General features: G+C 42.4%; 2 protein-coding genes across 5 annotated transcripts; both read right to left on the bottom strand.

Moving 5' to 3' along the window:
- Window positions 1-1,001: 1,001 nt before the first annotated feature.
- Window positions 1,002-30,526, bottom strand: vldlr (very low density lipoprotein receptor). Of its 2 annotated transcripts, XM_037484725.2 has the most exons (20): window positions 30,087-30,526; window positions 24,944-25,063; window positions 22,974-23,096; window positions 19,438-19,560; window positions 17,551-17,759; window positions 16,931-17,093; window positions 16,372-16,494; window positions 15,030-15,152; window positions 13,716-13,835; window positions 12,643-12,768; window positions 11,343-11,514; window positions 10,614-10,838; window positions 10,407-10,525; window positions 9,653-9,792; window positions 8,649-8,790; window positions 8,136-8,285; window positions 4,881-4,940; window positions 3,064-3,141; window positions 2,649-2,818; window positions 1,002-2,052 (listed from the first exon to the last, which is right to left on the bottom strand). In XM_037484725.2, exons 1-20 carry the CDS (start codon window positions 30,157-30,159, stop codon window positions 2,017-2,019), a joined length of 2,595 nt encoding a protein of 864 aa, XP_037340622.2. In that variant the 5' UTR covers window positions 30,160-30,526; the 3' UTR covers window positions 1,002-2,016. The 2 variants fall into 2 exon arrangements, with proteins under 2 accessions (XP_037340622.2, XP_037340623.2); XM_037484726.2 differs by lacking the exon at window positions 4,881-4,940 and having other exon boundaries at window positions 30,087-30,525.
- Window positions 30,527-34,301: 3,775 nt separating this feature from the next.
- sh3bp2 (SH3-domain binding protein 2) lies at window positions 34,302-51,221 on the bottom strand. Of its 3 annotated transcripts, XM_037485437.2 has the most exons (14): window positions 50,915-51,220; window positions 48,370-48,837; window positions 41,739-41,878; window positions 41,536-41,638; window positions 41,235-41,352; window positions 40,949-41,016; window positions 38,796-38,881; window positions 38,608-38,685; window positions 37,406-38,129; window positions 37,192-37,315; window positions 36,398-36,453; window positions 36,243-36,318; window positions 35,832-35,891; window positions 34,302-35,712 (listed from the first exon to the last, which is right to left on the bottom strand). In XM_037485437.2, the coding sequence occupies exons 2-14, from the start codon at window positions 48,471-48,473 to the stop codon at window positions 35,575-35,577; spliced, it is 1,875 nt and encodes a 624-aa protein (XP_037341334.2). In that variant the 5' UTR covers window positions 48,474-48,837; window positions 50,915-51,220; the 3' UTR covers window positions 34,302-35,574. The 3 variants fall into 3 exon arrangements, with proteins under 3 accessions (XP_037341334.2, XP_037341336.2, XP_037341335.2); XM_037485439.2 differs by lacking the exon at window positions 48,370-48,837 and having other exon boundaries at window positions 50,915-51,221; XM_037485438.2 differs by lacking the exons at window positions 48,370-48,837; window positions 50,915-51,220 and adding an exon at window positions 42,683-43,965.
- Window positions 51,222-72,089: the final 20,868 nt, after the last annotated feature.

Genomic DNA, 72,089 nt, shown 5'->3' on the forward strand with positions numbered 1-72,089 from the left:
CAGCCATACTGTTGACTGCTTTGAGCAAAGCCTTAACAATTAGCAAAGAAGTAGTAATGGTCAAGATATTACTGTTGAGGACAATGACGCAAACTGATTCATTTTTACAGAACATTAGTTTTATTGAGGCATTCTGAAAAATGTCAAATCTGGTTTGAATCTCTGGCAAACAGAAAAGTACCCGATGCAGTTATTACATCAGATGATGGCTTGTGTGGCACAAGCAATTTTTATTTAAATCTTCACTCCACACAACAGCTGGTGCAGATACCAGGTTCTACATTTGGTGCAGCTATTTTGATCACTCATGTTCTGATTGGGGGAAAAAGCCGTCACTAAGGGATGAGGCCTGCAAATTCTGTCTACATTTTAATCTCTAACCTGCAGTCACTTTGCAAAGGCAAATAGCGCAAGTTTATGTATTTGTGCTCCAAATTGTACAAGTCCACCATGTTCATGCAGGCTGTGGATGAGCCTGTGAGCCACAGGAAGATAACCTTAAGAGTTTCAAATGAACATCTCTGCCCTAATCCAGGGGAGCACCTGTAGAGTTTATTTTTTGTTGCAGCCACTGATACCTGAAGTACACTCAAGGTGATTATGTCTGCTGCGGTTAACGACTGGAAGAACGCGGGCCAAAGGAGTTCAACTGCACAGGAGACCTTTAGTTGTACATCTGTCTGTATTATGACGTTGAAAGTAAACCAGACACCTGGTACTGCATCTGCGCTGTGATGCAGAGCATCGTGCTGCCTGACGATGTGTGTAGCCATATTCTTGCACATCTGCAGAGCCACATTAGGCAGAATATTGTACCTGAAAATTTCAATCATTCTAAAAATTTAACATTTTAAGTCACTTAATTCCTCCACAATAATAGTTTCAACCTAAACTCTGGTCTGTGGTCACAGCCTTCTATAAATAGATTCCATGCATGGATGATGAAGACAATCTACAACGTTGTCGAACTTTGTCTTAAGTTTTAATTCAAATTTTCGTCACAGATACAGAGCTTTGAAGTTTCATTAGTATTCCCCTCAATGTACAAGGCTATAAAAAGTCCACAGCAACAGCACAACATACAAAATAGTGTTCCTTTACCAAATTCAGTTTTTTTTTAAGCTTTTTTGTTTAAATACCTCTCAACTCCAACCCCGGTATGAGGCCCAACCATAGCAAAAAAGAAACTGATTAAAGTCAAATGTATACAATCTTATTTACACAAGGAACATTTGATAAAAGTGCATTGAAGAGTCCTGATGGTCATATCTTGAGGAATTGTGGGTAAATATATACACATGTTTACAAATGCTGTAACAATAGCAATCCTTACGCAGTTTCTATGATAATAATAATAATAATCTGAAAAGCTTGTAAGAATGAACTCCATGAAGTACCGTTTGAGAGAAAAAAAAAAGTGCAAAACATAGATCAATTATATCCATGACATTAGTGCCAAAAACATGACTAAACATAAATAATCATACATCTGAGCTAGTCGGATTAGAGGAAGCAGGACAACGTTTGGATCAAGTTCCCTCTACACGTCAAAAAGAAGTCCGGGCCAGATCCCACTTTAAGTCCTGTCCAGCAGAGCCGATCCGTTAGAGGAACACAGAGTCTTCTGGCACACAGCGCCCAGTGAGAAGATCAAATGTAAACGTTGATCTTTACTCGCAGCGGCCGTGAAAAGATGGCGCTCGACTCCTTTGAGAAGACGGGGGGGCGCGCAGAGGAATTATAGACAGACAGCAGTTATCCAAAAGTGTACAAACAAAAAAAACACCTTCAACAGTTATGGCCACGTAATTCATTGTAGTCACATTATAAATAACATTTCCTCAAGTCATCCTCTCCACAGATATGACATAATGCACTTCAGAAGGCATGTGGTCGGACTGTAAGGGCCGCTGCAACGGACAACCGTCGGCATGGGAACGAGGCGGTGACATCCAATGCTACGAGTTGCCGTAAAAAAAAAAAAAAAAAAATCCCTTTTATCATGATCCTAGACGATCATGATAAATCGTCCTCTGTGCTCACTATCGAGATCTGGGAGAGGGAGAGAAAGGACAGGCTTATTCATACGTCTGTACATTGTATGTGATCATGTTCAAAGTGAAAATACAACTACCAGCACACGGCTACATTTTAAAGCAAATGTGTCGCATCTTAATGGTTACACCGTTAAGATGCTACTAAGATACTATTAAGATACTACTGTCAGGCGCAGGTCCATGTTATGCTCTGTCTGGATTTACATTTATCTTTAATCCGTGTGCATGCAATGCTCTAAGGATTAGTAAACGCCAAGGTCAGGGGGCGTAGAGGTCATTGACATTCAGTCTCCATCATCTGGGCAATGAGGAAATTATTCAAACTGGTTTGAACTACTGCCTTAAAATAATCAAAAACATATTCCCTAGAACCCAAGTTCCTTTGAGAATGCGTAAATATTCTTAAATGGGGCCCTTGTTTGGACCAATGATGTCACACTAGTTTCTGTCATAGTACCTATGCACTAAAGTTTGGCCTTGTGAGTGAAGCCTTTCTTTAAGTTAGTAAAAGAACAGGTCTGCTTTGGGACGAGTACCTCGACCAACCCCTCTTTAAACCCGATGCGCTAGGCTCAGAGGTGCTTCACTCACCGCGGGGTAGGTGTGACCCACGTTGGCGCCGTGCCGTGTGATATCAATGTTGAGGTCTTCTTCTGTGGTTTTCAGGTAGACTGGGTTGTCAAAGTTCATGCTCTTCTGGTTCCTCAGCTGCCAGTTTCTCCACATCAGGTAGCCGCCCCCCACCGCCATCGCCAGCAGCACTGAGCAGAGACACAAGCGCCGACAGATACTGTAAAACATGGAGTTTCAGGGCTGACAGACGTGTGGTTCCCACTTGGGCATTAAGGTGCGTGTGTGGCCTGGATTTGCTGAAGGGGAGGGGCTCTAGTTAAATTAACACAACGGCATTTGAAAATTCAAGAATATTTGAATACAACCCTCACACGGTACCCGCATTTGTACAAGTGTGTGCACATTAGTGAAAGTGTGTGAGACTTGTACGCACAGACGGGCAGTATGGCCCATGCAGCAGCAGACCCTCTGGCTGTGGAGTCCACCTGGATCGACGTGCCCACGTTCGCCTCTGAGAAAAAACAAAAGCAAAAGGTCAACACCATTCAGGGCATTATGTTCAGTTAAATTAAATGTTAAAAGGACAAATGATTATTCTCGGGTTAAATCAGATTGTTTGATCATTACCACTGAAGTGCTGATCTAAAAACGCCTCAAGGGAAGGACTACTATCGAAGGCTGATGGAGGAACAGGGCGACAATGGTCAGAACCATCACGCTTTTATCCATCAAGAGGCGTAATAAAATATATATATTAAGTGAAAATGTAGAAAACATCTAAAAGCCTTGGTCAACACGATCCAGCCTCGGGGTGTTTGGGGTGTCAGCGGCGTGTGAGTCACATGACGTGCAAACAGCTCGGGAGAAAGAGTGCCAAGTGGAGGGTGATGTAATCAACATGCAAACTACAAAATGTTACTGCATTCCAAGAAGCTGCTTAGCCTCCGTTTCTATTGGCAACAAGTCCAAGGAGGAGCTTCATCCGTCTCAATACGGTCAGACTTCTATCCTCCCTGGTAAAACAAAGCATTATGTAGCCACCAAGGCAAATTAAGTGCAATTGTTGCGTTTACGGAACCTTTTCACCCAAGTCAACAGTGGCTAATCAATCTTTGACAATTAAGATGGATCTTGTTCCTCTGCCATACATCAGTTCCAATAGAGAATCTGAATTAATTTTTTCTCTTTCCAAATACAAATCTGAGTTGTGTGCAGTAATTTAATCCATAACCATGGTGCAACTCGGTTTGTCCTTAGTGTTGGCCACTAGGTGGTGCTCTACTTGCAGTCAAACATTCACAGGAGCAGAGTTTAAGGCTGAACTGTGGATTAATATCCAGAATGTCTTCATCACCAGCTCGCTACGTAACATCGGCTCACCAACATGCAAAACCGTGCAGATGCATCCAAGGAGGAAGAAAGATTTCACCTTCAACCAGGAAAAAAAAACTGAATTGAAGTCATAAGTGCTGTAATCAGAAGCAAACTGACTCAGCCAACCTTGTGTCGCTTATTAGGGGCCCTTGTTTCATGAGTCATTTACCAACTGCACTTTTTAGAGAAAGTTGTAGGGTGCAAACACTTTTTACTAGAAATAAGACTTTAAAACTCAAGTCTGAAATGTTGGCAGAGCCACGGCTAACACATTGCTCCAAAATAACATTTCCGGGAGTGATACATTGCGCCATATAATCCTTTCATGGCACATTTTAGCAAAAAAACCCTAAAACAGAAAGGTAAATGAAGCCCGAGCAATAAGAGATACTCAGTTATGAAATAAAATCATAGCCAGTTAGAATCAAGCAAAGTTAGAAACGAGGCTGGAGACATTAAGCAATATGGTTTGAATACAACAATACAGTCAAAACCAGCTTATAAATCCAGGCTGAAAAGACTTAAATTATTGATCAGAAACACACCAAGAACCACAACACATTTGAATGTGCGTCGTAACCCAACAACGCCAAAGCACGGACTGCAGTCATTTCAGAAACCGAAGACAGGAAAAATCATTCAAGCCAGAATATTAAAAGCGTTAAACGTCACTGGGGCCGATTCCAGAGGTTTGCGTGGAAAGAAACGGAAACACTCAGCGACCAAGGCATCAGCCAGAAGAGGACAGATGATCAGTTTAACACGCAAACAGAAAAACACCTGATTCCACAGTAAGGAGGGAGGAGCGGTTTAATACTTAAAGCCCAACATGCTTCACAGCGAGTCAGCAGAGCAGGAAACAGCCGGCGGTTTTACCTGAGGGGGGGCGCGTCAGAGCTTTCCCATCATCCTTTGAGGGACCTTTGGTAGAATATTCTGTCAGAGAGCCAAGCATTTGAAAAACAGAACAGGCTACAGAAGTGGCCCCATTTTTTTTTTTTTAAACTTCACACACGGAGACAAATTAGGCATTTGAAAATAGACCAGATCTCAGGAGACTAAGCTAGTAAATAAACGCTCGGTAGATGAAAGCGGGATCCATTTTTGTTCGGCGAATAGGCAGCATTCAATGAGCTGAGACACAAGAACGCCATCATGCACAAACAGAAGGAGCGAGCCTCCCGGTTTTCATGTAGTTAATCAAGTCAACGCCAAACAAAAGCTATAAAAGTGAGCGTATGACACTCCGAAGGTATCCGACAGGTCTAAAGCTGGGGGGTAGAAACGGCATTGATCCCAGCAGCTACTATAAAACCCTCATAGGCCAATCAATGCAGCCTTTATTAGCAGAAGCAGTGTTTCATCGTTTACTGTAGAATCACAAGGCCGTTAGGTCTCCTGGGTAGGCGTTGAAATGAATGCACATTATTCTTACTGACAAATGCAACAGTAGGCTCCGTCTAAAGCCTCTTTCTACAGGAACCAACGCTGAGGGAAGAAATACACTGTATTGTGTATTTCCCTTTAATTCCAAGATTATCTTCCGTTTTATTATGAGAACTTAACGTTGATTGCAAAAAAACTTACACGGGGAACTTCATGACATCTGGAAGTTTAAACAGAAAATGGACTGGAAAGGACTTGGACTAATATTTTATCATCTATAACCTTTCAAACATGCAAATGCAATCCAACCGTTTGTACACATTCAATAACTGAAACAAGATTTAATCCGCAGTTTGTTCAGCTGTCTCTAAAGACTCATTTCCATCCCTCCATGCTAGTTTCAGGTTCAACCTCTTAAGTGAACAACACTGCTCTTTACTTTCTTCAGCTAACAAGATTAGAAGCAGCCAAAGCTGCAACTGCACAATGCTCTACAGTTCCCATTCGCTTCAGCGCCAACGGGATAAATACGTCAGCTGGCGGTCTAGTAAAGCACGCCGCGCACTTTGGCTCTGGCCCAACTGGGGAGCAAGGTGGAGGCACAGTCAGCCAGTGACAGGCATCCTTCTTTAACCCCGCCCACACAGTGTAAACACAGCTGGAGAAGGCCAAAGACACCTTTTCAGAGATAGCATGAATCGACATGCTCAGAAACACACCCTTGAGCTAAATGCATGCACTCACAAACAGTGCACCATTTCATACAGCTTGAGAGTAGCTTTATTCCCACAGAGAAGAAAAAAGAAAGGGTGCTACATGCGGATATTGCAGCAGCAGTGAAAGGCCTGGAGGCAGCGAGTCGGGCTAAAGGGACTCTCTTCATGAAGACTATTAATGCTGCCCGAGGGGGGGTGGGGACTGCTACAGAGCTGGTGATTGGCATTGCTGCAGCGAGTGAGGCTCTCCCTACTCTACCGTTCCATGACGCAACCAAAGGGCTGCTTGTCAATCAGCGGCTGACATTCCTGAAGCAGTCTGACCATCTCACATGGAGCTAGCGTTAAAATCAAGAGATGTGGATAGTAATGTTATTTGTGCGTTTACACTCGAGCACGACGTCTTTGAGGAAAGACCGTCTGACGCATGTGGAATTCCCCCCCCACACTTTTAGGACTGTCCCTTTAACCGGCAGGGAGGCCATTTAGAAACTCTGTAGGAACTGGGTCAGTTCAAGACTACTGATGCCTTCATTCTGGTTAGAGGATTTTAGAATCAACAACCAGCGCGTTAAGGAAAATGCCATTTTGTGTTCAACTTTATCAATGATTTCAAAAGTTTACCTGCAGCTTCTCTTTATAACTCAGGACAATGAGATCCACTGCTTCTCAATAGACCTTCAATTGCGTCAGCTTCTTTTTAAAAGTAAGCCCACAAGTTGTACTTGTTATTTCAAATAATTAATCTCATTTTGATGTGCATAAAATAGTCAAAATGAATTTCGTAAAGGGTAAAACATGCAGCAGAGAACTATGAGGTATTGTAGCTGTAAGAATAAAGGGCTGCATTAACTCTAGAGTTCCTTGACCGAGACGTCTCAGGAGAAATGTTGAAGAAAAGTGAAGAGGATAACAAGGCAGACTCCCATTGAGGAAGTTTCCAAGGCGATGTTCCAGTACTTGTTATACGCCGGTGTCTTTCTGCAGTGTGAGTCCAATTAGGAGAGCATGCGCCAAATTCAGCTGTCAGGTTCCAATGTGATGCTGCTTCACTATGAAAAGGCTAATCTTTGGGAGGGCGGAGAGGAGGAGTGGATTAGGGAGGGAGCAACGTTTCCCAGCAACTGTTTTATACCAAAGAAAAGAGACTGATGTAAAAAATCACCCATGTTTTTTTTAATAAATACTTTATAACAAGTTATTCAGTACCTTAGTGCCAATGCAAGTAAATCTTCATGCATTATTCTGTCAATCCATCAATGCCCTTGTACACCAACTGGTCCATAAATATATGCATGCGACCGTTTCTGAACTTGTTTAGCCCCCATTCACAAGGCTGTTTGTCCTCCCAGCCCACTCTTACAAAAGGAATTAAAGGCAGCTCAGAGGAGGACTAAAAGAACCAAAAGACTGCTGAACAAAGCCCAACTGCAAGGAGCATCAACCAATAGCAAACCCAGACACTGAAAAGCTGCATCTGAGATGGGGACAAGGGCCGAGTAGAGACTTTCCAGAGATACTGAAACAACGATGCACTCACTGTTCAGCTGTCAGACCACAGACAGCTGGGTTTGTGGCTGATATGGATACAGAAAGACGCGCCTCGCAGAGGACACACACACACACACACACTCTTCAGCAGCTGAGAAACATGCGAAAGGGGAGTAAAGTCTTTTGTTGCATCAAAGCAAGTGTAAACTAAGGGCGGCTCAACCAATTCAGTTTCTCTCAAATCATTGTGTTTTGGGGATGAGAACGCTCCCTTTGTATTTATTAAAATAAATTCTTTAAGTGGCATATTTGAGAGGAGCAGCACAGTAAAGGGAAGACAAAGCAAAGAGGAATGCACAGGGTTCCCCTGCACTCTAAAGAGAAGCAAACTCATTTTGTAAAACACTGTATTATAGCAACCCATCTAAACGGATGCCAGAAGAAATAATCGAATGTTGCAATGCCCTGGGTCCCGATTCAGGTGGAAACATTGCATAAATAGATAAATCCATTTCACCAGCGTGGGGCTGTGACTCACCGGGTCTGCAGCGGTGGCCGTCAGCAGCCACCTCCTGACCCTCTGCACACACACAGGTGTATTTGGGAGAGTGTTTGTTGATTTGCGGTGCAGGCAGACACATGTAGCTACAGCCTCCGTTTTCACCCTTCTCTGCACACCAGTTTGTGCCTGCAAAAAAAAAAAAAAGAAGAATATTAGCTCTGACTATTTTGGCAAGAATATGTTAGAAACCATGCAATCAAGTGAAGTAATTTGTTTGAAGCCAGTGCCTGGGTAGGTTCATATGTGATAGCTAGTCACAATACCAGGGTGTTTAATCAAAAGCTACTGGATCCTTCCTTCCATAAATCAGTGGCTAGTAGTCAATGCTGCAGGTCAATTACAGAAATTTCTGATTCACTTTCTCGTGCAGCAGCAGTGCTGTCACTGTGCCTGCAGAGCATCGATAAAGACTTTCCAGCTCAGTAGTCACTCATCTCCATCGGATCCTCCGGCCCCTCCCAGATCATTCCCATGCCACCAGGTTCTTACCAGACAGCTGGATCAGCTCGTGGTACACGATGATGTCTTGGGGATCATTCAGGTTGCTGGCCAGCGTCACCACGTCAGAGCCGGTGAACTTGTTTGCGCCGTAAATGGCTTTATTTTCACCATCTGTCCAGAAGACTCGATCCTGGGGATGACAAGAGAAATGTAATCTTTCCATTGATTGCTAGAATCTACTTAAGATAGAAGTAATTATGAAACTGGGCCAAACAAACATTTCACCATAATGGCTAATTAAAAAAAACAAAATCGTCAATCGTTTCAACACTAGGTATTGTTGCCATGGTAACCTGCTGCAGTGTGAAGTAATGCATACTGATGGTAACAAAGACTAAAAAGTGTGTATTCGTGAAAACTCATTACATGTTCATATCCCAAGAAGTGACTGGTTAGAAGCTGGAAAATTGTGCACATGTGTTCAGATCTGTGCTCCAACATAAGCACGCTCCCACATGTGAATGCTAGGAAGCCGTTTTCTTTGAGTGGGTGGAGGTGAGACAATAATATAGCCACATATCCATCATAGGGATTTAAAAGACACTGGGGGGGGATCTATAAATAGCGAGGTTTTTAGATGCAGGCCATGAAGATAAGCATGCTTTCCCCAATCGTGTTCTCACCAGAGCACAAATTCTCAAACGCATCATGAAGATGACATTGAGTTCTTTCATTTTAGAAGTAAAAAAATGCAACTATGGTAACTGTTAAGGGATGAAACATGTTAATGAGTGTTCTTAAGCAGAGATCACCAAGGACACAAACTCACACATTACAACACACATGGCTGAGAGGACAACAGTCATGCAGACCAAAACACAGCGTGTTGTGTGGCTGCACACATACTGCAGAAAAGTTGAGTGACTCGGGAAGTGTAAAAACCATCACTGGGTCATAGAGGCTACGAGTGTGCGCATTAACGCGGCTTCTTAGTCGACTCAAATTGTTCATTCATCAAAAAATAATAAGAAATGACATTACGGCAGCGGTACCTCAAACACAGTGAGAGCGAAGGGATGAGCCAGGTATTGTGGAGACTGGAGTACTTTCTTCCTGTTGTCTCCGTTCAGGTCAACGCTGCAGAGCATGTGAAGCTTCGAGTCGACCCAGTACAACCTGCCTTTGATCAGATCTAGGGAGATAAAGCGTTAACACACACTGGTGACATCAAACGCGGCAACACATGCAAGATGGAGATTGATGAAATAACCAAAGCTGGGCCCGTCAATGGAAAAAACGGGAGATTAAAGACCAAGACAGAATAATTAAGTAAAGCAGTGATGCAAGGGGGCCGAAATGGACATTGACAACAAGTATGTTGACAGGAAATGAGACGAGAGCTGAGGAATGGAGATTAAAGAACACAGAAGAATAATAAGGGAAGAAGCTGAGGCATTTAGAGATGAGGAACAAAACAAATACATTTACATTGCTATGACTTTTCTAAAGAGTACAGAGTTGTGGTGCTGGATGGTACATGTACAATTAATGAAAAAACACTAGTTAAGGTTTGTCCCCATTTTAAATCACTGCAGTAAATTGAAGGCACAGTTTAAACAAAAAGGCGAAATTTAAGTCAAATAGCAGAGACTCGATGCTAGATGCAGTCCAACTGCACAGAACAAAGCGCTTTCCTGTTCTTTAGATGGAAAAGCAGTAACAAATGTGGACACACTTGTGGGTAAGTCGTGTGTGTGTGTGTGTGTGTGTGTGTGTGTGTGTGTGTGTGTGTGTGTGTGGTCCTACCCAGGGTGATGCCATTAGGCCACTGGATGTCAGTCGCCACCAGAACCTGTCGGTCCACTCCGTTCATTCCAGATTTTTCAATCTTGGCTGGCTCGCCCCAGTCAGACCAGTAGAGAAACCTGCAGTACCAACACAAACAGCTGTAGATCTACGGCGGCCATTGAAGTTGCAGGTTTTCACCCGACATCACAGCAACCTTTCACCCACCCGGACAGCGGATCCACAGCGATGGAGGCCGGCTCTTTGAGGCCTTTGTTGAACAGAAGTTTCTGCTTGGTTCCGTTGAAGTTGGCCACAGAAATGGTTTTGGTGCCAAGATCAGACCAGTAGATATTTTTATAGATCCAGTCCAAGGCGATGCCAACGGGAGTCTGGACGTTGTCAATCACTTTGTTGTGTGTGCCGACATCCCCGCGTTTGTCCAGCAGGGTGCTGTGAGGAAAACAGATTATCACAACTCTATTTTCTAATGGAGGGGCAAGTTTCTGCCTGACCTCAAAAAGACTGATGTATCCAACTGTGGTTCAGGTATGTAACGTCAAAGGTGAACCAATACATCCGTTACTGGGGTCAGACTTGGTAATTAGCGCCAACTGTACAAGTACAGCTGACATCAGTAGTTTTCCAGGTAATTTGCAAATTATAATGTTGCCCTGATGCCGTTGAAGTCAGAATGATCAATGTGATTTAATTCATCCAGATGGAGACATTGAGGTGTACCAAATATAGTAAGCCATCTTAAATGTTATGTCAGAAGATAAATTAAACTGGAAATTTCTTGACTCCATTTAGGATTTCAAAGTCACTAGGGATCATCTGTACTATAATTTGGGACATTTCTATACCATAATCCTTTGTGTTCAACGGCCACTATGTTTCCACCTGATTCTACTGAGAGATCCGCATATTCAACTGTAACGCCTGTGTGTTCTCTACCTATAGACGGCCCTCTGGCCCAGGTCGGCCCAGAAGATCATCTGCTGATTAAAGTCTGCATCCAGAGCCACGGTGTTCCTCTGCTGCTCCACAATCTGAGTGTACTCCTTCCTCTCCAGACCCAGGCGGCGGATGTCTCTGCGGTTAGTGAAGATCAGGCAGGGTTCCTTCCCTGAGAACAGGAGAGGTCGAGGTTTCATAGAAAGAAAATTAAAAAAAAAAAAAAATTAAAGACCAAGATCAAGTGGTCTCCAAGATTCAACTCCGGTTGCTCGTTCTCACTGAGAAAGTCACAACATTCAACAGAAATGACCAAACACCATGTGATCACCAGGCGAGAAGAGGACATCTACAGCGGCTGGACCACTCAGAAGGAGATACTCTCCAAGATATGAGGCTTACTTCTGCAAATTTATCACATGGATTTCCCACATTCAGAGCTGCTTTTAAGATAACCATTATCTCTAGCTTATATACTTCTTTGCATATGAAGCCGGTAAATATACAAGAATATTTCTACTATGCAAATACAATTTGCAATTTCTAATGATGCCCATTATTTGGCTTATTCAGGTCTAAGGAATACTCATCCACAATTTAATAATCAATAAATTGAAATCCAGCAGCCCACGTTGTCATCTTTTAGTTGGAAACTACATTATATTTTGTCTACCTGATAAAACACGCCGCAGTATTACGCACTACAATGAAACCACATGTTTGTGTCCAAAAACTGTTTCAGTCAAACCCTACGCTGCCTGTGAGGAATCCACGACCGAGTGACTCCTGTAGTAGGAGGCAGACAAGTGAGACGTGGTTCCAGTATCAAAAGGTTTTATTATTTGTAATAAAAAGGATGGTCTCAAATACACCATCATTAACCAGCTAAAACAAAAACGAATTTGTAAACTTCAATTGAAATTTATGCACTCAACATAACTGTATCACGTGCCCTCAGCACCATTCCTTTCCCCTCCACAGTCAATGTCCTCCACTCTCAGTGTTGTCAATCAACCCGCCCCATGTACACAGGCGACACCCATTCTGATAGATTGACCCGATGAGGTCACCGCTGACATCATCCCCTGCACCAACACAAGGCCTCACTACCTCCTCCCCCCCCCTCTCCAGCACACCAACATGGGGCAATAGTGAGTTGTCACCCAGTTTGTCACACTGCCCTTCATTATAAAATCGCGTATAAAGACTTATCAAAATATTTTTGTACCATATCATTCTAATCTTATATACAAAAGTAAACTTTTAATGCAATTGTCTTTTCAGGCAGAAAATGTCTCACCGACAGCTTTGCAGACGCCGGTTGTCGGATCCATCTGGTACCCGTTGTGACATTCGCACTTGTATCCGCCCTTCAGGTTGATGCAGATCTGACTGCAGATGCCGGGATTCATACACTCATTGATGTCTGCAAAGGGAGAAAAACAGAAGATGCAGAAAACACAGCTTGTAGCCAACATGTCAAATAATCAAGTCTGCTCAAACTGACACATCCAGTAATCACTGTCACAGCTTTCATGCCATGAAATATCTATTGAACACCCAAGTGGCACAGGGGTGTGGTGGTTATCACGGTCTCCTCACACCAACAAGTGCTGGCTTCCACTCCGCTCAGTGGCCTGTGTGTGGAGTGTGCATGTTCTCCCCGTGTCAGCGTGGCTTCCTCCCACAGGTCGGACATGCTCTGGGGGTTAGATTGCCTCTAGGTGATTGTCACTTTAAGCCCTGCGATTGACTGGCGACCAATCCAGGGTTTACTTTGTCGCCCTGTGTTTGCTGGGATTGACTGAAGGATCAGCTGCTTTGATGACTAAAAACATGCCCAAGATTCTTATTGGAGGAAATTGAGCTTGGGAGAGACAAATGGTGAACTCTAGCCAACTATGATTGCTTGCCACGATCGCTCTTTACGGCAGGGGGGTTTAAATTATTTATACCTGGGATTAGATTGTGTGAATCATTCCAGATGAGCATGCACGTGCCCAATATCCAAAGTAATGCTTCCAGCCAACATTGGCTCAATAACAACTGTCAGACAAGTGCTTGCATAATGAGGGAAAACATTACACCCACAACCCTTCTGAAGCCAGAAGTGCATGAAAAGGTAAAGAAAACAAGCAAACTACTATGTTCCACTTGTGATCTCCCAATATTCATTTTAAAAGCCAAGTGTGAACTGGGTGGACCTCGCCAGTGCCCCCAATGGATCCATTGGCTCTGAACACCTGTTGCTTCATCAGCACCAGAGAAGACTGATTTTTTTTGTTCTTATTGCAAATAAATCTTTCAGTAAGGTCACAATATTTAACAAATACAAAGTTATCCATAAATGTCAAGGATACAAAGACCACCTACCGCCGCAGGTCTTGTGGTCAATGAGCTGAAGTCCAGGTGTGCAGTCACACTCAAAACCAATCACCATGTCTTTGCAGATGTGAGAGCAGCCACCGTTGTTCAGGAGACACTCGTTATGATCTGAAGCACAGGAAGGAAACTGGGCTCAATGGCAGTTAAAACAGTCAAGACAAAGTCCGGGAACCATCTTAAATAGTCTCGTCACATAGACGGCCCGTTACCAGCTTGAAACAGACAGCGATCAACAGATTGGAAAGTAAACAAGAGTGCGATCAAACAAGGATGAGGTGTGGGAAGTCAAATAATTTTGCCATTTGATCCATTAAATTGTTAATTTACATAATCACTCATTTCCTGGGATTGAAGTGCAGTAACATTTAGATTGGTATTCCGACAGTGGAAGGCATAAGAATTTAGTTCACGCACACAGACTGAAAGGTGAACTTTATATGAAACTACCTAAAGCAAACTTTGGTATGGACACTTTGATGCCCACAGAGAAAGGACATTAGGCTACTGTGGCGGAGACAACTAGTCTCAGTTGGTCCCGTCGACCAAGGTACAGCATCAGCATTCTGAGGCGGCAACTAAATACATGTTGCTGACATTTAAAGCTGCCAATCTGGGAAAGCACTGCAACAATTACTGTAATCTGAAAAGGTCAGTTGTCGAACAGTGTGGTTAATCACAGACCAAACGAGGAAGTTTAGTTAAACAAACCCAATTATATTAGAACAAAAATCATGAACATGTCGATCAGTCATGTGTTCTGCCACTTAGTTGGGAAGGTTTGTAAATAATCATCTACAGTTTGTCTTCAAACAAAGATGTGCTGTGGAAGCACATGAACGGCTTCTCTTCAGTTAATCACTCATGAAGGCTCGGGCAAAGTATCCCAATTAATTTCACGATGGAAACATGTCTCCAGGAGCCTTCACACTGACCGTTTGCCTAAACATTATCCCAGCACAAGGAAAATGGGGGGCGGTTTCAATACATTAATTAAAGTTGTCTTTGATTCGGAGGCTGCAGTGTTTGTAAGAATGAACCATCATCTTATTTTCCACCTTGTGTTACTATGCCTCGGTGCAGCAGTTCTCATCCATGTCTGATGGAATTAAATGGGGACAGACATTGGTATGTGGGACACTTAGCAAATGACCACTGGTATGAACAGTGTTCTTTGAAGTCATTGTAACCTTTTCGCCACCAGTCTGATCAGTTAATCTTCCAGTTCAAATGGATGTTCTCGCCAATTGGAAGAAAACCTCTATGGGCATTCCTCACATCTTTGCCTTTTTTTTTTTTACTCACTGCATTCCTTGATGGGTTCGTCGCTCCAGTCGGGACAGTCTCGGGCCTTGTTGCACACTTTGCTCATCTCTATACACTCCCCGCTGCGGCACTTGAACTTCTCTGGTCCGTTACACTGGGTCACTGGGGAGAGATGCAAAGTCTTACATGAAAGCTGTTCTTCCTGTGATGTGCAACATTTTAATCCTTCCTCAAATATTATCACATGAAGCGCTTCCAATGCAATCACCGTTAACCCCAAACTTAACAGTAGCCTTTGCAGCTAAACTTCACGCTAAATTTGGCTAGCTGAGCTGCAGCTAAACTGCTAATTGACCAACAGATCCATTATTGCATTTGCCAAAAAAAAGGCATAAATGCAGTATTGATCTCATCCAACTAACAAATTTGCCCTCATGCAATCAACTGCATTCTCCAAAATGTGAATCCTTGTCAGGTTGTCTGAGCTCCAAACTTAAATTCCACATGAACGTCAGCAAGTGAGACGCCAGGACATTTCCACACTTTAATGTGTGAGAAAAACGGATATCGTAGGTTGTGTTAAGAAAGTCACCAACATGTAATCTTTAAGGCTTTGTCAGAAAGTGCAACAAACGCTTTTAGAGTTTGGATTTATGCTCCTGGAGAAAGAACAAGCTCAAAGAAACAAGCTAAGCAGGGCTTTGTGGGGTACATTTCCTTCTTGATGAGCACACAAAAATAACTCTGCTTCTGTAGCCAAGCACCAACTGAGGTAGATTGTGAGGTTTTTCTTTGGTCTTCACAGACCTTCCACATGTTTTTACCGTGGCGGTGTTTACAGCGCACTACAGATACACACTCCTACTCTGCTTCTGAACCTCAGGACAGCCTGAGGGGGAATGTAAAAAAAGAAACGCAGCCAGAGAAGAAACAAACCGATTATGAAACGTACGAGTTTCTGCAACGAGTTAGTTGACAGGCTTTTAACAACTCTGCCCTGCACGTCACAGTGGGTGCAGACAAGTTCTCCTTTTCTCCTATCCGTTTAATTTTCTCAGCATGCTGATGGAGCCTAGACTCTGTATTCTTAGAATATATTGTATTGCTCAGAGCCATACAGCCTCTATTGTGACTTTTTTGTCTGGAATGGAATACCACCAATAAAATATCAGTACTATCATTCCATATACATTCATTTTAAAACATTGGAAATGAATAATTGACTGAACTCCCCAAGAGCGTGAAAGTAAAATTGTTCTGTAGCCAACGATGCGCAAATTAAAGTAAGTCATTGACAAAGCTGCACACACCCCCCCCCCCCCCCACACACACACACACACACACACACACACACACACACACACACACACAGGGTACATACTGTTTTTGCAGTTGACTTCGTCCGATCCATCGGCGCAGTCTCTGAGGCTGTTACACTGTTTACTGCCCAGGATGCAGGTGGCATCATCACATCTGAATTGATCTGGTCCACAACTGCGTGTAGCTGCCAAGGACACATGTACACATGAAGCTAGTGCATAATACATTTTTAACTGCTGGCTGGATATCAGACACAGATAACATCACTCCATATCAGTGTTTTCATAACGGCTGAATTTCTTCAGTTGCAATTCAAACTGTTCACCTCAACCTGCAATAGTGATCTTTTCCTGGAGGCTGATTTGTCACTTACAAGTCATTTGATGCACAAAAATTCTAAGTGTACAAATCTGGAATCGTTCGGGTGAAAACCAGAATTGAGTTCCCATTTTTTTTTAAAAAGGGTCAATTAAGTTTTTATTTCATGCCCACCTCCATCACAGTCACTTATCCATCCATCTTAACCATTACCGCCGAAAAGACAAGAAAACCGATGACTAAACTCTGCCGCGGTAACAAAATTAAGTGGTTATGATGTGAAACGGGACAGTTGCACATACGGCAGTTGGCTTCGTCGCTGCCATCCTTGCAGTCAGGGTCTCCATCACATCTCCACTTCTTGTGAATACACTCCCCTGAGCTGCACTGCATCTCACTGGACGAACACTTGGCCGGTGGCGTCGGGTGGCGCCCGCAGCGAGACAGAGACTCATCTGACTGGTCCTTCAGGGGACAAAGATGGGGACAGATTAATCTTAATGGTTATTTGTCACTTTATGCTGTACTAAAAACGCAAGACCAGAGAGCCATTTGGCACAATACAAATATTATTCTTTTACTTTGGCCCAACTCTGCTTTAAACTAAATTTTATTCTGACCAATAGGAATTAAATCCTATTAAAAATTCAGAAGCACAATTAACAGGATTCCCGCATTTGTTCATGTGAGCATAAACAATAGTTAGCTCCCTTCGTTGTGGTTGAGAGCATTTGACAGTTTTTTTTATTTAATTATATTTTGAATTGTCCTTCAAGGCCGTCATTGAAGGAAGTGGGCTGGCTGAGCCAGAGCGCTCCCACTTGTTATGCCACTATAGTGCATCACTCGTAATCAGGCGGTCAGGCTTCGCAGAATTTTGCTGTCCATATTTTCCACAAAAAAATAAATAAAAAATCTTCACCTGGCAGTCAACGTCGTCGTCACACACCCAGCTGGCAGGGATGCAAGAGGAGTTTCCACACTGGAACTCCGTGGGGCCGCAGGAGGAGGGCGCGCACTCCACCTCGTCAGAGCCGTCGCCACAGTCGTCCTCGCCGTTACAAACAAAGTTTCGGGAGATGCAGCGCCCGCTGGCGCAGGTGAACTCATTTGGAGCACAGGTGACGTTGCCTGGCGGCAGGTAAAGAGGACGAGAATAGACATGTTGAGCTCAGTTGAACAAAAAATGCTTATTCACAAGCTCAACAGCAGTCGGGTGGTTAAACTGGTTGAAGGTGTACCTAATCATCTTTTAAACAGCTTAAAATGTACACATTGCCTCACAAGGACTCACATTTTTAAGCTGTTTTTCACCAAGTCAGTCTAACTTTTCAAAAAAGGGAACTGAACTCTTCCTGAAATGAAGAATATGCAATAGGAAAGCTTTGACGTACAGCGCACATCATCACATGCTTTTTTTTAGATCTCTTGTGTGTTCTACAATACCACACATGTCCACCATAAGTACAAGCAGACATAATGGGGTTGAACGGACCAAAGCAATTTTCTTTGAATATTTGCGACTGGTCGTTCTAAAGCTTAGACAGGACTCATTTGACTTTATTTGTTAAAATAAATAATTGTTTAGTTGCTGTGAAGCATCAAACAAGTGAATCAAATGATAAAAATGCTGCAGTTGCAACACTAACTACTAGTGTTTACGCTTCGCGTCACGCACTCACAAACTACTCAATCGCACACAAGCCTCCGGTTCTAATGCATAATTCAAAGGTTGAGTAATGCTACGCATACTTCGGTTAGAGGGTGAAGCAGTGAAAGTGTGTTTACCATCAGATGAACAAATTCATTGGGTTCAGCAGATGTCAGGACTACTAGCCACAATTATATTTAAATAAAAAGATGCTGGTGTGCGCGAGACCCTTTCATAATTTTTGATAAATTGCTATGAATTGACAATTTCTTTAAGGTTCAACAATCTGTTGAGTGGATAGCCATGTAAATACCTTTTCAAATCAACTACACAGATCAATATCTTAGGGCTCTTCACTGTCTATCATCTCCTGCTGCTGTAGTATTAAAATATAAAAAAGGCCATCTACAGCAAACCCCATGTAACAAATAAACATTGACACGTTAAGTCATATTCATTGAAGAGATTAACATTTCCAGCATCAGTAGCAATCCCATGTCAGCAATTCAAGTAAAATAAATTTCCTCCTTTTGAAAATTTCTCATCTAAAAAGGAGGTGCTGGAAAAATGACCATTATTTAAAAATGAGATGGAGACATTTTACCAGCTTGCTACAGGCTGCAGTGGAGTTTTGTTACAGCCAATTAATTTAGTTTACTTTGTCCAGGGACAGCTTCAGTCAAAGGGCTTTGTGTTTATGCTGCACAGTGTTTAGCATGTGACCACGTAGGCCACCACACGTCTGCCTTTGAGCGCTCATCTTTCAATAGAAATGTATGATCTGCACAAACAAGCCAAAGTAGGGTATAAATAGCCTGCTGCACTGGCTGCTCTTATCACAGGGAATTCTAGATAAGCAAAGCTACAAGATATAAACTGTAAGTGACATAACCTTTGCTGTTAAATAAAAAAAATTATTTAGCTTTCATACTGCCATTACTGGAACGGCATTTAACAGTTTGTGTGGTTGTAAACTCTGACTCAACAGGGACTAAACCACATTAAGAGCTTCCAAACTTAAGGCTGGGGGATAGCTGAAGGCTCAGCGTGGTCTCCTAATGCCCTGTGAACACACCTACAGTATGTGGGCCGTGATGGGAAAGAAACGGATCATTCTCCATGGCGATAAAGACTGTCACTGTGCGCTTGTCCACCTACCACAGTTGACCTCGTCCTCGCCGTTGTCACAGTCCTTCTCGCCGTCACATTTCCAGAAGACCGGGATGCACTGAGTGGAGCCGGCGCCACAGCTGAACTCGTTCACACGACATGTCCTCATGTCTGCAGGGAGAAGGAAAAAAAAAAAAATGAAGTCTGATTTCTTTGATGCATACTGAAGTGCATTTGACAAGAGGGGTTATGTAGTTTTAAAAACTGGCTACTAGAGCAGAACAATTTGCTACGAGGGATTGGTCGAGTACATCACCTTTTGGGGTTTTGACGTTTTTATTTAAAGAACGCCTGCAGAGTCGGCATATTTCACATCCAACTCTGAATCAAGTATGTTTCATATAAGGAAGGAATAAATAGAGGAATAAGTGCCAACAAAGTTTAAAAATAAAAGTCTGCAATTATAGAATATTTCTACCAACACAGGTCCCATTTACACAACTAGTACTACACTACAAATAGTTTCTCTTAAGTAAATTGTAGTAAAATGTAAAAAATGTCCACAGCTAAGGGAAATACTATCAGTTCATGATAAGACACCTGGAGGTTAAACTCAAGCTTTCAATACCAAACACTTTATCTCTGCATACATATTCAGCCCACAATGCCGTTTCTGTTCATTTTGCCGCTCATCTCTGCAATCTTACACTGTGGAGGAAGATAACGAGTAGTGAGGCACAGAGAGCAGCTCAATGGTGCACTACATGAAGGTGAATAAAAAAGTAGCTCCTACAGCTGCAGGAATAATTCCCCATACAGGATGTAGTTTTGTTGATAAGATTACAACGAAGTAAATGTACGCCACTACATGCCACCTTCGGTGCATCACTCAAATCATATGATTAAAACATTCAAAGTTTACCAAACATCATTTTATATTCAGTCGTTGAAACGTGATCGCCAAGTTGTTGTTTTCAACCACCTTTGCTCAAAGCCAATTAAAAAAAAGTGTTTTTTTTCCTCCATCTAGTGAAAGCAAACAACTATGTTTATGTACGTGTTCTTTTCCAGCTAAAGAAGGAATCATTAAGAGGCTGATGGTACGAGCGACAGCGTTCTGTGGCCCGAGTGGAACAGGACGACTTCATGAGGACTTTACAGGTCACAACTCACTGAAGTTTACGTTAGCTTCTTTCAACGCCTCACTTCCCCGGACTAAAACCTTGAAAAAAAGGGATTCAGTCAGAAAGGAAGGCAAAATGTATATTTAAAGTACAAGCAATAAATAAGAATGCAAAAGACAATTTGCGAACCGGTCCCAGGTTTAAACTCTACTTTGTTGGTTGCATGCAGGACTGACCTCCAACTTGACTTCCTATTAATGCCCATGTGAACAGAGGCTGGGACCAACGGCATCCTTAAACACAACACACACGTGAACATGGCACGAGTCCTCCACTCCACAAACTGCCCGGGGACCGTTTGCTTACACGCACACACGCTGCCCGCCCCCACGTGCACTTCAGATTCCATCCGCAGCTGCCGAGTCATGTGTGACAGCCGATCAAACAGTGCAGCAATAAAACCGCTACAGTCGCTGGCTTCAACTGCACGTACGCCACGGCAGCCATGGCTGGAACTTGCGCACGTTCTTAAAATACACACAATGGACTACAAAGAGGAAGGCTGTGACGACCGCGAGTTACCCTTTAATCTACACAAGCACAGACCCATGTGACAAAGCAGACTCTCAGCAAAGGGCCACAGCAGTCAGTCACTCAAACACTCAGCAGGCAACTTAATGAGAATAATGTCAGCTACATTAAAAACAGACAAAGAATATGCCTAACTCTGGGAAAGTTTAAAAGAAATTTCAAGTTTGCCAATAGGGTCGTTTGAGGTTGGGTTTAGACTGGGAGGAATTAAAAAGCAAGTAAAACAGTCAAGTAAAACCCTTTACGTTACATTTACAATTGATTTGCTCAATTTCAGCTCAGCAAGTCTAAATCTTGCTCCGTAGTACTGGGAGAAGTCATTGCTTGCATAGGCGCACTCCATAATGCCATTGTTGAACTCATAAAAGCCTTATCAAAAGAAGTGTGGTTTATCAGCCGACTCCTCCCTCCGAGGACTTATGATCTAAACGGCTCCAGTTAGGTGGTGAGCAGAGTCTCACACGGATCAGAGGCTTTCAAGGAGAAAAACAGTTCCTCGCCAAGGTTTTGAGCCTACACACACTTCATCCATCATCTTATACTTTAATAAAAATAATACTGCTTATCCACCAGATACTAATTCTAGTACCCATTTTGTCTTTCTCACAGTAAAACCCAGGTAAGTCTCAACCATACACTGCCAACAGGTGTTGCATTAATAAGTCTCCAAACTGCACTGCTCACAGATCCCATCCAAGAGAGCAGGCGGGATTAGCACTGACTAGAAGAAAGGTTCTTCTGTTTTCTGCTGGGGAGGTAAAGAATTTATTTTTGCCCTGTTTTCAACTTTGTGCAGTGAACCTGCTGTGTTGACACACAAGAATCAACAGCTACAGCGTCTCACTCAGATACTTCTGCCTCTTTAGCAAATATCACTTCACCAACACTGGATAACTGCGGTTCTGCTTCACTTTGATCCCATTCTTCTTTTCCAGCTATTTTCTCGAAAGTGAGAAGTCGCATAAGATTTCACAAGCTAAACTCCTGCTGGTGCCTCTCCAAAAATACATACAAGACCTTCTAATATTAGAAAATATACCACATCGTTAATGAGAAATAGGAATGAATCATTTGAAGTCCTAGCATTTTCATGAAGTATTAAGTTTATGCATTGGTACAATAAGGGTTGAGTTTTATCCTAAATAGATTAAAGTTTATCCATAATGTTTTATAGAGGATCACGTTTGACCTAAAAATAAATCCTTTAAAAAAGAATAACCAAAAGCAAAAATGAGCCACCAGACCACCGTGAACCTGCCCACTGGTTAAATCAAATGCCAGTTAAAAAGGCATCTATACAGCGACAGACAAAAATTGACAGTCTTTCACTATGGCTCTTTTGTCTTTAGACAGTCATCAAATCAATTAGCGTTACGTTGAACCGGTAAACAAAGAAGCCTGAGCCCTCAATGCTTTCTTGTTTTTATGATGCCATCTTTAATGCAGAGATTCTTTTATCACAAAAATGACCTTGCCAACATCTCATCAACCCTGCAGAGAGCAGTTTATCCTCCACAGGTATTTGTTTCATCATCAGGTTTAGTATTTACTTACAGTACCTAAAGTTGACTTGAAAAAAAAAAGAAAAGAAGAAAAAAGAACTGTTTCAGTATGCTATTAGAAGGCATCAATATCAAACCCACATGCATTTGATGAAGAGCTTTTATCTCCCCTCTGATGTTTATCTCTACCTGAGGAGATGCCACAGTCCATTTGTCTTCACAGCAGCACAGTGAAGGCAGCAAGAAAACAAGATACTTCCTCAAAAAACAGTCAGCACTTATCGTCTGTCTGCTGCCGTAACCAAGGTGCAGCACAACAAACTGTCCACGAGTGAGACATTTGTAAAAGAGGGTCTCAGATACTCACGGCAGATTTCGGCGCTCTCGTCTGACCCGTCCTCGCAGTCTGGCTCCCCGTCACATTGCCATCGTTTCGGGACACATTGGCCGTTGCGACACACAAAGTCCAGCGCATCACAAGATTTTCCAACTGGAATGAGAGAGAGAAAAGAAATAGAGTCTTTGTACACAGAGGAGTTCGTTCTTTTAATACATCAAAGACACACATCCTGAATGATAAAAGGGGAAAGACCAAAGCAATACTCTCCACCCCTCAGGAATGTTAATATTGCGGCTGACATAAGCATCACATGTTAATAATTTGTTGCAATCTCATTAAGAGCAGCCCAAACTCCACATTTGCATTCAAAAATCTTCAGCGCAAGATCACTGAAAATGATTTAAGGGAAGCCCAGGCCTGCATTTAAACTGTTCATCATATCTCTGTCGACACCTTACGACCTTGACATTTCCCATGCAACGCGTTTAGAGGGTGCCGAACCGTGGCTTTTAATCTCAGTCCTAGTCATACTATTGACAGAACGTCCTGAAGCAGCTTAGGCAGACATTAGAATCAAAGTAAAGAGATTTTCAGCCTGTTAAAGCGTTGGCCATTAAGCCTCAGCTGTTCAGCTACCCATTAGCCTTGTAGTGGCAGAGCGTTTGTTCTTAATCTTACACAGAAAAATAACTACAGGCAAGTAAACAGACTGCAACAGATTGTTTATAGCACTGTTTATTAAATGGCCAATTAAAGATTTTAAGTCGTCGACAAGACAAATCTCCCCACTAACGGCACCGCCGTGTCCACACCGGGTTTGGGTGTCCCCGAGTCTGACCAGAATACAACTATCAACCCAAGAAACAAGCAGAACCCCAATTTGCAGCACAGTAGCGAGCAGCAGAAGTCATTTGGATTCTCATCATTCACATGTCTGTTGAAAGTCAAAACATCCGATCTCCCGATGAGCGAATACCAGGCGCAGCAATACTTCAGTGGGATTGGGTGAAAGTGATGACAGGCGGAGAAGGTCACATTCTGTCCATCACGTCAGTCACTTTGAAAAGTAATTTAGTGTCAACTCTAAATCCTCCGAGGTTACGCCATAATTTAGTAAACTGCAACTCTGCATATCACTAATTAGTTGAATTTCTGGCCCTGCTTGTGAGTTCAAGTTTAGTAACAGAACTTCCTGACGTAAACATGCGATCAGAGGGATCTTCTGCCGATCAGGATTTTTTTTTCCTCCAGCGACGCAGAACAATTTTCCTCCACTGTTCTGCCCCCCTCTCATGTGACCCAGATAGACGAGGGACCAAAGAAAATTGAGAAAGGTCTGAAATCTATTGGACCTGCAGTCACACACACACACACCCACCTGTCGTATCCATATTTAGCTCTGCTCGATCTGCTACCTTCCAATCACCAGGTCATTCTGTCCCAAAGGACGCTGGGAAGTCTCATGAGGCCAAGGGAACATGATGGGTTCTTATACTGAATGTTTTTTGTGCACGATTGTATCTGCTAGTCCGTATAGGCGCTTTTACCGCATTTAAACAAATAGAATTAGGGTTTAAAGAAAAGTCAGACACCATCTGCAACTTAATTTACACATTGTTTACTCAGTGAACCAAGCTGAATGGTAACCGATGATCAATAATAGCCTCCATTCACTGTGTTACGACACATTTGCAGTCCAAGTATGGGACAGTCCCAATGGCAACTGATCCGCAAAAAGAAACAAACCGTTACCTATTCTGTTAAGATGTGGACGGCACCAGCTAGAATTAAAGAAAGTTGTTCAATCTGTAGTATATTGTCAAGAAATCAAACGCAATGGAACTAAAGCAACAACTGCTCAAACCCAACATCTGATGGGTAATATTTAATTGTGGATTAATACACATTTTGTATTCTAGCAAGCAATTACAGCAGCAGGAGTGTACACAGGAAGCCCTCCCCATACAACAGTATGGAACATGTGTGTAGCTTCTCACCACAGGAGTCCTCGTCACTGCCATCGGTGCAGTCCTCGTCTCCGTCACACTGCCACACGGAGGGGATGCAGCGACCGTTTCCACACTGGAACTGGCTGGCCTCACATTCCGTCTTTGTACCTGCAGTGGAAGACAAACAGGGGGGCTTTGAGGAAAAACTAAGCGCTTGTACAGTGAAATCTATTCATTATTTACCATTAGTTTGTCGTTTGCTTTTTATTTGGTCAGAGCTGCCACAGAATACCATTTCCTCACCACGGTTTTGAGCCCACACACACTTCCACTGAGCGGATCTCAGCCATCCCCGAGGCAGTGGCCCTAGTTGTCCACATAAAGTCCTTCTTGTCTACAATTTAGCAGCAACTCAGTCAACAAGCACAATAACAAACTAAGAATCTAGTGAAATGACTTCAATCCACCACCACTTGTGGAAATCAATACTCCCGAGCTGAAACAGCAGTCATTTCTAAACACAATTAACAGGGGAGAAAAAAATAGATCCCCTTACTGTGTTCGAGCACTTCGAAACACACTGCCAATGTCTGAACACTCCCCGTGATTGAATTTGCAATTGAAGATGACATCAATATTTTAGTGGAGAACTAAAGCCCAGTGTCCTGCAAAATGTCTTCAGGCCAACATCTGTTCAACTGCCGTGAGAAGGACACAGAAGAAATGTGACGTGGAGGAAAAAGGGGCACCTGTGACACATAGTAATTCCCTACCACTATCCAACGATTTGTAAAACATGGAGTAATCGAGTATGGCTCCATAGTATTTGAAGACAGGCTTACAGTACTTTTATTACAATATGAAAAAAATAAAGCATTTATCCATCTGTGGAACAGCTTTAACTTCAGTGAGCTGGCATTCAAAGACAGAAAAACCTTACAAGGACAGAAGAGTGAATTGTTAGAAGATTGAAAGGAAAACAGATTAAAAACATTCAAGGGGGAAGAATACAGCTATTGTCAACTCACTCAAATTATGACACGAGTAGCCATTCAAATTCTCAGTCTGGTTGACACAAAACTGTACATCTACTGCAGAAACCAAAATGTCACAAGATTTAACAATGCAGTTTGTGTAGTGCAGCTCTGAATTAGTTTGACCTTGACTATTGTTTCAGTCTTCAGTCTGTCCAGGTGGGGAAACCAGCATATGGTGATGACAAACCCACAAGGACAGATACAGCTGAATCATGTTGACACTGAAGAGGTCAACTACAGATCACATGACTTCTGTAAATAGTGGCGGGTGCAAGGATACACAACAAATACATTTTGAGACAAAGGATATTTTAGATTTATTCTGTTCTAGTTAGTCAACAGTTCTTTATAAAGGAAACCGTCTTTATTCCATTTGAACCGGAGGAGCCAGCAGCAAATATCTTTGGTTCTGCCGACTATGTAGCTGCAGCCATGTCATATCACAAATAGTCTAGTCTAGTGTATTTATGGACTGTTGGCTGGTACGCCTGATACAAAAAAAAAAAAAAGGACACAGGAGGAGGTAGACTTACAGCCATCAGTGCCTGCAGACTTCCATTCAACAGAGACTACACCAAGGTCATGTTACGGAGCAGTGTGCAGACCTTTCAACCACCACAAAGCTTTATGTATCGGCGTTTTCATTGTGGCAAACATGGGCACATAAACTCATAAAACAAATAACCTGACATAGACAGAAGGTGGGAGAGGGACAGTGAATGTGTCGATTGCATTTAAAGCTAATTTCCGATTGTGAGAGCATCAGTCTTATTGCATCAGTGTGTGAAACATGCAGCTCATTGGCTGTGTGGATACAAGGTCCTATGGTACCTATCTATTTAATCCCTAACCCATCATACCGCTAAAGTCTTTTTGGCATTACCTTCCTTTACATCAGCCACTGGATCCCAACACATTTATCCATGCATGCTGGTTCTAGGTTCATTTAAATCTCAGAACTACCTGCTTTAACTGTGCATGACAGTCATTAGAAAAGCCAGACGCAAACCAGTCATCAGTTGTTCCATTAAAAATATTTTACAACCATACCAGTGCTGACCCAGCTAATCAGGCGGAACCAATGCTCCCTGCTCATTCACATTTAATGCTGACTGAGCAATTATGGTCATAAAAAGGGAGCTTTGGGCAACCACTGACATCAGTTCCGTTTTGATCAAAAACAAATCACTGAACTACAGAAACACCGTAAATTTTAGATTGAACGATCGGTCATTAGTTTTGTAGAATCTATTCCATCAAACTACAGAGAGTTCTCAAAATGTTGAATATTGTCCCAACACGATTATACCCAAATATTCTTCATAGTCTAGTGTTGGTCAACCAGACATTTGAGGTATATATACCAGCTTTTAATACTTAATGAATGAATGTATAATGTCTGGATCTGTAAACAACTTGGTCCTACAAATCCATTAAGAACTATTCTATAGAAGGAGTATATTGCACACAGTCTTTACCTCTCATGAATTGCGAGGCCTTAACCTCCACTTACCAGCTTCCCTGAAAAAGAAATCCAGGCGGATACAACAGCAGTGTGCACAAGTAATGGAAACGGGAAATTAATTAAACAAGCTGCAACAAGCAACTGTAACAGACAACCCGAGTGGCAGAGAAGGGCACACACGTTAGTGTTTTGTTTAAGGGCATCATCTCTAGGTTCACCATCTTTGTCTCTACAAAAACCCATTGATTTGTTGTCTGGAGAAATGTACACCGTGCAATTAGAGCCCATCAGCAAAATGACCGACTTCAGCAGTAAATTGAAGTAGACTACATGAACCAGTGCAAGAGTATTCTTTTTTTAATTTGTTGCTGTACTTTGAAATCCATAAATACCGATGCACAAGACCAATGAAGCTTCCCCCACTGTTTCACAGTGTGCATTAGATTTGCAATTATTATTGCAAGGTTAGTTCATGATGTGTTGGATCCTAGCTAGAGCTACCAATCTGCAAACTTCAAATACCTGGAGTAACGCGCTAAGATAAAGGTTTATGTAATGTTCTGGTGAATGTGTAGGTTCAGGTCTTTGTTTTTGAGGCATGCATTTTTGAATAGAAAAACAGAGCTAGCACCAAAACCTCCTTTTCAAATACATTTTCTCATCTTGACTAAAATACTTGAAATCTCATTTCTTGCCGACAGTGACCCGAGTACACTCACCAATTATCTTGATACAGCCATGAATGGTGTGAATTTAAAAATCACAGATCATTTCACATGATAATTAGCCCCCTGGGTTTGAAACTATAGATTCAATGGGGTTGGACTGCAACAAACCACAAACCCCCAAAATAGCAGAACACTGCAGAATAGAAATGCCATCACACTGGAGGTCATGGTAATGCAATTTTCCCCAGTAACAGAAACGGTTGCAGTCTACTCCTCCTCCCTCTGTCCACCACATCAAGAACCAAGTGTAGCCCCCCCCCCCCCCCCCCCAATATAGCGAAGGATCTGGGTCTAGCATGCATCACAGTAACCAGAGGACAAAAAATACATTAATTTTAATCAGGACAGCATTGCTGCCACTATCTAGTTTGTATTACATCTTGCTCAAATGGGCTCACACAATATATATCTCTGTGTGTGCGTGCACAAATTAAGCAGCATGAAGCAGAGAATGAAAAGGAGCTGGTGGGTGCCATGCTATGGAGAGAGTGCTCACATCACTAGCTGCACAATTTTGTTTCACAGTTTTCTCTAAAAAAGGCAGTTTTTCCACAGTAGGTAGGAATCCAAGAGTGAAAGTATCTGCAAAACACAAGTAATCCAGCACAGCTCTGGGTCTCTGAGCTTATTTTTAATTTTGCCTGCCTGCCAACTTATCAGGAATCAGCCTCAAGTGGACTAATCAAAAAAGGTTTTGTTAAGGTATGCATTTTTGCCCAGAAAGGAACCGCCACGATGTCAGCAACTAAGCCTAGCAAAGCCTGTTAAACAGTACGCATATTGGTTACGCAATCTAAATGGAGTGGACAAAGAATAGGCGAGTGCCAGCTAACTTCTACAGAAAAAATAAATCATGTATTATTCAGAGCAATAAACTGAGCAAAAAGACACTGATGTCCTACACAAATGCTTTGATATCCAATAAAGGGTCAAATTTGAGGTTGTGATTTGATTCTGAAACAGCCAATTAACAACTAAATGGCACAAGTAAAACACATTTAAACTTTTTCCTGCTTCTGGGTTAGGTAATGTCTCATTTATCAGAATTAAAAAAAAAAAAACAATGCTTCACAAGCTGGGAGAAAATCTTCTCAGTTTCACAGCACGAGTTTGCTTGCCCCAAAACCAAACCGTACGCAATTCAAAGATTTAATTTACAAAACTAAAGTAAACATAATTTCACATGTTTCACACATTTAGTTAAGAAGTTCTGAAAACTGCTAGTCAATCCCCACCAGGTAGGAATACTAAATTAACCTTGGCCACTTAATTAGGCCCTCATTGGTATCACCTGCGGCAGGTAATTGCCCGCGTAGCTCCTCCCCCGCCATGCGCTCAGCTGTTGCCACACCACCGGTCGCGCTTCAACCTACCCCGGATATATAGTTCTACATCAATCCACCGTAATCCTCTTTATTCCCATTTTCCCTGACACCCTTCTCCCGGCTTCTACTCGGGAATAAATCAATAAATTACCAGCCTTGCTGCTGGGGGGAAAGAGAAAAGAAACCCTGGAAGTGAGTGTGAAACCAGAACACACAGACTCCAACACCGTTCGAGAAGCATTGGTCGAGTCAGTGATTCATATAAACTAGCGTCAAAAGGGGCTAATTGACCCAATAAATGAGTGGCGACCATCGGTGGCTGTAAACATGGGCCTATCAATCATTTAACAGCAGAAACTACTAACAGCCTGATTGAAAAGAAGAAGAAAAACACAAGGACGAACACGTTCATTTGAATTCCATTACAGACCGAAACAAAGCAGAACGTGTCCCCGTTCTGAGGCGCTCTTTGGGGGGGAGGGACGGGGTCATTTGCGGAGAATAGATGCAAGGTTGACTGGCCCAAGGTGTAGCCGAGCCCGGTCGTTCCTTCAGTGAACAGCCGAGACAGGTGTACAGCGGAGGAACCCCCCCCCCACCACACACACACACACGAACAGAGAACCGGAGGCTCACCGTGGACGTTGATGCAGTGCTGCAGACATATTAGCATCGGTAGCAGGAGGATCACGGGTGCGAACGTGATCATCTCTGGCGGCGTTTGACGTCGGCCTGCTTCGCCTCTGATCCAGTCGGTCCACGCGTGAAACCACGCACCGCAGAGCCCGCAGAGGCAACGAAAGAAAAAAAAAAAAAAAAAAAACCCGATCCGCAGCACGCGCAGAAACACGACCGTGTCCGAGGAGGAGCGGTGAGAACTGAAGGGAGGTGTCCAACGCTCACACCACGCGCCCCTTTTAATCTCGCTCTACAGCCACGCGCCGTGGGGGCCGTCCGGGCTCCCGTCCCCTCCTCTCACGCCCACATCCATTTGCGGAGAGTTTGTCGGTGAGAGTTGACGTTGACGAGCGTCCCCGGTAACCGGGTCGTTAGTGGCAGCACACGGAGCCCGTCACAGCTGACGGCGGATTTTTGCATTTCTTCCCCCCCCCCCCCCCCCCCTCCCTCCCTCTGTAGGCTACGTCTTGGAACATTTTTAACCCTTCGCTATCCGCGTGGAACTATAACGTGGACTCTCTTCCGGTTGGGTAGTGGTGGAGATCATAAAGGTCAAATAATTACATCGTTTAGCTAATTCATTCTAACATTTAGACTCAGTACCAATTGCAACGTAAACTACCAAAAATAAACTTTTTACATTTGCATTCCAGTAACATCACCCTCAGCCAGAGAGGCCATTACACTACAGATCCTGGGTTTAGTGAACCATTGTACAGAATTAGTTAATCTTTAAACACATTTGACTCAAGTCTGAAATATCCACAATTATGAACGTCTGCCTCATGTTGAGCTGAACAGTGGCCACGGTGGCAGAAGTGTTAAATACAAGATGCTCTGACTTTTCTGTGGAACAGGTCTTTCGGGCATTTACTCAGGGAACTTCACACTCGGCCCACTCGGGCTGTTGGCTGGAGCTGGAGACTTTGGGAGACTCGGGAGGAGAAGAATGGTGGTCGTCGTCAGATTGCTCATGTATGGAGTGGAAAAACATTTAAAAACAATTGAAAGTGTTTTGGTGGAGGCAGTGGTTATGTGTGCTCTACTAAAAACTTCCCTGACAGTCGGATCTATGTTGTTGATATACAAATAATAAAGCACACACAGTTCAAAAGCACCATATGCCTAGTTTGGGTTTTCTCACCAATCATTTTGCGAGAGCAGATGTCTCATTTTCAAAGAGTCTAAATGTCGTTACCAATCTCAGCTCTTGCATTTCCCCCCCCTTTGTGTGTCTGATGCCATTCTTCCCCATTTTGATCACCAGGCCTTTTGAATTTTCCAGAGGGTTGCAAACTGCCAGGTTTCATAGGCTGCCATCAGTTCTTATCAGAGGATTAAGCCTCGTCTTCAGCGATGGCTGATGCCTGCTGATACACCCCAAGGCTCACTCTGTCCCAGATTTTTACATCCACTGAAAAAAACCCACAAAAACTACTGTAAAATGCTGTGTGAGGAACCCTCCGTCTCTCTGACTCAGGATCTCTTTCATGCCGTCACCTCCTAAAACACACACACACTCACGCATCGATGACAGATCTAAGGGTTGGAAATCCAGTCTCTTACAAAATACTACTGTGGAGAATCCTTATTTGCCAGCTGACTGGCAGGTACCTGAACAGTGAAGATGACTGAATTCATCTAAATCCACTACTTCTATTCACTAGATAAACACCTCTGCACCTGCTGGGAAGAATAAGAAATTCGAAGAAACAATGAGTAGAGTGCGATTCCACATGGAAGAACATTGACATGATACATCTGTAGGGGAGATGCGGTTATTGATCAGTAAACAGAATTCAGTGACACTGGATGGGGTGTTGAGAACAAAAACACATGTGTGGGTGTGAGTTGCTACAGGTTCAACGGAGGCAATGCAATCCAATCAAGTAAGCTTAGTGTGATTTAATACATCTGTGAGGTTGAAGGCCTGCCAGACACCGTAAATATTTTTGGAAACATTTGGGGTGATGTAATGTTGCCCCTCAGGTAAACACTGTTGGCTCAGCGCTGCCACGTAGAGAAGGGTTTGAAGGTGATCGATTTTCATTTTAACACCTGTCACATCATCAACGTGCACACAACCCAAGGGGAACATTTACAGTGCCAGATGGATCCTTTTCTCCACTTTCCTCCAACATGCATGTAAAACTGTAATCAGAATCAGAATTTAACTCCGTTTTTTCCCTTTCCCTCCACATACTGTATGGTTTACTTAATAAACAAGAAAAAGATTTTAAAAAAGATGAAAACAAGAACAACGCAAAAAGTAAAACATATATAGATATAAATATATCCAATTATATATGCATATTGTCACGTTTGTGCCGAGGTTTTGCCCTCCCGGTGTCCTGCCCCAGACGGAGAGGAGCTTGGTTTACCCTGCTGCCGAGGTATCTCGAATCCACAGCAAAAGGCCAACAAATCACATTGTACATCTTTCTAAAGCTCTGTTTCCGGAAATGAAACTCCCAAATGCCGCACGTTTAAACCAAATCTAATATCAATATATATATATATATTCATATATACATATGAATAACTTAACATAACTTAAAACTTAAAACATATACAACAGAACCAACAATGAAATTGAGGTTTTGTGCAAATGGAGGTGCAGTGTGACTGATTAAATGACCTCAGGGAGACGGCCTGAGGGGAGAAAGAGTTGGTTTTGTTATACAGTGCTCTGTAGCGACTTTAAAACAAGGCCCAACAGGGTTTTAGTGTATGTCTCATGTTGAAATGAAGGGCCACTTTCATGGCAGAGAACAGTACACAGTCCACAGATATCAATACGTCTTCAGATCAAACAGCTTCATCCTCTGCTCACGGGGAAGCTGAGCGGTCTGAAGTCATATTGATATACCCTGTTGGGCCTTGTTTTAAAGTCGCTTTCACCACTTGCTGCAAGGACATATTTAATCACACCTAGATCCGGCCCAGGTTTCTGAAGACGTTTGTGGCCAATGGGGGAGCTTCTTAGTCTCTTTATAGAGGAGGCCCGGTAGTCCACTTACTTTAGGATTTTTATTTTCTCTGCTTAGCCCTATGAGCTGGTGGCTCAAAGAAGGGAAAGAAGCTTCTGTAGAGACTTAATGCAACACCAGACCTATTCATCGTTTCCAGCTAGCGCTAGGCTTGTAAATAACGATTACAATAATTGGTACTAAAACACTAAAATAAAAGTAATGTATGTAATGTTTAATTAAATTCTGAGGTGGAATAACACAGAAGCAAAGTGAGAATTACACGCTTGCTTATATAAACACATGGTCTAATTAGTTCATGGGTGGACTATATTTAGCTTACTAATCCTGTCATGCATTTCATTAGTGATCAATTTGGAAACGTTCTGTGCTCTTTGTGGCCTCATAGGTGCTCTTCAGCACCACAGACAGCGACACAGAGCACATCTGGATATTTAGCATCTTCTCAAGGAAGCAAAAAGCGTGGAACAGAAGTTGATCACATGCAGGCAGCCGTCCTTACAAAGTGAGTCTTTGTCTCATTTCCATTTGATGTGTTGGGATGTACTGTATAGTTTTCTGGATTCAGCACTTAACAACAGCAGGAAAACAGGAAACACCTACCGATTAACTGATGGCTTTCTTTACACGTATAAATAACATCTTTCACACACTCTCTCTCTCCTTAAAACTAAACCTTTCCACATCAAGTCATAAAACATGGATCTACTTACTCTGGCTAGTGTATAACTCTGTTCAGTAGGACTACCCTTCACTGTCTTTAAATTATTCCATAACCAAAAGAGTAGATTCCACACTCTGTGGGATGAGAAGAAGACGGACTGAATCATCCATTTACGACTGAGCCCCCCCCCACGTGGTTTTAACACCATATAGCGACCACCTCTTAAGACAGTACGATTCGAAACGTTTCAGTTAGTTATATGGAGGACGCATATTTTTGTCATTCTAAAATTTCTGAATATGTTGTGTGTTAACTATGTCTTATGTGAGGATTGAAAATGTGTGAATGGAATTTCTTTGGGCTATGGGACTTTTTTGCCACTGACATATTTTGGATAAAAAAAAGTATGAACGCTAACAATGAAAAAGAATCACTGCACAAGTAATTATTGGCGATTTACTCAAGATTAGTGCACGGTGCGTTATGAAGCTAGAAGACAAAACAACAGGAGGCGGCGAGTAATCTTTCATACATATATTTCTGTAGAAAACCATATATTTACCTTTTTACATGTTTTATACAGTACTTACAGCATTTATACATGAATACATAGCAATATACAGCATTAAAGTCAGTGCTTTACTAATTGCATTTTCAGAATGTCAAAGTTTTAGCAGTTGAGAATGAATTTCTTCACGATAAATCCTTCAATTTGCACCACTTACAGTCTGGTTTCATTTCTTGTTAGTAGGTGAAAAGTGTTCTACTCTCCAAGGACTTCACAACAAAAGTACTACAAAAGTAAGTCAAACAGTTCCTGGAGTTGGTCGTGAGATCCGCACACTAAATAAATATGTGTTGCCTAATAATTAAACAGTAACATTTGAAGTCTGGATAACAGGCTTATTTTAGCTTTGTGTCATACTTAAATACATTACTGTCCCCTCATAACAGTCCCACCCAGTTGGTGGCGCAAGCACCCACTTGTCAGTTTTAGATCTGCCGGTGATTAAAATTGAAAAAGTTTTCTACACAATGTCAGATTTAGTTTGAACATTATTTTTGTCTGAAGGAATCGTTCGGACAATGGAAACATCCTCTGTAATATGTAATATAACTTTAATTGAATTTGAAATGGGATTAATTTACTCCTTCGGTTTGCAATAAAATCCTTCAATACCAGTGCTATCGTTATTTGTAACACACGCAATGAGCGAATGTCTCGGTGGTCGGCTTTCGTATGAAAAGGACACGCTGTCTGAACAGCCGTGTTTCAGAGCATGACTCATTAACACACCTGCCAATGACCAAAAGAACCCAGTGGCTTCATATTTCAACAGCTCACTACAACATCAGCCATCCACTCCGAGATGCACTTTGATCAAACACGTGACAAACCCCAGAAGCACAATGTCTTTTTGAAAATGAAAGCTTGACTGGATAGAGTTCAACAGTCACAGTTCAAGGGTCTCTTCAACAGTAACACTGTTAATTCCACCCGATTTTACTTTATTTAAAATAAATAAAACCGTATTTTTGTCATGTGTGCCGGGGATGGTCTCGCTGTGTCACATCAACGCGCTTTGGGCCGGTTGATACATGTCACACAAGCAGGGTCTTGACTTGGCCACTTCAGTGCGGACACAACGTCACCGACCCACAGGTTACCACGGTTGCTGCTGGACATGGCGCTTGGTGCCATGTGCTGGTGTGCAACCGCAGTCCTTCTCTTCTGAACAGTCTTGAACTGTCCTGAAAGGCTCTCCGCTCCTCTTCGGTTCGACAGCGCTGATCAGCGGCCTGGCGTCTTCACGTAGGGCTTCTGGAGCCGCAGCGAGCCGTGGTGAGGGAGGGGATGCTTGTGGTAGTGTTCGATCACGGCTGAGAGAGAGGTGAAGGGCACTTCGTTGTCCAGAAATATACGGTCCTCCTGGCAAAGACACAGAAGCCTTTTGAATGCTGCAGATTGCATACGTTGTCGGTCTGCCTGACCTCTGAACACAAATTGTAAGTAAGAGAGTATAACAGCGGGCTAAAAGCAGGGCTCACCTCTTCAAACAGTCGGTAGTTCCTGGCTTTGCAGATACTGGCGTCCCACACCACCAGCACCTGGGAAACACACCACAAGGATTTTATCAGTCATCAGGATCAGCGGATGTTTTGACTTAAATAGACTATTAGTAACACAGATTTATTAAGACATAAGATATCACAGCATCCTGTTATTGCCAACATGACTGAGAAGGCCGACTCCTGCAGACTTATCACAAATATCTTTTTAAATATCTCATTTAGTCTCACAGCTGCATTTCCCTTCATTCGACTCATCTCAAGACATGACATAAGAATGCACATGTGGCCACATATGGTACTCTGTGGACAGAAGTCCAATCCATAGCTGCGAATCTCATTATACACTTTTTTATGATCCCACAACAGCTTTTAATTATTGGTTTTTACCTTTGATGTTTTGGTTACAGAGTTTCGGATGCAGTAGAGTCCGTCCTGTGGAGGGAGGCGGCTCTCTCTGAACATGCTGCAGGTAAAAAACATCATGTCAGGTTACAGGTCATCACTACGCACACTTACTCACATCTCATCACTCATCAACTTACTTTTCTATAAAGCAGGATTCAGTGGTATCAATGAACACAGAGTCTGGCAGCAGCACCTGCAGATAGAAAAACCTGGTTGAATACAATGTGTCTATTGGAGCACTGGCTCAACCCTTCTGAGTCTGCGGCACACGTTTTCATTTTTGATCAAAACAAAAATCATATGACTTTGTTTATTTTCTGCAAAGAACATATTTTATCGACCGCAGACGGTAAACCCCTCTTTACATTTATATTGCATACATGGTGTTTGTTCCCACTGAACCTGTGGCAAATACGTAGGTCCTTTTTACCTTTCAAGCTACAAGTCTACACTGGGAAACCTGATGGAGGACACGGTGAGAAAAATCTAGGGATGAGAATTGTCCTGGACTCAGGGACTCAGGGGACACAACATCATGCAACAGTTTCTTTACGTCATACACGCTGGGACAGGATCTCCTAAAAGGAAGCTGACCATGGTGAGAACCACTTATTTGCTGTTTATGTCTGTTGAGTTTTGTTCAACATAATATTGTTAGATTGGGTTGAATTAAAAAGCCCTGAATGGCCACCTTTCACATGATTTTGTTGTAGGCCTTAAATCCCGGGAATTTAATCCGGTTTTAGATTTCTCTAAAGGTGATAATCTTTACATCAGTAAACCTGGTCAACCTGGTCACGTCTCAACGTGACAATCTGGGACAAAGAAATGTCTTAGATTCAGAGAATTGTTGCAGCCTGCGGCAACATCTACGTGAGCGGCGGTTGATGCAGGTCAACATCAGTTGTGACATCACTTTGGTCGCTCTTACGTCCTCGTAGTCGTCGTCAGACTCCTCCCCTCCGCTGCGCTTGTTCGAGTCTGGTTTCCACCTCGACTCACTGGGCGTCTCGTCTCCCAATGAACGGAAGCTCTGGCCATCGGGAGATGCTCTTCTGAGGAGGGTGAAAGCATCTTAGTGTGACATCTTGGACCTGATCAACCTTCAACGTCAATGCTCTCTGAAGAGCTTTAGTCCAACTTACTGTAGTGGGGTTCCCGGCGGCTTGGGCGTGTCTGCGAGCAGGGGGGGTTTGAATATTGGAGGAGGAGGTTTGGGTATCCCAGGCTTATTGAGAAGTCCAGGTTTAAGTAGAGGAGAGAGTGCAGGGGGGCCGTGCAGTGGTGGGTGACTGGAGGGTGTCGCGGGTCTGGGGGAGGACCCTCCAGTGCCACACGGGGGAGGTGGGCTCGGCTTGCTGCGGTGATTGGCCACGACCCCGTGGAGGTTGTTGCCCATTGATTGGCTCCCACCAGAATTAAGGGGGCAGTGGGCGGGACCGTTCACGACCATCCTGGGCCCTAATTTCTCACAGATAGGCAGAGTGGCGGGGGTTTGGACCGACACGGCCGGCAGAGGCCGCCAGTCTCTCTTGTTACCCCCAGGTCCCCCGATGGATGTCACCCTGCACGGGGGGGATATTTTGGCGTTGGGGGGAGGAGGAGGCGGGGGGGTGGAAGACACCGACCTGTGCGGGAGGGATGTCAAGGGAGGGGGAGGGGGGGTTCCTTTGTAAGGGTCCTTCGTTATGGATGGAGGGAGGAAAGAGGGCGGGGGCTTTTTGGGGAGCGGACTGGTTGGGATTCTGTGTAGTGGCGGGACGGGGGGAGGAGGGCCTTTGTGGAAAGCCGGACTGGAGTCTTGACGTTGATGAAATGATACCGGCACCGGGGGTGGGGGGTAGGAGGGGGGCGGGGCCGTGGGTCGACCTAAAAATATTTTTAAAAAAGAAATCAGGCTAGTTTTGCTATTTTGGTTTATTTGTTTTTTGTGTAAAATTGTGGACACAACGTTCCTACAGCACAGCTACCTGCATTTTTAATGCGACTGAATACAATACAAACAAACCACAAAGACAGCACAGAATACACTTTCACTACCATCAAGGGGTTTCCCTTAATACATACATTTTATAGACAGTCTGTGCTTAGTTCACCTCAAACTCCTTAGTAAGTCAATTTTAGTTCATTTTACCTTAAATTCAAATTGTAACAAAGTAAGTAAGTAACAAAAACCACATGGGCTCTGGGTGTCCAGGTGTGACCTTTGACCTCAGTTGAAGTTAATTGTGCGGTTCCCTCTACTGTATCCGGTACGATATGTACGAGTAAGCTAAAGTGGTGTGTTGGTGTGCGTGGGGTTGCGTGCGTGTGTGTGTGTGTGTTTGTGTGTGATTGTTGGCGTCACCTGTGCATTTGGATGTACAGTCGCTGTCCGGCTCCAGATAGTCATCTTCATCGTCATCATCGTCATCGTCTCCATATTCTACACACAGAAAGAACAAATACAAGTTTAATGAAGCACAACTGCAATGCGTGTGTCTACTATATTTGATATTTGGTCCATATTATATATATATATATATATGGTCTTACCATCTTCTGCATTATCAACGTGGTGTTTTATATCCATGAGCGTCTCAATCGTTCCGTAGAACTTTTCTGCATCTGAATCGCAGTCACTGTGGCAAAAAAACAAAGGTCCTCATGAATGTGTAATGTGTTCAGAAAAAGGTTGGAACGTGGTGGATTTCATTGGCTGTACGTTCATGACATTGCATTAATAAAACATTGATTCATAACATGCAATCTGAAAGCTTTTTTCCCACCAGCATGTCTGCCCATTCAAACTAGCCGGCTCATTTTCAAGGTACCAAGTTAGCTGACCTTAAAACATTACGATTACTGACGCCATAATTTCACATGCAAAAGTTATTTTTGATTTATCTTTGATTGTGTTATTTACTATACTGTTTTAGGAGTTCGTATGTAACAAAAGTAATTTCTGTCAAATCACAAAAAACTGAAGAAGAAAAATTGATATATATATACAGGACTGTCTCAGAAAATTAGAATATTGTGATAAAGTTCTTTATTTTCTGTAATGCAATTAAAAAAACAAAAACGTCATGCATTCTGGATTCATTACAAATCAACTGAAATATTGCAAGCCTTTTATTCTTTTAATATTGCTGATTATGGCTTACAGCTTAAGAAAACTCAAATATCCTATCTCTAAATATTAGAATATTATGAAAAAGTATACTAGTAGGGTATTCAACTAATCACTTGAATCGTCTAATTAACTCGAAACACCTGCAAGGGTTTCCTGAGCCTTGAAAAACACTCAGCTTTGTTCAGTAAACTAAATCCCAAGTATGGGGAAGACTGCTGATCTGACTGCTGTCCAGAGGACCATCATTGACACCCTCCATCAGGAGGGTAAGACACAAAAATAAATTTCTCAAAGAGCAAGCTGTTCACAGAGTGCAGTTTCAAAGCACATCCACAAAAAGTCTGTTGGAAGGGGGAAATGTGGCAGGAAACGCTGCACAACCAAGAGAGATGAGCGCAGCCTTAACAGCATTGTGAAGAAGAGTCGCTTCCAGAAATTGGGGAGCTTCAAAGACAGTGGACTGAAGCTGGAGTCCAGGTATCAAAAGCCACTGTTCACAGACGTGTCCGGGAAATGGGCTACAATAGCCGTATTCCCATGGTCAAGCCACTTCTGAACTCAAGACAACGGAAGAAGCGTCTGACTTGGGCTATGGAAAAGAAGCACTGGACAGTTGCAGAGTGGTCCAAAGTCCTCTTTTCAGACGAAAGCAAGTGTTGTATTTCATTTGGAAGTCAAGGCGCCAGAGTCTGGAGAAAGGCTGGAGAGGAGCAAAATCCAAGTTGCTTGAAATCCAGTGTGAAGTTCCCACAGTCAGTGATGGTTTGGGGAGCCATGTCAGCTGCTGGTGTTGGTCCACTGTGTTTCATCAAGTCCAGAGTAAATGCAGCTGTGTACCAAGAGATTTTAGAGCACTACATGCTTCCGTCTGCTGAAAAGCTCTATGGAGATGAGGATTTCATTTTCCAGCATGATCTGGCACCTGCCCACAGTGCCAAAACCACCAGTAACTGGTGTACTGACCATGGCATTACTGTCCTCGATTGGCCTGCCAATTCCCCTGACCTGAACCCCATAGAGAATTTGTGGGGTATTGTGAGGAAGAAGCTCAAAGACACCAGACCCAACAATGCAAATGAGCTAAAGGCCGCTATTGAAGCATCCTGGGCATCCATAAAACCTCAGCAATGCCACAGGCTGATTGCCTCCATGCCACGCCGCATTGATGCAGTAATCCGTGCAAAAGGATTCCCAACCAAGTACTGAGTGCATTAATGGACATTGTCAAATGCTTGATTTTGTTTTGCTGTTATAAATCTTTTTTTTTACTTGGTCTGAGGAAATATTCTAATATTTAGAGATAGGATATTTGAGTTTTCTTAAGCTGTAAGCCATAATCAGCAATATTAAAAAAATAAAAGGCTTGCAATATTTCAGTTGATTTGTAATGAATCCAGAATGCATGACATTTTTGTTTTTTTTTAATTGCATTACAGAAAATAAAGAACTTTATCACAATATTCTAATTTTCTGAGACAGTCCTGTATATATAGTGAAAGGCTAATCAATGAGTTGCAAATGCTCCTGATAAATGTATGACAGCGTGACACGGAGCCTGCAGTGTGCCATTTACCTGGGAAAGTGGGCCTCTTTTCTCTCGTTATAGTGATCGATCTCTCTCCGCAGGTATCGCATCCATTTCTGTAAATAGAATCATAATACATAGTTTGAAGAGTATAAACATATGAAATAACAGGGAATGACTTTTGCCAGCAGACACTTTGTGATAGTTAATATATGGCTATCAACAAACATATCAACTATCATAATAATTCAAGTCATAAAAGCTTATAGTATAGTTTAAAACTATTCTCACATGGTGCCATTACATATGTGAGGACGGGCACGTTTTTTCTCACCCTCCTCTCGTCCTCGCTGGCTGCAGAGAAAAGCCACGTCCTGTGTTTTTTACTAAAGTGGACAATCTTGAAGGGAAACACATTGCTGGACGTCGTCTCCTCTGCTGCTCTAATTACTCTGTGCAGGAGGATAAATGTGTTTCGGTCAGACAAATTCTTTACAATTAAAATGAAAATACACCCATTAGTCTAACGCGTGGTACTCTTTGTGCAAGTGATTGCACTCCATCTTAAGCCAAGCCATGGCCAGCCATTATATTTTGGGTAATTATGTACTGGACACTTGTATACTGGCACTGACCTGTTGTAGCCGTTGAGCGAGAACGCCCCCTGGGGTGCAGGCGAGGTACTGCTCTTAAAGTAGTATATGCAGCCCTTGTGGATGATGATGTACCTCAGAGGCCCTGGAAGACAGGAAACATGCACTCAAATAATCTGGCGTTGAGACATATTCTGGGACATTCCGCCACCCACCCACGCCTAGCCTTGTTTTTGTGAACTCACATTTCAAGAGGCTGAACTGGCTGCCTCCCTTCTTGTGGAGGTATCCCGAAGCGGACACTCCCCCGGGCATGGTGAGGAGGTTCTGAGCCCCAATGGCCGGCATCGGCACAGGCCATGATGTCTCTGGAGATGACATGGTTCTGCACAGAGAGGAAAAGAGAGCCGCCCTTGTTATCATTATTGAATCATAAAAACTACAGCGAATCACTTCATTAGAATTGATAACCTTAATGTATTCCCTATCTTACAATAGTACTCTCACATAACTTTCATTAGCATATGTGGGAGCAGGCTGTGTGTTTGGCGAGGTAATCAGCTGGTTGACCAGTAAGGGAAGAAAATGAAGTTGCAAACCGGAAACAATTGGGTACGTTTTCCTTGTTGTGTCATGTCAGATAGAATTGGCCTTAAATACAATATGAACAAATAAGACGTGCACGACAGCAAAAACACCTAATTGGCCATTTGAATTACATTTTTTCCAAACGTCGGAATTGATTTGGCTGATCGTAAAGTCAAGCGATTGCAATTGAGGATGTATTATTGAATTGAGATATTTATTTACACCTTTATAAAACGATGCTTCAAAATGCGCATGAAAATAGAAGCGTGTCAAAACCACAACAATGACATCATGCTTTAAATGGAGCTGTGTATGTACTTAGAGGCTCTATAAAACGGAAGATGGAAAGTTGAAGAAAAATCCAAAGGCCGAGACCTGAGATCCGATCCAATGACCAAACACAACACAATCAACCGTTTAAGAGCAAATTCTCTCAATGACTGATCCCTCATGATCTCGCAACACAACATAAGACAAAGTTAACAATCTTAACTGATTTGTTTTCATCCCATAAGTTGATCAAATGTAAGATGTCTCTTTTTTATAAAGTCAACCGCTTACGGCGCCAGGTGCAGGAGTGACCTGCTCAGGTGTTGCCTACCTGCTGCTGAGCCTCCTGCTGATGCTCCGAATGGCAGCGCTGTCCCTCAACAGGCTGACCGTGGACGCCAACGGCGAGCAGGTCCAAAACAACGACAAACCCGTCTCCTTTTCTTTCTGTCCTCAATGGGTTCGCTGTTTTGCCACGTCCAAAAATAGAGACTGACAGGGAACTGGCTTTCTGTCGCTCTGCCTCCTGAGTCACGCTCTCTTTTTCATTTCACTCTCTGAAGTTTTCTCCATCGCGGCCCATCGCTCTCGCTCATGTTGCCCTTGTTGATTCCTATCTCTCTCAGCCTCCCTTGCACATAAACACACTCAAACTGAGATAGTGTACTGACACATTTACAGATTCGTACGTGCACACACACAGACACACACACACAGTTCAGACAGGAAACGACACGTGTTCAAAGCGTTCGGTTTGTGTGTGTGTGTGTGACAGGGAGAGCAGTAGTCAAAATAAACATCTAAAGTGAATTTAAAGTGTTTATGTATTACTTCCAGTCTATCAACGGCATCTACTGACCCCAGAGGACGAGAGAGGGAGTGGTTTGCGTGTGGTGTGTGTGTGTGTGTGTGTGTGTGTGTGTGTGTGTGTGTGTGTGTGAAATCCCGGAATGAAGAACTCGGGATCTCTTGCCAAAATCCACTCCCTTTTGCTGAGATAAAAACCTGCAGGGATGGTTGTGTACTGAAACGTGTCTGCCTTCCCCACACCTGTTTCATACATGAGGAGCACCTTGACATGCAGGCTGACTAGCTGAGGTGATTGCACTCCAGGGATTTCTCATGTCAAAGTCAGCTGTCGTAACAGTGATGACATCATACTGGCGAGAATAACAGATTATCGCCTTTCTGTTTCGAATTTGAGCAATTTCAACAATCTTGTAATTCCCGCAGCGGAGGAGAAGCACAAAAGCCTGGAGAGACGCCAGCATTTTAAACTGCGTTTTCCAGTAAATCTTACATTTCCCGGTCTGGCCAGCAAACAAGCGATGTCCCCGGTCTTCCACCCTGCTCCGAATACCCAAACACTTCCAATTTGAGTCAAGCAAAAACAAGCAATGTTGTGTCAGGTTTGGGGAATTAAAGAAGTGGAGGAACATAAATTAGAAACATGGGAGTGTGTACAGAGAGAGTGGGGAGAGTGGAGCAGAAAGACACCACAAGTCACTGAGGTGGAGCTGCTCCTCGTTTCTGACCGGTGTGTGAACTGTGTGTGTGTGTGTGTGTGTCTGCGAGGACTTCAAGAAGATATACAAAGGCTATGGTGTTGGTTGCTCCCTGATACCAACCCCCCCCCCCCCCCCTCCCCCTCCCTCCTCCCACACACACACACATACACACAAACACACACTTTAAAGTTGCAGGTCTACAATTCAGTCCTGCCCGCCTTCAGCAATTTATCGCGCTGATTTTATTGTAAGCCTTGAGTCACAAGAATCTAGGGATACTCCATTGATGAATAAACCTGGTCAGAGGAGGTCGAAGTCCACCAGCTACTTATCAGTAATGAAAAGGATTCCTCGAAGTGGTACTGAAGCAACACGACTGCGCCACGGGGACTTCCATGTTTTTTAAAGGAAGTGGCCTGAAAGTCTACGTCTCAGCGACGTTTCCATGAACAGAGGAGAGAGAGAGAGAGAGATCTGCTCTGATGAACAAAAGGAAGGAGTGCCGCTTACTGCTGTCACTGCTGTCATGACAACTGCCACTCCAACCGTTTACAGCCCACTTGTTATCTGTGACTTTCCAACTGTGCTGTCAGTGTATCTCGCTGTTTACAGTTCAGCTGACAGGTCAACGGCTCTCAGCGTGGGCCCACTTGTCCTTTACGTTGGAATTACGAATGTGATGAAGCTTTTATCCTTTTCAGTGCTTCAATGGACTCTGACACATTTGGGGATTTTAATTACAGCCTGTAGTTCTCAGAGTACAACTTAGAATGTAGTTCAATGTGTCCTACATGTATTATTTTACAATGACATCGTTGTAAACATTTTAGTTAAATATTTCTACCATTATAACAAACTATGGTTTTTATTTCATAATACAATACTATAATACTAAAAAAACGTTTTTGTTGTTGTAATGTTAAATATTTTCACAAATATGTTACTACCATAAAACTAGTTTAATAAATATTTTTCTTCATTCCAGAAAATACCAAATATGGCTTTGTCCTCCATCCTGAACGGAGGTTTGTTAGCCGGAGATGCTAATCACAGAGCAGCTGTTTGTCAGGAAGGGAAGGACATACCAGACCCATTCAAACCCATTTCCTCCCTGGACACACAGATGCAGACACGACGTACAACAGCGTCTGGGTTCAACTCAAAGTGCTGTTGAGTTTTGAGCTTTCGACTCTGTGGTGTGGCCGTGGGAGCTGGCGTCCAAGACAACTACTAACTACTGGTTAATTGTCTTTGACCAGTATGTGTAATCTCGTTTTTCTGATGAGATTGGGGAAGCTGCTGAAATATCTAACTTACAGAGAAGAAAGGCTTCATAAGAATAGACTGTCAACAGCTGAAATATAAGCTTGCACAGCAGTGTGATGGAAAGCCCACGGTGATTGACATGGACAGCTTTAATTTAGGGTTTGTACATCCGTATCAGATGAAAAGAGGCCAATAAAAGTGGGGTAAGCACAGAAAACCAGGAGTTGATTGTTCCAAAATGTCACCCTCTCACACTGAAAGAATCAGTGTTTGTAAATAAGAAAAACACATTGCGCCGTATTTCCATTTCCATTTTGTGCTAACACAATCTACATGCCTGAGATATGATTATTATTATGTAAATGCAGGCTATATGTACGTCTGCAGGCCTATGATCAATGCACCCCAAGGGGAAATCCCATTTTGTTCCATTGAAAAAAACTCTCATTTCAATCATTGTCGTCATTTTGACACAATCTGTGCATTATAAAAACTGTAGAAATATGACAAAGTCTGACAATTCCTGCGCTTTCAAGTGATTCGATTCAGAATCACCGATCGGCCGACCGACCGGTCTGCGTGACACGTCTCCCAAACGTGTGCACGGGGAAATAGCTGTAATTTTGCATGAAGTCGAAGAGCTTTTACACATTTAAGAACACCTGTCATGGTGTGATGTTGTGGCTTAGAGATCCTCCTCAAGTGCAACGAGAGAATTGTGTGCGCTCAAGCCTCGGAGCTGATCGTCAGGCCACCGTAGCGCCCGTCGCTGACTCAACGCACGCACAACACACAACCGCGAGCTGATGTAAAGGTCGCAGCGAAAACCGCTGTCCGAGCTGCAGCGCATGCACTACAAACCCCCCCCCCCCCCCCCCCCCCCCCCCCCCGGTCCAGGAAACACAAACCGCCACGCAGAGCGTGCATTCTCTTCCTGTTCAACACCCCCCTCGAAGGGCCGACCACTGCGGTTCCTCCGCTGCCGTTCAGCCTCACATGTTCACAGCCGCTTAGAACACACAAATAGAAAAGTAAAGAGTCAGAAGCTTTAAAGAGGTACATCTCAAGTGTTTGCTTTCACTTTGCTTTCCCATCCACGCGGATGGTTGACCGGGCCGGAGACAGAGCGCCATTGGAGGGAAATCCAGAAATCTGAATACCTGTTTTGAAAAGGGATTTTTTATAGATTTGAAGTAAGGACAGATATTGGCTGTTGTTTTTTGGATGTAAAGTCCGTCGGTGGTTATGAGTCAGACAGGTTGAGAAACACTTTCACAGGTTTCATGCCTGTCATTGCCCGCTACATTTTGGAAGAATCAAAACTTGTGTTTTTTGTAATCTGCCAAATGATGTCATTTACACACACACACACACACACACACACACACCTCCGGGCATCGAGCTTATTGAAATTGTGTACGTGGCTCCCCCCACGTAGCATCACTACCGCGTGTCCAAATATGGCAATTGTACTCTACAGGAACTGGCACACTTCCATGATGGCCACAGTCCACTCTCAGACCACACACACACACACACAATCCACAAAGAGAAAAACACCTGTAAGAACAATAATAGTCAATTAGAAAGAGAAGAGAGGCAGGAACAGAGCATTGAGATTTTGACCCTGACGGCATGCCCCCACTACCCCAGACATAACGGCAGAGGATGAGAACACGTTTCCTGTAAACAAACTGAGGGTTCGCTGAAACAAGAACGGACGTCATTGGAGCACCCTCGTGCGGTCTCATCTGCACTGGAACATAAGAAAAAAATAAAACAGATGGGATTGGTGTCCGAAGCCGGCCCTGCGGCTTTGTTTAGATTTTCCAGTTTGAGTCAAAAATCAATAGAAACTGGAATTGTCGCCTAACGGTTTGCGGCATGTACAAACTCCATTGGAGCATTAGCACTTTGTGCACATACCTGGACACTGAGTTAAACACGCATTAAATGAAAAGGTATTTTAGTGCTGACACGGATGCCAACAGTCTCCCCAAAGCATTAAACTCCTCACAGCGAGATCGCTTTTTCTTAATTAACCTGCTGATCAGGCATGAATCCTCTTCTTGAAGGTCTGGAAGGGGACATCATGCGCTCTCTCAGGTTCAAACTTTTTTTTTCTCTTCTTTTTTGTCCTCCTGATTTATTTTGATCTATTCATTAATTGAAAGATTTTAAACAAACCGCTGAGCTTCATCTCAAATGTGTTCACAGGTTTTCAGCTATCAGAGGATTGTGCGCGTGAAGATCACTTAAAAGAATCTTTTAGGAGAATCTCCTTTTGGAATTAACTCAGCAGAATAAAAAAAAAAATATGGCCAACAATATCTGGCATTTCCAAAGGAGGATATGAGCAACTGCATGGCCGATTGTAATCAGGCGTCATTCAGTATAATGACCTCAAAAGTACAGAGGTTTAATGCTCTCTTACCTTCCTCTTTCTGTGTTTCAGCCTCTCCGCTCTGCTGCAGTAGATTCTGTCTCTATAATAGCAGACTGCCTCCTTCATATGAGGAAAATGAACTTCTCTCATCCATGAGGGTTTATTTTAGTTTTTGATTGCAGTGTTTGTCTGCACACTGACTTGACACCGAGAGTGTAACATGATGCATGTAGCATCTCTGCTCCCTACTCGAGTTGGACATTGCTCAGTACGGTTGTGAGCAAAGTTTCACATCCGGTGAAAGGGCGCCACTGTTGCAAACGCATCGCGAGAAATTGCGTGTGTGTTTACTTCTGACCGCTTGACTACCTCAAAGAACCATCTGGTTGTCAAAACTGGAGGCTGAGTGGTGTTAGAATGTAAAAAGACGCCATCAAGTGAACAATCTATGGCAACAACACACATTTTTACATGATAATAAAATAGTTTTGTGAAAACATTAGAAGAGAACTTCACTGAGGAAAATGAGTGATGACAGGAACTCTATCAGTTACTTCATTAAACTCGTATAATGGGGAAGAAACTTTAACAAATCAAACCACTACATATAAAGTACATCTCCAACAGAGTGCAGTTGCAAAGCCCAGCATATACCTACTTTATTAAAAAACAACTCTAAATGCCTGATACCTGAAGCTATAAGATGCCGAAAGACACCAAACTATCAACAGTTCTTAGAGGTGGCCGTTAAGGACACCCTCCAGTCAGCTTTTCTGGGAATAAAGCCAAACATAAAGTAACAACAAATGTACATGCCGAGAGCCAAAGATGAAGTCACAGAGTGGGAATTGAACTTACATGACATCCCGCTGTTCTCGAATACACATCCTGACATTGGGCTTGGAGCTCCGCGCAAACGACTTGTTCTTCCTCAAGGATGGAGCGGACATGTCGGTGGACATGAAGGCGGCAGCACAACGCAAGTTACCACCATACTTTTTAAACGCGCTACGTCCGACAGAGTGGATTGGGATGCAGATCCAAGCTGAGGAGGATTTGACTGGCAAGACTTTGAAAAAAAAAATAACAAAGAATACAGCTAAATGCAAGAAAAGATGAAAGAAGTGAACATGAACAGAGTTACTGGAAGGACAGGAACTTGGACGGAAGTTGGTCTGATGTCTGAAGGAAGTCTGTTGGAGGTCTCGAGCCCTGATACTGTCCCAGTGGTTTCCTGAAGCGGCCTCCTCCCCGAGGCCAGACGTCTCATTGGTCGACAGGCTGCAGCTTTTCCTTCCGGTTTCCTCATAGCTACTGTGTGATTGGCTGCCGGATACAAACCACACTATTACACACAGTCACACACGCCTCGCCCAGTCAGACACAGAGGACCCGAGAAAGAGGCTGGGGGGGACTTTCCATCGCTTTAGCCTGGAATGACACAGATAGTCCCGCACACTCGCACCCACACACACACTCACACACACTTATTTTGACATGGTTACAAATCACCTGAAACGTAGCCAGGGTAAATCTGCAGGAAAGAACTTCTGAAATCTGATATGAGTACTGCTTTCTAACTTTCTACTAACCGGGAAGTTTGATTTGAGAAGACACACGACACGAAACCAGTGGAAACGCCCCCAAAACCATCAAGCATGAAAACATAGAACATGGCTTTCGTTAGTGCTCACAGCTGTTAAGTTACCAGCTCGGGACTGTGGTGAAGGCCTGTGGTTACCTGGACACAGGTAGGTGGACAGGTAGACATCACGTCCAAGTTCTGCACTACACTGTATTTATATTCTACCTGTCAATCCATCTTGCTTTCGTGTTAGTTGACTCCAGGCTTATATTTAAAATTTGTATCCTTTTAAATTGGGTTAATATATTTTTACAATGCCTTGTTTTACATTTTTGTATAAATTGTCTTATTGCCTTTCTGTCTAATGTTAAGCACATGAAATGACAGGCGCTATGCACACATTTACCCTGCCAACAGTCTTATGTACACACTCATCATTTTAACAAAAAATAACATTGATATCCTATAAATAAATAATATAATAAATCTGGAAATGCAGTCAAGGGGCTGGAAGACTAGTGTGAAACCACTTTCCAAAGCTAAAGTTTGAAGTTAAACTTTGAAACCACGTCATCTTGCTGCTGAAGCACACGGTTTCACATTGAGGGTCAACAGAGACTCTCTCAGATTAAATGCAGCCCTCTGTTTTCAGCAATTTTTTTTTCTCAATCAAACAAGTGTGATGATCATTCAGATCAGTAACAAAGCCCCAACTACCACATTTCTTATTTAAAACCTGTGAAGTGAGAGTATCTGAGGCGCTGAACTGGACACAGTTTCCGTTTAGTTTTCTCCTCTTCCTTTTTATTCCCCCTCTCTGTTGCGCCTCCCCTGCTGCTGTTTTTTTTGTTTTAGTTCCTCTCTGCCGCCTTGTCTCTTTTTTCCTCGTTGTTGAATGTCTTCAACTAGATAAAAGAGGCATAACTAAACAGACATATTTATTGTATTGGACCATTGTGAGGGGGTCAAGAGCAGTTGCTTCACATCCTTTGGCCATTCACAAAGGCGTTAAGCACTGTCCGGATCAGACGGGTTTGATTCCCATCCCAACACAGTACACAAGCAGTTAGAATGTGACCGAAGTTTGATTTTGGTATGAGCTGTAAAACTGTAAAAAAGTGATTGTCACCCTTGTACTCTTTTGAATTAAATTATAAAAAGTAGTCTACAGGAAAAAGAATAGAGCGACAGAATGACCCCCACTAGAACAAACGCCGCTGAGTGGCTCCAAATAAACCAGGACTCTAAAAGCTTCTTACCACAAACTACTCTGTAAATAAAGAGAGAAAAACAGATCAACACAAAACTGGCCCCAATGCTTTCAGCAGCATACTTCAGCATGGCAACGAACCAGCTGCTTTCAGGGAAACTTCAGTAGGACCCCGCAAAATCACACTATGTCAATACATAACACGGTATAATACATGTGTTCAAAGTTAAACCCCATTAATTAATTGCTAGCAGCCATATTCTGGCAACCATAACTAGGCAGGGTAGTTAAAAAGAAATCCAAAAAATGCCTTCATACTCGGTACGGTAGTGGTAGTCCTAAGCGATGTGCTCTGCCAGCCCTACATTCAAGGGTGGGTTCTGGCCCATCATTAGCTAACAGCATTATGTTAATGACTGACAGGTCCACCGAGCCTCAACGATTCTCTATTTTCTCTCTACACATCCATGAATCGGTCCATTAAAACACAAACAGAAATGAACGACAGAAGGAAAAAAGTAGTACGTAGATATGCAAAGAGCACCTTCACACATGCTCGAGCGACCCCAAAAAGCGCCGTTCTTGTTAAAATGCTCAATTAAACTCACCCATAGAGTGCTGCGTCAGCTGTGTAGCTCTTCTGTCAGTGTCATTGGTGGTTTGAGCCCTGCAGAACTCCGCTTCAGGCTTCTGCCCGGTTCACTTCCTGGCACTTCAGAGCTACTATATGAAATGTCGTGACACCCTCCCTTCAACCACAAGATAAACCGACTGCAGCGATCCACAGACTGGGAGACATAGAAAAACGTTGAGCACAATAATAATAAAATAAAACAAAACACTGCACCGACTGTTTTATTGGGTTTCATTGGACCTGCTTTTCCCCATTTTGCTACTGGGCTGTGACAACGTTTTGTGTGTACGTAGATCGTGTTTCACTGGCTGCAGGACTGCAGCCAGAATGTCATGATCAACTTCCCCTTACGGTGTAGAAGGACCACTCCTTCTCACGCCTGGTCAGCAGTTATGTCACACCCCCCTACACACACACACACACACACACAGAGAATAGTTAACCTGCAGTCTATGCTGCGTCAGGTGATCTCGCCATGAGTGTTAAAAGCTTGTTTGTGTAAAAAGCAGACAGCCTACCCTTCTTCTTGTATTTACGGGGTCCTTTTCGCCACTTTATAGGAAGAGGAAGAGTATATTTACTTCTTTGTGAGAGACGGGGAGTAATCACACACTGTGAGAGCAAGAAGAGTGAATGAAGCCAAACTCACAGCCACCGCAGCCTGCCTGCGTGCAGCGGCTGTGTAGTCTGGCCTTTGTGCTGCTTTGGAGAAATTGGATCACTTTGCCACAAGATAAACACCCATCTTCTAAAACACTAAGATTTAAACAAAAAGTGGAGCTAGCGTTCCGCAGATGCCAAGTAAACCCTTAAAATATTCAAATGAAGCCATATTTACCTCTATCATCCCTCTCTCTCTCTCTCTCTCTCACACACACCCACACACACACACACACACACACATTCACGCTCACACTCAAACCCCTAACTAAAAAGAGCTAAAACAAGAGATTTAATTACCTTTGCTTGGATGAGGGAACATGCAGAAATACAAACGTGCTGGGTTTAAGCTGCTGGCTCATGTGGCTGCTTGATTTAGCAGAAAGCCAGAGAGTTTTAGAGAAAACCATGGACACACCCATACAGCACGGTGAGCACAGCTGTTTCATGAAGCATGAAGCACATGACAGAAGCATTAGAAGAAAGAGTAAAGTACATCTAAGGATGTCCCCTGCAGTAACCCGTCCCAAATGTGTTCTGGTCGTGCTTCACTTCACTGACCCGTGGTCCGCGGGAACTGTTTTCATTTTTTGTTTGTCGATTCGAGGGAAAAAAAAGGCATCAGAAGAGAACGCACCAAACCCGCCCAAGAAAGAGTCGACACAGCACATGGCACGACAAGCGGTCATTAAATCTCTTTTAGCTCCGCAGTAACGTCTGCCAGTCTGCTCCACCATATGCAGCTCGCTGTCGCAACCCACAAGCCTCCCAGTTTTATTTAGTTTCCCCCTCCTTGGTGCACGGCTCTCTCTGCAGTGCGTCTGCAGTCTCCCTTTATGGGAAGAAAGAGTGCACACTTAGGATCACTTTATGTATTCACACTACACCTACTGCAAACATAATTCATACGTAGATCCTATATTCATAGGTGATTATGTTTTACATGGAAATTGCTGGCAGAGTCACTTGGTTTGTGAATGAAAATGTAAAGCTTTCACAGTGCAATTAGAAAGAGACGTTTTCAGTTACTTTTGTGCCATCGCCTCTGTTGAACAAAGTGACTTTGGTACTTTCCCACTCTGAGGGTTCAAATCGATTGGCATTGGATTGAGGTCAACGTCAACCACACGCCTGTCATTGGAGTTATGGGGCCACGGCTGGTGGTCGATGTACGCCTTCTACGATGTGACAAAACAGTATTAAAATAATTTGTTGTTTTTCCATGTGGGAGTTACCATACGATCTCTGATTTGCATGTTGCAGTTTTCTTCTGAAGACGGGGTTCTGGGGGACAGAAAGGAGTAGGTGTATGTGTCAACGTGTGGTGGATATATGTGGGGATGTGGGTGGTATGTAGAGGTACTGCAGCTGTGAGAACAGCACGGCTTTAGAAACTGCTCAACTAGGACCAACATGTTGTTTGCAGGTTGGCTTTTCATTCACTGTGACAGCACACTTCTGCAATTCCTCTGCAAAATGCAAAAACAGCTTCATTTTCAGCCCCACCAACTTCAACCCTGACCATAATAAAAGTATTTGGGCTTTGTAGAAAAGTGCAATGCCAGCATGCTGCTGGGGTTTGGAAATAAATAATACATATTTTTTTATAAAGAAAATAAAGTAAATAGGAGGTATTACACTAAAGCATAGACTATCAAATATAACTTGTACAAGAGCATTTGCACAAAATCCAAAGAGTCCTGTTAACGATGAATCCTCCTTAGCTCTGTTGGATCGAATGAGCTGTCAACACAATTTGGCGAACCTCAATTTACTGTACGCACACTGGAGAAAACACAACAACAAACCCTTTGAGTAAATACACTGCAACACGTCATTAAGTTCATAATGATGCTGAAGCTTCCAGTCACACACCACAGGGATGAACACTTGGACCTTTTGTTCTGTTCATGCAAAAATATTACATAGATTATCATTTCTATGCGGACGCCCCATATATCAATCTTAGGGCCACTGTAAAAGACTCCTAAAAAAAACAACAAAAGAGCTTGTCAGAAGTCAATCATTCTAATGTCATTCAGAAGATGAACATGTTTCCTGTTGCTCGGGACAACGTGCTGATGCAACTGTTATCTTCAGCTGAAGACGTTCCCATTGCTGCGCAGTTAAATCCTTGTCCTCGATCCATCTTGAAACACTGTTCTTGGATTTTTTTTTATTTTAAAAGCTCCCACTGTAATTCTGTTAAACTCAATGAAGTTGAATGAACAAAATAAAATAAAATGGGATTTTATTTCAGTACACATCATTTTGCTGCAGTCAGACACAGCTGGAAGTGATGACGTCTGCATCCGTTTAAGACGTGTTTATTTATACATTTCAAAATGGTATATTTAGTGCTAACATAATTGTCTGAAGGTCATTTGTGTGGGAGGCGGTGGAACAGCTTGAATTATGTATTTCTGTGTGAGCGTTTTCACAAAGAAACAAGGAGACATACCCGCACCAAAATAACCACAGAACTGCTGACTTCCCATGATAAAATAATATGCACATATGTCTTCTGTGTCACGTTCTAACCACGGGTGTCTTTATCAATTTGTCCATCCGGCGATCTTTTCACAGAAGCGTATATGAATTCATGCACATACATTATATCTTCCAAAATACAAAAAAATAAAATGACAAGAGTGGCAGTGTAGTTACAGGTAAAATACATAGAGCCGAGACGCGCATACGATCTAGTTCTAGACAACCTATGCGAATTAATCCTTATAAGAGCAACAAAATGACTCTAAAAAGGTTAGTTTATTGTCATATATTGCGGCCCTTCTTCAGCCTTCACAGCACAGAAGACACAATATAAACTTGCTCTGAACCCACCGGTCATTGAAACTTCTGATGCGAGCGGACCTCACAATGCATCTGACAGTTCCAATGATTAAACCCGACAAATGTTGTGAACTGCTCCTTTAATTGACCTGAGTGATGCATTGCGGAGAAAACAAACAGAGCATTCTGCATAAAAATAGACGTGTGTGCGTGTCAGCGTGTCCCTGTGTTTGATTAGGGGGATGTTGCCATTTCCCCAGTAGTGACAGCAGCAAGCGGCCGGCCCACGTCGTCACACACCGTCGCTCCTCCTCCCACGCTTCTCGCAGAGAGGAACACATGGCGCTATTATTATCACTGACAGGAAACATGTTGAACCGCACTAGTGAACTCGGCCGACTCTCACTCGGCGGCTTCGTCTCTTGCTCTCTGACTCATCTCTTCCTCTCTGTTGTTTGGTTGGTGCTTTGCTCGTTCCAGCTCTCCTTTCCTCTGTCTCTCTGCTTCAACCACTTTCTGTTTGTGCGAAAGTCCCCCAATGCCCCCCCCCCCCCCTTTGCCTTGGCGCCTCTCACCACCCGTTCCGTCCGCCGATCTGTCTGCTTTACTGTAACTCAAGAGGCCCCTGATGTTGTCACTCTCCGCACCTCCCGAGTTGAGCATGTGAGGCTTCTGATGCCATCTTAACAGCCACCTCTCCCTCCCTCCCTCCCTGTGGGCCCTCTAGCGTGGAGCCGACAGTGCCTCCACCTTGGCACAGTCTCACATTTCATCTTCAAACCGCTTATCCGGAGTCGGGTTGCTGGGGCAACGGTTCGAACAGGGGACCCCAAACCTCCCTTATACCCGGGGAACATCTGGCACCCCTGAGTGGGGGATCCCGAGGCGTTCCCAGGCCGAGAGATAATGACTGAGCTCCTCAGCTTATCTCTAAAGGGAGACGCCAGCCACCATGCGGAGGAAACCCATTTGGTGACTAAGTGCTTTTTGTTATCATCCTTCGTGACTATAGGTGAGGTCAGGAACAAAGATTCACTCACTCTCCTCAGCAAAATCTATTTGGTTGTTGACTCTCAAAGCGTCACATTTTTTATTTACCAACGTCTCACTCTTCCCTTTCCAAATATTTGTCGCACACTTAACCCCTTCGGGGAAAATTCACCATTATGGAATCTAGGTCCCCTCAGCGATTTGTGCATCATTTCTTATTCATGATTTGCAATCTCAAAGTGTAATGGATTCCTTTTTGTTTCAGGACCTCGGGCCTTTTTGGAAGTGTTAAATAACTTAAATGCTACCTCAGTCCAAATTGGGAGAATGTTGTATTTCTTTAACCCTTGTACTACTACTAAAGAACTAAATATTCCTAGTGTGCAGTCACATGTGTTAATCATTTTAAAATGACAAGAATTTAATTCTGTAGATTTTATCCTCATTAAAAAGTGATAAAGAAAACTTGTTGTTATTCTAAAACAATTTAGAATAGTTAAGAATTGTAGCAACATGGTTATTGATCAGTAAGGAGATAAACAGGACTAAATAAACTTTTAAAGTGGAGGACAGGATTTCTATAGGGTCTAAAACTTTCACTTTCTTCAGCACTTATTATCATGAAATAAGGCTGACGTAACCCCCCCGCACCTTACAATATATAAATAGAATTATGCTCGCACCACATGACCTTTACACTTGAATAAAAGTCATGTCAACTTCGGCCACATGATAACAGTAAGAGAAATTAACACCTTCTTGTTGAGTACAATCAATTCTGAGTAACAACGTTCATTCAACCCACATGAATGACCAGTGTACTGAGCTCTATGGGAGCTGTGGAGAGGAGGATGCTCCCCTCTGCTGGCAAATTGGGTAAAAGGCCGAAAGAACACAGCTGAAACGAAAAATACAAATGCCAGTAGAACAAGTACAGCCCCATCTAGTGGTAAAACAAACAACTTTTCATACAACTTCATCCATGCTTCTCCGTCAAATGATTCACTCGTTTAATGTTACTGGGTATACTCTGTATAAGTTAGCAAACTTTGTTGTTACCTCTCTCTCTCTTTAAAACAGACTTTACAAGCCTTAGTAAAACTAAGGAAATGGAACCAAGCCTAACAGGAAAGCCATCGGTAATTGGTTGCTTCGAGGAGCCAGTACAGCTTCAAATAAAAAGGAGAAAACTCTATAAATCCCACCAACGAAAGACAGTGTTTCCACTAATGAAAATGTTACACACAGAGTTTGTCCTGTAGGCACCATTACAGTGTGACCCGTCTACTGTTAAGCAGAAAGATAATCGCCAAAAAGCAGCAGCAGAAAATTGGCAAAATTGTCAATTAATGAGTTAATGTGAAAGTAGAGAAAATAACTAACAGTCTCATTTTCTTTGTTCTCGTAAAATAATTTCATTTCAAAGTAGGTATTTTTGTTTATTAAGACCAGATCTTAAACATTCCAACATAACAACACTGGATGAACTTCCCCTCAACCTGTGTAAAGTGTGAAGTTTCATCTTTGTCGTACAACCAGAGTGCCGCACACAGAGTAGTAGGAGGTGGCAGATGTGCGTGGCCTCCACCCAAACCGCACTCTGGCTGGACACGGGTCCAGACTCAGACCCACCATCACACGGTGTATATTTAGCTCCCTGTCTGTGTCTAAGGGACCTCTGCATGGCTCTCTGGGGAGATAATCTCACACTGCACGTTACACACCAGCATGCCTTCCTAAATGAGTAGATTAGGAATGCAATATTAGTCCAATACACACATTATAAATAATAATGGCTGTGCTTGTGTACTGACATGTAACTAACTGACATACAACTAGCCTGTAAACATATAATGTAATCTACTTCAACAGATAATCTTAGTAGTGGAATAATGAATTATGCAAAATATCCAATGCCTTATGATTTGACTCAGTGGTGCAAATAAGCTAAATAAAAAAACATCTTTCCCTTAACTGCTTTACAATTAATTTGATATATTTTACACGGTAGAAGGTAAAAACGTTTTTTTTTAAATATATGTGTCGGTATGCTTACATAATGAAATGGCATGTCCACATCTATCTGAAGCAGTTAATAGCAAATTTTTTGTCAAATGAATTGCCATTTTCCATTGGCACATTATTTGGTAGCAGTAAAAAGTAGAAAAACGTCCCAAAGGCTAATTGCTCTTAAAATACACACTCAGGGCAACAAATCCTTACCCTCTATGGCTCATCGTGTCCAAACCTTAGCCCACTCAATCCATGACTCCAACATTAGCCTACCAAGGGTGCCAAGCACTTTTGGTGCAACGGGACATTTCTCCTAACATTGGGAATTTCAGAATAATCGTCAGAACACAAAGTCATTAAAGACGAAATGTAATATTAATGTAATGTTACTGTATAAACTCTTGAGAACTAATGAGAACAAACGTAACAGTTTTTTCCTGCACGCAAGATTCCCACCTCCACCAAAGGAGTTAAAATAGAGTTTTCTGGAAAAGTTATTTTAGCAGCAGTCTCTAATAGAGTTACTCACATCATGGTTTCATTGAAAAATATGTAATTAGCTTTGATTTTGTCAAAATAACAGGGTAAAACATTAAGTGACATCTTTAAAAACATGTTTTTATAGTAAAGTACTTTTGGGAGGAGACTCTTCCCCCGAGTCTGACCTAAACCTCTGCTGACGGCTCAGAGGATCTGAACCACCCACTCGCATAAACAAATGTCAGGACTTCCAGTTAATGGAAAACATCTCATCATCTGTGCATGCCGAAACATTGAAAACTGACGTGGAAATAGAGTGGGCAGCACAGTCTCTTCCTTCACTCCATGTTTTTCTGTCGAACCGTCTCCCCTCCTCTTCATTATTTCTCCTTCTCATAGTGTGGATTCTATCCGTTTCAGGTCAGAGTGGAAAAGTTGAATTTGTTCACTGATGCCAAGTTTGCTAACCTGTCCCGCTTTGGAAGAGGGCAAAACAATCTAACTCTAGTACTTGTATGACCCCTGGTTTCTTCCAGGGGTCATACAAGTGAGACTTGCACCAAAATCAAACCCGGAAAGAATTACCCTGTAAAAGCCAGACTGTAAAACTGTACAGCCATACGTACACATGAAAGCTCGCTACACCACAGGCACATTTTTCTGTTCAAACCCGACCTCGGTCAGAGAGCAGATAGACCTAAACTCAATACATATACTGTATACTTACATGGCTAAAAATAACACTTGAACAAAAACAAGTCCAGCTTTATCCTGTACTTCAAAACTAATCTGGTGGGAATTGCAGTGTACCAAATGTACAGAGAATACTCCTTGGCTTACTTTTAGTAAGCCTGTGAGACTGATGACTTATATGTTTTGTACAAAGCATTTGTATCTGTGATTATTTTCTAGATTTTGATAACAGTGGAGGGAGTCATTGTATAATGCAACAGGTCGATACCCTGAAAAAAAACAATAGAGTAAATGAGAACTGGCATTGGTCTACAATTCATATTGATATTAACTTTGATTAACGTGACCAACCATTTTGCAATTTATTGTAAAAATTAAGTCTAGTCATGACATTATCCTGCATATTGTTGCAGAGCCAGACAGGTTGTATCCTCGTACACTGTTAAAGATACATTAAAAATGCAACTTTTTCCACAAAATCCCACCTTTGCCTCAGCGTTCAGTTACCATGCTCACAGAGTAAGGTTATTGTAGGTCAGCAGCTCCAGGGAAGCACGCGGGAGATTCGCCACACATCCAGAAGACTGCCCATGTAAGGTCACTTCCTCCCCCCACAAGCGGGGCCTCCTGGCTGGTCCCTTTGGTCTGGGAGTGCCAACGTCCTCTGCCTGGTGGTCTGTCATTACTGCAAGTTGCTCCAATGAGGGCCGGAGTCTCAGAGAGCCACGTTAGGGTTAGTTCAGCTTCTCAAATCATAGCTGAGACACATGTGTGTGTAAACACGCAATAACATTTTGACACATGCACAAAAATACCAAATGTGCAAATACATGTACAAGTCTGTATGTGGGCGTATTCTAAGGAGTATGTTTTACTGTATCACAAAGCTGGCTCACTTTAAAGCAGGTTGAATCACCATGGAAACCCACGTGGGCTGAGGATCAAATCATAACCTGCACTGTCCAATCTGATCACAATAAAGTGACAAGTAATATAGAGCAATTTTTTTTCCAGTAAAATAATTATTATTCCAGGCTTTTCATTCATGGATCATAATGATTGAAGCGTATTAATTGAGCAAAGATTAAATAGACAGATTATAATTTATGTAAACAGGGTGGGAAAATAAATGAAAATGTATTCATCATATGAAAAAAACAATCCATTGGACATAGAGGATTATTCATGGTTGTACCTCATCTGAAAATTACCTTCAAAGAGAACAACAATAAAACCTAGATTACTGCCAATGTTTCAACTAGGTTTTAGTGCGTCAACATTTTAGGAAAGTTAAGCCAAACTCAGCATAAGGCCATAAATTAGACTTCAGTCGTAAGAAAAGTAAAGTTCCACCCTGCTCCACCCCGCTTCATGCCGGCCACAGGATACCTGCATAGTGAATGTCGTTTCTAAAACTATTACTATAACGGGAAAGTGTGCTTACTGTAAAAACATACGTACGTTGCACATGCATGCACCATTAACAGACCTGTGAAAACTCATCGGTGGGCGTCACACTTATCACATTGGTGGAAATGTGCTTACTGGTCGTCGCAGGCCCAGCTCAGCACTGTGGTGGTCAGTGGTGAATGACAAAGCAGCAACCAAAGTGATGCATTCGAAGCAGGTCTGAAAATGTATAAACCTCCCAAACCAGGGGACAGTACAGAGACCAGTCTGGGGTAGGTGGGCGTACAGCTGAGTCAGAGTCAGAGGGTTTACAGTAGAGATGGGTCATAGCTGTAAGTTGGTTTTATCTACTCTGACCTGCATGAAGTGACAAGCTATTTATCGTCAGATATCTTAAATATAAACCTCTCTTTTCAAGTCGGCTGATAAGGCAATTTAAGTTAGAAAATCATTTCAGGTATTTTGCAAATAGTGGCTCTTCTAAATTGTTAACAAAAAGTTTGAGGAATATTACGAGCTGGGAATTTTTGAAACTTAACTTCATAACACACAACGAGAACATAGGAGAGTGCACTACCTCTGCACAACCCCATTTAGGTAAAACAGTTATGATTAAACATTATTTTCAGCCTTCACATTTCTTTCTAGGACCACAACATTCATTTTAATTTTAAGCTAACTAGCCCGTTCAGTTAACTAGCATGCTAACGGGACGCCAAGCTAACCCAGACTCCTGCTTATGTCACCCGAAGGCCGAACAACAAATTTCAGGTGGAAGCCGCTCATCCCGCTAACTTCATGCCCAAGCCAACAACATCCCAGAGCTACTTCACCTTACAAAGCATAGACTTTCTGTCTACAGCCCAAAGCGTTCAAATACATATTTCGGAAGTAATCTGTTCTTCTAACAGTACAAAGGCCAATTCATTTACAGAGCAGACAAAACCAGTGCATTTTAATATATGCTGGCATGTTAAGTGTGCTAGATGGAATCGCACAGAGGCTTGTCCTCTTCTTGAGGTAACAGTCTGTCAGATTTCCTGTTTTTCTGCTGGTTTGTTCAGTGTGTCGCGGTTTATTCGTACATATTTTCACCAACCTGAAAGTTGTTTGGCAGGACAGGAAGTTTGCTGGACTGGTCTCATAACTATCTGGAAACATGAGGTTTATAGGAGGTCACTTACAGTTCACGTTCTGCATTATTTTAGGATGATGAATGCACATACTGTTGTAGGGAGGCCGTCTGCGGTCACAACACAAATTCTTGAGGCCACAATGAGCTACGCAGGACCCGCAGTGGGTTTGAGATGCCTGTGTTTCCTTTCAGTGCAAAGATGCCTGATAGTATAATAGTTTATGAGAAAATTACCCTACTTCTAACTGTATTTATTACCTGAGTAAATATTGTAAAAATTAGTTTATGATCTTCAAAACAACATGAAGATGATCGTCCCATTTAAAGGTAAAATGGAGGATAAAGCAGTGTATGCCTTAGGGCTGCTAGCATGTGATTGACAGGTAACATTTTGGTCAACCTGAACATGTCTAGATCAATAATGTGTGGCAACCACACATACCTACAGGCCCATACAGAAACACATGCCCGCTCACTTGCATGAACAATGCACGAAAGCTTGCACGCACACAAGAAAAATATCTCAAGGCTCAGAAAAACAAATTAGACATTTAAAGTGTTTTTGCGTTTGTTCGGTCTGAGACTCATGAAAGAGGATGAGTCTGTTGTCATCCGTCACTGACCACACAGCTACACAAAAACAAACAGGCACACATAAACTCAAAAGTAATTTTGTATCATTACCACAAGCGGTGAACTTTTAACCACTGAAACCAAAGTGCTGTTTAAAATATCTTCATTTTTACGCAAACTTACTGAGACAGACATATACATAGAGGTTGCCAATAACAACACTAGTAATTTAACTGTTAAAAATTGTATTAATTTACACAGAACGTCATTTAATTGTGAAAAAATGTAGACAATTATGTATCCAGCTCCAAAACCAGAGAATCTTTTAAGAGAAATTTAGGATTTAACACAACTCGACCGCTAAGCCAAACTTAGTGACATCAACAACAATAGAATCCATTAAAGTTTCTCCCAAGAACATCTCAACTTTGATCGGGGCATGTAAATTCCCATTTTTATAACTGAAATGGTTGATGAAATGTCCGTTACGACTTTTCACTATGCCCATTGACAGAATATTATTAAATTTACCACAGGCCTATTATTTTTATATCCCTTTTAAAGAAGCTACCTCTTCCACCTGCATGGACCAGCCTCTGATTATCACTAATAAGAAAGTAAAAAAGAAAAAAAATGATGGGGAAGGCTCTAATATTGTTCACACAACCAACAATTTATCTAATTCTCAACGACCATTTGGAAATGTTCCGAAGGCTCTTGTACACGTTAATCACTTTGTAACCATCATCCTGTAAGCCTTGGTGAGAGAATTTTTTATTTTTTAGAGGAACATGAGAGTCATTTGGTAATCCTCATTCATCTGACAGTAATTGTACTTTAAATACAGACAGAAGCTCTTGTACACTCAACTCATTGCAGGTCTATTTAATTTCTTGCATTATTTTCCAAAACACAAAGAAGGGGTTTTCCAACAGTCGCCACCACAATCTATATTATAGGTTTGGAGAACAATGGATGGGAACCTGTGGCCAACGTAAAGTTGGCCACAATGATGGTGTATCAGACACCGCAGTGATGCTGTATATGACATGAGGCTGGTTTGGCGTAAACTAAACGAAACTGTCATTTCCCGTCCAAAACAAACTGCAGCTTCAGGGCCTTTTGCGCCCACTATTTCTTTCGCAAGGTGCAAAAAACATGGCGAGGTATGCACAAACATGTCGCACTGAGGTGAAAGCGCAGACTTCAGTTGCGCGTTTAAATGCTCGCAACGTGCAGCACAGTGGGCGGAGAAAGGCACCGATTACCCCATGAATTGCAGGTTTCGTAAACACGGCGTGGGCTGAAGTATCACAGCGCGCGCTTCCTGCGGGTTGGCCGTGGCGCTGATAGCGCTACGCTTGCTACGTGGCCTCAGTGTAGCGAGGTCACTTAGATGCGAGTTCAAGTACAGTGACTATGGACACAAGTGTGAAAATGTGAAATACTTATATTCCACAGGTTGCTTATACTTTATTATTTAAAGTGTGGCTTTGTGTTTAGCATTGTTTCCAGGGGCTTTAGGCTGTTTAAGAGTTTCATTTTTTGTATGTGTTTAATGTTGTATGATGTAATGCTAATGGCCTACAAACATTTCCCAAAGGACCACAAACTTCATAAAACCATTAAAACAATGTCACAGTCTTCATTCCTCTGCTTTTCTCCACATACTTAACTGTTCCTCTCTGTTTTTTACATTCACAGTGTGCCACTGTCTGGTCCGATCGGAGAGTCTGACCACAACAAGACCTCAGCGGTCCATCTTCAAGGATAAAAATACCCCATGCAACCCTTCTGCATCCACGCCCTCACAGATATTGTGCAGACTTTGCACTTGCGGGGAACTAGACTGCTCTTAAACCTAAAATATATGAAGCTTTTAAACAGCTTTACATCTTGTCAGAGGCCTACATTGATAATCCGTCCAGTTATTTAGAACCAAAGTATTTTAATGAAGATGAAAAACCAAAGCGGTAGATCAGGTCGGGTTAAGGAGTGACAAAAACCTATTCAAACACATCTCTTTGTTTTTGTTTTATTGATTTATTGATTGATTTTGACTGATGTAATCAGTGTTGTACCTGAACGCGTTCATTGAACGATAGTTCATGAACTCGTTCATATTCTGGGCGAACGTGAACTGAACGTACTGTATTAATGCCCGATGAACGTCACTGTGAACTCGTTCATTCTGGTGTTTGTGAACGGCGCGTTCTTTCAGGTTAACTTCATTCAAATGGGGCGCCAGATTTCTATAGAAAACACACAGTAAACGCGGCTTAATAAGTAGCGGAAAAAACACCCACCAGTGTCGCACCGCGCATGCGTCATCAAACAAAAAAGAAATGCATGGAGGCGACATCTGCGTGTAGCAAAGAGGCGGCGTATAATAATTTAAATGAGTTTTATGAAGTTACTGACAAGGTCGGTGAGGATGGGAGGAATCTGACCTTTCTTTGCAAACATTTTCACCTTAATGATAAATGTCGTGTTTTTATTCCTTATTTAAAAAAGACCATTCAAGCAGCATGTGTTTGAGAATGTACTGTAGGGGTGAACGCTGCAGCTGCTGCTAGTGTGGAGTGAATGGACAGCAACATTAAAGCAACAAAGGGGAAATGCTGTCCCCTCAATGCTAATGTAAACCCTGGTTGGATAAGGATTCAAAACTGGATATGAAGATTAAATCTGATACATAGCTTCAGTGTTAAAACTGATAAAATAATTGCTGTCTGTGGTTCTGGGCTGTGGCAATAATTTTGAAAAATAATAGCTCGCAGCAACGTATGGAAAAAAAAGAACTAGTTGGAACTGGGAACTTAGTTCAAATATTTTGAAGTTGTAACTATGAACTGAACTAGTTCATTTTAAAATTTGTGAACTGAACTTTGAACTAGTTCATGTAGAAAGTGAACTTTCCCAACACTGGATGTAGTCATGCTGATTGTTAAATACTGTTGCAGAGCAGGACACCCCAAAACACTGACCAACACCTAAACAAGAGAGCGGCCAACATGACCAGAGAACACAAGCCGGCACACGGACTCTCTCTTTTTTTTTTGGCAGTATAACCAGCCAATGATCTTTCTGGCAATAGTGCTGTCCAACACATTAGTCTCCACAGAGAAGTATGAGTCTTTCTCAACCAAACTCATGTTTTCCACCCAACAACCCCCGAGCATGCTCTCATACGCACAGTGGGCACAAACACACATCGCCCTGACGATAATGACTGAACCCGGCCAATTTGCATTGAAACCTTGAAGGTTGGCTGCTCAAGCTTTAGCAAGAATCTGAAGGTGGTGTGTGCAGTGTGCAGCCCGACAATCTTGATCTCTATCAAATCAAGATATGCAGTGCTTCATGGGTATCTTAATTAATCATGGCCACACCACATGTCATTGAGCAAAACCAATAATCCGGTCAATGAGTCTCCAGGTTCGTGAGACCAGTGAGAAAGACGTGCTTTAAATCCTTGCAGAAATTACTGCTAATGCTGTTCCATTGGTCTAAACACAAAGAACTAATAAGGCTGATATAAGTTATTTAAATATACTGCAGAAAATTGGAATTGTGAGAAATAAAGTTTTATTTTTTTACTTGCAACGACATTAAATCTAGACACTTTTCTTCATAGAGGCCTCTGAAAAAAGTCATAAACATTATCTCAGAAAAAACAATACATGGTTGTGGTAGTCGCTAACGAGTGAGGAACAGAACTAATAATATGCATTAAAAATATGCATGCAGGTCATGCTGCTTTTTAATGGGTGATATAAGTGTGTAAGCCTGCAGCCAAAAAAACACAATCACCCAATGGTCTGGATCGTCCCTAACAACTAACTAACAACGGATTAGAACTGAAAAGGATGGTTTGGTATTCATTACCTTGACCAGGCTTAACGAATACTATTGGTATCACACTATCGATAGGACTCTATTATAGTAAAGCCTGCATAGGTTGAATCAGAGTTGTGTAAACATTTACAGTAAGTTCCAAAAATCAAATTAATTAAAGTAAGATAGAGGTAATTTCCCAAAATTCCCATAGTGTTTTTGAGAAGTTTTACGTTGTGCAAACACCCAAACACCATATGCTTGATAAAAAAACATCACAAATAAAAATGAGTAACAAATTCAACAGTGAGAAGGACACAAAACAGGATTAGGTGTCTCCACAAATGGGGACAAGAATAGAGCAAACTAACCATCAGTCACACATGTACCCTTCACATCATGAGATAGACACTCGAAGGGCCCACATTTAAAGCTTCATTCCAAAAGACAATGGACGTTTCCAACATACAAACAATTTATTCAGTAGAGCAAACCAGCAACAGCTCCAACCTAGAAAGGTTTCATGGTCCGTCCTGAAGTGAGGACCAACCCAAATGTTGTGTCGATATACAACATATTGTAAAGATTTAGAAACTCAAAATAGTCCATAGAAAGCTTTTTGTTCCACACACACACACACACACACACACACACACACACACACACACACACACACACACTTTTGCCTCAGGCATAATTAGAAGAGGAATGTCTGTTCCTCGTCTCTGTGAATGAAAGCTGATGCAGATCCTGTTGTAAAATCACAGACAACATACACCTAATAATCTCTGCCTTCTTCTGGGTCTACATTCCTTAAACCACTTCATGGAGAAATACATATTTTACTCAAGCTTGTCAACTAAATTATGATCTTAAACTATGTAATCTCAGCAGACATTTTGCCTCCATTAGATGTCTTCTTGCATCTTGAAGGGCATATTTAGTTTAGTTTAGTTTATTTTGTCCAATTTGTGCTAAATTTGTCCTTGATGTAATATTTATGAGTTTTATGACTATGTTTTGTTGTAATTTTCCAGAGGGGTTTAATCTAATCTAATTACCTGATTTATCAATTTTATGGTTGTTGTTTAAACATATTATGTCAACAATGTTTTACTTGGCTTTATCCAATGTTTAATTAGCAAACAATGGCTCATCTGCATATTGAAATATTAACATAATGTGGTTAGCTGAGGAAGTTTCCATGGGGATGTGTATTTATTTATAACGGTGTACTTCCCCTCTTAATTATTCAGGAGACTCTCTCCAATGACGGGTTTAGTCACTCCATTTCCGGATGGACATCCGATAACCCTCACCACAAAGAGGTTTTCCTGCCCGACACAGTTGTGAAACACCAGCGGTATTTTGGTTCTACTTTCACTCAGATCCGGTGCAAACGGGGGATTTCAGCATGTGAAATGTGAGTCTCTTTATGCAGCATACACACAGCAGCACTGCTCTATATACAGGCTGCACAGTTGGCCAGATTGGCAGGACACTTTGTGGCAGAACGAGGAGCGTCTGTAATTATACAACCGGCTGCAACGTGAGAGTGAATCTAAAAGGGAAGATAAACCCACCTCTGGAACAGAGAACTTTTCAGATTGTTTGGTTAATAGCAGGAACTGAAAAATGAAACTAAAAACTGTTACACAGTTGGGGGTACAAAAAAAGAAAAACGGCATCCTAACTGCAAACTGTAATACAAGAAGGAGATTTCCCATAGTGGCTTTCCAAATTTTACATGTTTTATTCATTGCACCCTCACTTCAGTTTTGCTTTATGTATCCAAAGAAGAAAGTAGCAGAAGGCTTTTCTTTAAGTGCTGTATGTTCATTTATATTTGGTAAGACATAATCGGAGACAGCAGTGAATGAATGCATGTATTCCTGCTCTTCAGGTTCACACTGTACAAAAGAGACTAAATTCTGTAATTTGCCTCTGATTAAAAACACCTAAAACAGCAGTCATGTTTCCACCACACGACAATACAATGTGAGTGAGACTTCACAGTCATGTCATACACGCGTTCATTCACTGTTGTCTCTTATTAAACCAAGGGACAATACGGCCTCCTTCACCGAACCAAGTTCTCCCCTACCAGCTTCTAACCAGCACTAGCTGTAATTTTCAGGAGCAATGTCGGTTCTGTCATTGTATTCAGGTGTAGTCAGTTAACTTTCACAGTGCACATTCACAATTGATCTATGGTTTGTAAACAGTTTAAATAGATGCTGAATTGGACCATTCAGCAATTTATATCTATTTCATTTTCATTTTATTTATTCAGTGGGAGAGTCTAAAGAAGTGCCTGTAACATTGGATTTTTGAGTCTAAATGTTCAAGAGAGGAGACATTCCTTCCTTTCCTTCCTGGCTTTAAGATGTCAACCTCAATCCTCCTGCAGCCCACATGAACAACACAAAGTGAACAATAAACATCGGGTTCATCGAGGATTCTTGACAAATTTGAGCAACATTTTCAGATGACTAAGTGAAGACATGACATCACACATCATTCTAAAAAAACATGTTTGTGTGTTATGCACACACACATACACAAACACACACACACACAATGAAGGCCATGTCATTCTATGGAAACTTGCTCCTGGTTCCAGGAAGTGAGACATTTTCTAATCCAGATACAGGAAGTGAAGGTCCACCAAGTCATGGTGGAAACTGGGGGTGTAAGCTAAGAATATGAAAGATGTGTGTGTGTGTGTGTGTGTGTGTGTGTGTGTGTGTGTGTTTGGGTGTCTTTGATTTCTGAACATGTGGTCAGCACGAAGAGAATCCCATGGGGAAGCGATAAAAGCTCTGAAAAAAAACAATTTAATTATTCTGTTTTTCAAAAACACATTTCCCACATTCTTGTCTTTTTGATTTGTTTCATGTTTCAATTTGAACACAAAAAACGTGCTTCAAAATCAGCAACAACACCCCAGAGGAGGCGCTGCTCGGCGTGCCAGGTTTGGTCCTTGTCCTCAAGGAGAGGCGACGGGTCTTTTAAGAAGATCAGCTGTGTTATTGTCACAGGTCTCTGTTAGTGTTGCAGAGGCGAGATGGTCGGCATGATATAAGCAGCAGATAGGCGACCTTGAACGCATGAAGCTGGGAGTCTGTTGCACTATCTATTTATTTCTTGCCTCAACAACCGCAGCTTCTCCAGTTTTATGTTTATGGAGGATGCCACATTCAGACAGAAAAGATCTAAACCATGGCCGGTTCCACCATTGTTTTAGCTCAGAGGTTGTTTTTTTCAAGTTGTTTTGTAAAAGCTGAAGGAGCTGGCACATTCCGTGAGCAGGTGTTTTTTGTTCAATCTCTGCTTGCTTTCTTTCTTTTTGTCATTTATTTCTGCGTGTGTTTTTTTGTAGCTATAGACCCTCTTCCGGCTGATGGGTGTGACGTCCAAGGCTGGTTGCATCCAGCATCCACTGCAGTTTGTTCCCAACGTGAAACAAGTCAACCTTGATGTTTTTGTCATGTACTTTTACCTCCGTAATATTCAAAACCAACATCTTTTTGTTAAACCTAAATGTCTTTTTGTTGCCTCACTGAGCTGTTTCCTGTTAAGATGGAAGTCTATTCCTAAAGGAGTCTCTTCATGTTAGTAGCAAACTTTAAAAAAAATACTAACTTGTGGTAGTATATAATACGTCACTGGGTTATGAGCAGATTGAGGCTTATTTTGTATTCTTTATTTTACATTACTGACAACATCTCAAAAAGCATTTTTATATTATAAATAAAAATAATCTTATTTTGAGACATCTGCAGTCAAGCCTTTTCTCATCTTTCTAGTGTTATCCTCAAAGAAGCAAACACACACGCACACACACACACAGATGGAAAGTTTTTATTATAGCGGGGTTCACATTATTCTCGTTAATTCCTTGTTCCACTGTCTGCCAGCCAGTGTTCCACTACATTTATAGCCTGGAGAGTGTGTGTGTTTGTTCTTCTGCGTGTGTCAGCACGCGTTATAGTCATACGTGTCTTTGACTGTGTGTGTGTGTGTGTGTGTTGTCTCCACCAGCCCACAGACCACATCTGATTCCTACCAGCACCCATTAACACTCTCCTATACATTTATTTTACAATAACAGATTTAATTGAACAGACAAATATATTGAGGTTGCTGTAAAGCAAAATGTTTCCACACTGAGGCGACCACAGAGGCCGAGGCCCCTGGCGTGACCACTGAGGTCAGCCTGAGAAGATCGTGAGTGTCAAACTCACTTCATTTTGTCAAGCTAGTAAGAGTGATACTATTTGAGATCAGGTGGCATTGAGAAGCCAAAATGTGAGGTTCACTCCAAAGGGATTGGTGATGAGGAGGTGTTCCACACTGGGTTGTAAGAGCTTTATCCATCTAATCTAATTGAGCTATCACGAACACACAGAGGTGACTAAACAATGAAATACATACTACTCTGCCACTTAATCCTCCCCTCAGCGCAGCACAAAAACCAAGCAAGAAAAACCAAACAGAAGGTGGCCAATCAGTTCAAATGCACACTACATCTAATAAGGATGGGAAAACAGTGGTTAGGCTCCTATACTGTCTTTCTACACTTAAAGATATGGCAGTGACTGGAATCTGTATTGACCTGCCTTACTCTTTGCCTTATCTATAATAGTTGGTCCCATATGAGCCTGCAGTGGACATTAAGGGTCCAGTATGCAGCATTTTAGTGGATAAATTAGCAGAAATGGAGTGTAATATTCAGCACCTTATTTTTCTTGGGATCCAATCACCTAAAACTAATAATCTTTGTGTTTTTGTTTGCTTAGAATGAGCCCTTCATAGGGACATAGGGAGCCGGTCATTTGATCTGTCAGCCATGGGGCACGACCATATTTCTACTGTAGCCCAGAACGGACAAACTAAACACTGGCGACAGATCAAAATACCCACACATACAGAAAAGAAATGCAGTGTGTGTTTAGAAAAAAAACACAAACTTGTCTGGAAAAAGACACAAATTGATTATCTCATCATTTTAGCAGAGTTTTGACTTAGTTGTCATCTTCTTCTTCTTCTTCTTTCTCCAAAGAATGAAGACCTGTAATAGCATGCAGTTGATGGAGACAGTCGCCCCACACTGCACTGATGAAAACAAATGTTTTCAATAGAAGATAATGAAAAAAAACAAATCAAAAGCATTCATCAAAAATTCTGAATAACCACAGGCAATACAGATAGAAAAATGCATGCAGGCAAGCTCACCAAAAATCTCCCCAAAAGCTTCCACTTCCACACTTCAACAGAGAGACCTTTTAGATGATCTATAACCTTCAATTCTCAGACTGAGACGGTTCTCCGGGTTTAAACAAGATTGAGCAAGACGCTCAAGGCTGCGTTTCATGTGCGCCGCACCTCAGCACCTCGGTAGAAGAAGGAAGCTTTGATTTGAGTGGTTGAGTAATTGTACGTTTGTGGCAGCGAGGCCTCAGAACACATCAAGCTGTCAGAGACGACCCGTCTGTCCCATCGGAGCGATGACACGCCGCGTTACTGTAATCAGGCTGTCAGTGTGTGTGACTGACGAACCGAGTGGGTCCACTGTGTGCTTGTATCTGTGCGCGTGTGAATGTGTTTGTGTGTACCTGCGTTTGTGCATTTCATGCGTTGTGTTTTCCAGCAAAAGGGAGACGCTTTGCTGTGACATTCTTGTAACACTTGTAACAGTATTTGTCCGATATTACAACAATGCATTTTGCCGGTGGACTTGTGCTTCCCGACAGTATCCCCGGAAAGAAAGAAATGGAACGGGCAAAGGAAAAATGAGCCTGGGCGAATCCAATCGCAAGATTGTCTGCCATCATTCATTTTTGTTTCATTCATTTTCTTTTCTCAGTCATGAATCTCAAAATATGAAGGAATATGTATTTAGTGCATTCACATTGCAAACACCTCTGCATCTGATTGTGCGCGTGTGTGTGTGTGTGTGTGTGTGCATGTATACGGCATAGATCAGACAGACCCAGACACTTTTTATGAGCCCATCAAATCTGATTGTGAAAATAAACGCTGCAACCATAAAATCCAAATTACAAGAGAATTCTGAGAATGCATCTCTGCTTGGATAAAACCCACTTTTTATTTGACTTAACTTTGGAGCTTTTGCCTTTTGGCAATTTTAATTACCTTATTCTCTTAAGGTTTAGTGAACACAACTACTTGGTGACGTTGTAAAATAGCATAGTTTGGGATAAATATAATTCAATCAGGAGAGACAAACAATGATTTATTAACACGAGACAAAGTATGAAAAGTGCAGGCTGTGGGGGCTTGGATGAGTGGCATATCGAAAGAGGGGAGCCAGATTCCCCTGCTGATTGGAGGTGTCATTGGGCGGTGGGGGGTTGCGTCTGGTGCTTGCTGAAATGACATCTGACAGAAACAGAGATGAGAACAGCTTTTAACGTTGACAGCCCTGATGGCATTGGTTTACAGAAACTGTGCCCCCATCCCCCAATCACCTTATGTCACACCCACGGGGCCCCGTTTGCAGGCATTAGCTTCTCCAGTCTTCCTGACTGAATTTACGCCT

The sequence above is a fragment of the Pungitius pungitius genome, chromosome 18 (genome assembly GCF_949316345.1).
Source record: "Pungitius pungitius chromosome 18, fPunPun2.1, whole genome shotgun sequence".
Lineage (NCBI taxonomy): Eukaryota > Metazoa > Chordata > Actinopteri > Perciformes > Gasterosteidae > Pungitius > Pungitius pungitius.

Coding starts and splice junctions, on each gene's coding strand:
- vldlr (XM_037484725.2), bottom strand. CDS start 30,159: ATGATCACGTTCGCACCCGTGATCCTCCTGCTACCGATGCTAATATGT. Junction 17,760..19,437: donor CGAGGACGAGGTCAACTGTG/GTAGGTGGACAA, acceptor ACCTGCCGCCAG/GCAACGTCACCTGTGCTCCA. Junction 12,769..13,715: donor TGACCACAAGACCTGCGGCG/GTAGGTGGTCTT, acceptor CTCCCTTTGCAG/ACATCAATGAGTGTATGAAT.
- sh3bp2 (XM_037485437.2), bottom strand. CDS start 48,473: ATGTCCACCGACATGTCCGCTCCATCCTTGAGGAAGAACAAGTCGTTT. Junction 36,454..37,191: donor CTGACGACGACTACGAGGAC/GTAAGAGCGACC, acceptor TTCTATCTGCAG/GTGCTGCTGCCAGACTCTGT. Junction 35,713..35,831: donor ACTACCGACTGTTTGAAGAG/GTGAGCCCTGCT, acceptor TGTCTTTGCCAG/GAGGACCGTATATTTCTGGA.